Source organism: Hippopotamus amphibius, chromosome 11 (genome assembly GCF_030028045.1).
Source record: "Hippopotamus amphibius kiboko isolate mHipAmp2 chromosome 11, mHipAmp2.hap2, whole genome shotgun sequence".
Lineage (NCBI taxonomy): Eukaryota > Metazoa > Chordata > Mammalia > Artiodactyla > Hippopotamidae > Hippopotamus > Hippopotamus amphibius.
Genome location: NC_080196.1, coordinates 26086094 through 26158182, shown reverse-complemented (window position 1 = coordinate 26158182; position 72089 = coordinate 26086094). Strand labels below are relative to the sequence as shown.

General features: G+C 38.4%; 2 protein-coding genes and 1 pseudogene across 2 annotated transcripts; 1 reads left to right on the top strand and 2 right to left on the bottom strand.

Annotated features, from left to right (window-relative positions):
• Positions 1–1949: 1949 nt before the first annotated feature.
• Positions 1950–6203, bottom strand: LOC130831609 (SLA class II histocompatibility antigen, DQ haplotype D alpha chain-like). Its single transcript, XM_057699879.1, has 5 exons — positions 6056–6203; positions 3750–3998; positions 3010–3291; positions 2570–2744; positions 1950–2400 (listed from the first exon to the last, which is right to left on the bottom strand). Exons 1-4 carry the CDS (start codon positions 6135–6137, stop codon positions 2590–2592), a joined length of 768 nt encoding a protein of 255 aa, XP_057555862.1. The 5' UTR covers positions 6138–6203; the 3' UTR covers positions 1950–2400; positions 2570–2589.
• A 44874-nt stretch (positions 6204–51077) lies between these two features.
• Positions 51078–51743, bottom strand: LOC130831881 (adenylate kinase 2, mitochondrial-like; annotated as a pseudogene).
• Positions 51744–54159: 2416 nt separating this feature from the next.
• LOC130831054 (DLA class II histocompatibility antigen, DR-1 beta chain-like) lies at positions 54160–66507 on the top strand. The gene is made up of 6 exons (XM_057698539.1): positions 54160–54328; positions 59327–59596; positions 63759–64040; positions 64966–65076; positions 65557–65580; positions 65892–66507. Exons 1-6 carry the CDS (start codon positions 54229–54231, stop codon positions 65903–65905), a joined length of 801 nt encoding a protein of 266 aa, XP_057554522.1. The 5' UTR covers positions 54160–54228; the 3' UTR covers positions 65906–66507.
• Positions 66508–72089: the final 5582 nt, after the last annotated feature.

The following is a 72089-nucleotide window of genomic DNA, read 5'->3' as shown; positions in this document are numbered from 1 at the left end:
CTGCCCCACTATGCATAACTTCTCCTATTATCAACATCCCCTACCAAAAATGTGGTACATTTTTTACCATTGATGAACCTACATTAACACATCATTATCACTCAAAATCCATAGTTTACATTAGGATTCACTCTTGATGTTGTAAGTTCTATGGATTTGGAAAAAGGTATAACAGCATGTATCCACTATTAGAGTATCGTACAGAGTAGTTTCATTGCCCTAAAGATCCTCTGTGCTCTGTTACCTACATTTTCATGATCATCTCTGGTTCAGATTCCCTGCATTTGCTAAACCCTAGTCTGCATTTTAAATTATTCTCTTGCTTACACCTCACAGGTAGCTTTTAATCTTCCTCACCTTCTTCTCAAAGTAAGCATGGATAAAAATCTGTTGCATGTAACGTAGCTTGGCTAAAAATTTGTAGGCCATGAGAAGGAGACATATATTTTATTAGAAAGTAAAAACCCAAAGTCCAAAATTACAACTTGCCCTTAGAGTTCTCTTAGCAACCCCTTCACCAGTGATATGTCTGTGACCACTATACCCTATCTATTCTCTCCGCCTAACCCAATCTTAGCTCCTTCATTCTGGAGAGGAAAAATATTCTTCAATAACATATGAAAATAAATTCATCTATAGTGTCACATTTGAATCTCCTAAGTCATTAAAGTGCTCAGAAAAACAAAAGTGCTTTTCATGTAATATAATCCATGTATTATATGTAAGGTGCTTCCTACATAATAAGATTATTCAAATTCTGTTAATAACTTTTGAAGGAAAGTATTATCACTCTCACATTTTGGATGGGAAAAATAACACAGAAATGTTAGCTATTTTACCCAGTGTCATAAGGTTTAAAATACTAGCTATAAAGTGCTGAGTCCTGGGTTTGGATTTAGGTTTCTTCACACCAAACACTGCTGTATCAGTTACTGTGTTCATATTGTGTCTTTATTTCCCAATTACATTTTAAGCTCACTGATGCAGACAGCATGGACAAGGACGGTCTCATACATTTCACAGCTGTTCCATAATACCACCCGAGATAAAATGTATGGACTCAGTCATTGCAGAGTGGAAAAACTGGGGCAACATGCCTAAAACATTCTCAAAGGGTAAAATGACTCCAAATCAAGTCATATACACTCTGTTTTCAAGGACGAGGTCTTGGACACAGTTAGGAGAACCAAAGAATCCCATCTGTTGATCTGTTTTCTCTTCACAGGTTTCCACTAGGAGGCAGTGAGTCTAGAGGAGGACATGGCACCCATTGCTGATGCCACATTATTTCAACTGTGTTATCCTTCCTGGGATTCTCTCTCATAGGCTCCTGCTTTCCTTAGCTAGGAGGGGTGAGAGGCAGGGGTTGGGGATATTGGGGTTTTCTGCTGTACTTCAGGCACATGGGGATGCACAGCGATTCAGTGAGCCTAGCTTAGGCTTATCTGTCTAGAGACATCTAGCAGCCATATTCATTCTACTGCCCCTGACCTGCCTTGTCAGGGAAGTCTATGTATTTATCCTGCAGGAATTCATGTAGGAGGTGAGGCAAACTACACCTGTGTTCTAGGGACCCTAAATATGTCTGTGGTTTCTACCCCAACCCCTTCCCCATTGTTAGTAAGCACAAAAATTTGGTAAGGACAAAAAATTTTGTCCTTCTCAGATACCTGCTTTATTGTCTTATTCTAATGTTTTCTTAATTTATATTTCTTTTCCTGCCTAGATAATTCTTATCTCTTCAAGTGTGGGGGGTGGGAAAGAAGAAAGTTTCTCTTATCACCATTCATTTTTTAAAAATTGAAAAATTTGGAAACCAATTTTGACTTTTGGTACTTCTGAAATTCAATATTCTTTTCTCTTATTTCTCTGTCATAGTAAAAAAGTGACATTAAAATGAGTGTTTTGTTTTTTTGTAATTTTGTCCTAACAAATCTACACCAAAGGCATAGGGTATATATTACCTTTATTAATACATGAACTGGGGGTTGGGTGGCGGTGGCTAAGGATTGGAACAAAAGGAAGAGAGAAATATTAACCTCGGCTAAGACAACAAAATATTATTAGTCTATGCATGTTTCTCCTATGTTACTGTGCATGAAACAAAATCTGGGAAATGAGATTAAATGGGCCTGAAGCATAAGAGGCCATGTTCCTAGTGGGATACCTCAGGGATCTTTAAATAGGTAACAATTGAGAAAACAAAAAAAAACATTATAAGGTCAGGGAGAGAATTCCAAGGGGTATGTGAGCTCTGAGATGATATAACACCTTAAGTCCCAGAGAAGAGGTGAGAGGAGGAGGGTAGGAGGAGAGAAGGTATATGATGAACTTGGCCAGAGGATAGTTCTAGGTCATCTGGAACATTCACTGTTCTGCTCTTGTAGATGGGCAGTGCACCTGCAACAGGCAGACATGAGATCAGTGGGTCCCAGGAGGCTCTTGGGTCAATTATCACGCTGTTTCTCTATTTCCCTACAACTTTTCAACCACATTTGTGTCTACAACCTTCTCCCACTTTCCTTCCTCTTGTACTGCGTCTCCAGCTCTAACAAATCTGAATCCTTACCTTCCCTTGTGGACTGTGACTCACAAGGGCCCTTGGTGTCTGGAGGGACCTCCTGAGCGCAGGCCTTGGATAATGAAGACAGTGCCCACCACGATGCCCACGAGGCCCACGGTCAACCCCAGGGCGCAGACCACAGTCTCTGTCAGCTCAGACATAAGGGTTGGAATCTCAGGCTCTGCAAAGGTAAAGTTGTGGAACTCAAAATACAGGGTGTTTCTGTGGGTGTATGTGGGATGGTTTCTGTGAGTGTATGTGGGATGGGGTGAGGAGAGGTTGGCTCTGCAGACTTGGGGCATGGAGCTTAGGGAGGAGAGTGAGGTCTATCATTAGAAACCCTAGAAATGTGAAGTTTAGGGCCATGAGGATTAGGGGATAACAGGCAGGACGTTCAGGACTTGACAGAAAAAAGAAGGTCCAAAAGGGATGGAACTCATACATACCCCAGTGCTTCAGCAGTGGCTCATCCAGGCCCCAGTGCTCCACTTTGCAGTCATAAACATCCTCATCAGAAGGGAGGAAGGTGTGATAACTGATCTTGAGGAAGGTATGATCATTCTTGGAGAGGAAGCTGGTCTCAGAAACACCCTCTGTGACTGAGTGTCCGTTCCTCAACCATGTGATGTTGATCACAGGAGGAAAGATGTTGTCCACGTGACAGATGAGGGTGTTGGGCTGACCCAGCATCACAGGGGCCTTGGAAAACACAGTCACCTCAGGAACCTCTGTGATGAGGAAACAGCACTGATGTGAAATGGGAATAGCTCTGCTCCGAGTTCTGCACTGCACCCTGGAGGAGCCCTCCCCCCAGCACTTCCCAGTCTGATAGGGGAAGAGCTCTTGTTTCCCTTCTGCTCGGGAGCCACTATATATTGCCTCTGCTTTATCCCTGTCCCCTTCTTTTTGAGGACCTGCTTGTCAGGCGGGAGGTCTACGGGACCTCTCCTTGAGAGATTCAAGGATTTCGTTCTGGGAGTAGGGATCTTTGTATCACATGGAAATCTGTGATTTGTAAGAAGGGAGAGGATGAGGGTTCAGCAATTATCATGAGAAAATCTAGAGACTTCTTGGAAAGGAGAGTTTCATAGTGTGGTGAAGGATATCTATCTTTAGGAAAGAAGGGAGTGGGGACTGATATGAACGGGTAGATTCCATAAACAAAGGCAGAATTTTGAACACATACTATTGGTAGCAGCGGTAGAGTTGGAGCGTTTAATCAGGATGTCCAAATTATGTTTCCCCACAGCTATGTTTCTCAGTGCACCCTGGGGGTCAAAAGTTAACAATTTGCTAAAGAGGGGCAGCTGCCAGACAGTCTGCTTCTTCTCCAGGTCCACGTAGAACTGCTCATCTCCATCAAATTCATGGGTGAACTGGCCAGAGGGACCGTAAGACTGGTAGACGTTTATGCCATAAGAGCCAACGTGGTCAGCTGAGTGGGGTGAGGAGGAGAAAAGCAGAAAACAGAGAGAAAAGAACCTTATTAAACAAAGTGACAGGAGAAATTGACTATCAAATATTGTGGGCTTTATCTGTGGCACAGTCTCTAGACAAATCTCCGAGCACCGGCATCCTCCTCCTCGCTTAATGTTGGTACTTGTTCAGTTAGTTAAAAGGCTCTGAAACAAAGTCTCTTTATCTTTGCAATGAATCTTCTTGCCTCCTTTTTCAGACAAGAATATACGTAATATTCACTTCATCTGGTACTTGTCCTGGGCTGCCAGCTGTTGCTGAAGAACATCACACTGCTGGGTCAACAGGAGCTAACACACTTTTATAGTTTTAACCTCAGCTGGATCCACTGTCCTGCTCAGCAATGGCCCTTCTGCTTTCCTGCACCCATTTTCTCTCCGTCACTAATCTGTGCACCCTCAAAGGGGCAGAAAGTATGTCTTTTCATCTTTGAATCCCCCAAATTTAACTTGCTGTATTAAATGTCCATTGCTATTCTTGAGAATTACAGAGATTTGGGGGAAGACTAACAGACATAAAGGTAGCAGAACCATATGAAAGGCAGAATCAATAGTGACCAGAGGTACATTATGATTTGTGAGCCCCAAGCGCTGTTGCTTCTGTGAGTCCCTTCTTTCATAAAAATACTAAAAATCATATTTTATGGCCATATTGGTACAAAGACAAATATAATCCTCTGGATTAAAAATTAAACATTTTCCCCTACCTAAAAGTTTATTTTTTTTCTAATTTTAAAAGAAAAACATTTTCATGGGGCCCTACAAGCACTGCAGGCCCTTGGCACTGTGCCCACTGTGCCTAATGTGTATCGAGTCCGAGTGGGATGCTCTGGTGAGATGCTGAAGAAAGGAAATTCGAAAGTGCTCTGGAGAAGCAGGTGAAAATTTTACTACCACGCAAAATTAGAATGGGAGCAGCCATGGTTAACAAAGTTATTAAAGATTAGAGTAACCTTCATTTCATTTCCCCTTTGAACAATCTGGCCTTTCTACTTTAGTTCTTACAAACTCACTCTTAATGTTTATAAAACAACAAAGATGTGAGCCAGGGATGGATCCTGGAAGGAAAGGAGGATAAAGGAATGTATGAAGAGAGCGTGGAAAGAGGGGGAGAGCAAAGGCAGAGGGGCCTAAGGGACCATGTAATTAACCTATGCTTAATCAGTTTCCCTCTTACAGTCTTCATTAGATGAATTAAAAGATAGGTAATTTGAGCTGACAATTTGAGAAAATATAATTTACTTCACCAAGTTTTTCATCACAAATTTCTCAATTTTAAAATAAAAATACATTCTCTACTTTGTTATAGAAAAATATGAAGATATACCTGTGATAGTAAAAATTTTTAAATAAAAATGATCATTGATATTTATGTGTCCTCATCACTTGGAAAGCATTTCTACACCTATTTTATCTGATTATTTGTGAGGTGACACATATGAAGTAATGGAATTAAGTGAGGAGGCTGTGGTAAAATGCCTGTGTAAAGACACTCAGCTGGGCTTGCTCACCCCCTCCCCATCTGTGCCAGATGCCAGCATGGAAATGTATGTAAATCTGAGACTAAGAAAAGTTCACCCTTCTTTACATAATTCATGGAACTATTTACCTCAAGAAAAACTGCAGGAGAAATATATAAAAAGCTTCAAAAGTTCAGAGAAATATGAGAGCAATAGTTCATGAAATTTTAGTAAAAAAGCATCTACTTATGCAAACAGCTCTAATCTTTGAGGCCTTCATAAATGAATGCCTTAGAGCCCTCCAGGGCATATTCACTGCATCCAATATCAGAAACAGAATAATGTCCTTGGTGAACTGTGCAACAGCACAGATAGCAAAGAGATTGGGTCTGGACTCTGGTTTCCTGAAGGAGGAATGACTCTAATTTTTAGATTTGCTTAATGTTGAGAACGCTTTGAGGAGTCTCTACTATTTCTAGGCCAATCTCTATCTTTTTTTCCCCTCTAATTCCCTGTTCTCCAACTCCAGTCCCCACATCCCTCAACCATGCACTCACCCACAATGTCTTCACCTCCAGAGGGGCTCATCATGGTGGTCAAGGCCAGGGCCCCTAGAATCAGAGCTCTGTTCAGGATCATCCTCTTCTCAAGGTGGTCTCGGCAGCTGCTGTTTTGAGTTGCAGAGCAATGATGAGGGCTGAGCTGAGAAGGAACTCTAAAGACACCCAAACCACACTCTGCCAGGTCAGGTTTTGGCCAATCAGAAAAATCCCCCATGATGACACCTCAGTTGCCAGTTGAAGACTTTGTACTAAGAGGCCTAGAAGGGACTAGGAAATCCCCTGGTTCTGAGGCAGCCTCCACTCAGAGGGGACTGGAAGGATCTTTCTGTGAAAGGAGGGAGGGTATTAAATCAGAGTCTCTTCACATATGTGCATGCCTGCTTGTGACAAGAGGGATGAGAATTTCTGAGCAGCTTCATGGACGGATGAGGTCATCACTAATATGGTGTCCCACAGGATGTTCTGGATTGTAGCTCCCAAGAATTCTCCTCTGAATTGATCCCCCTCCCTGGCAGGGCCACCCCGCCCCTTCCCTTGATTCCGTACATGGGTTAACTGTCTTTCTCTTTGCTTCCATAGTGCATATGGAATTCTCTATTGAGTCACCCAGGGGAATTCTACTGGTGGTAGCCAAGAAATACCTTTGCCTTTTCTATTTATATAAATTCAGTTGAGTAAATTATTCTTCTCATGCTCTCAAAAGCTCCAGTATTTGCACCCAGGGAAATAGAAAGTCTTGTAATGTCATATAGTGCTGCCTGAAGTAACTGCATGATCTTTCATTTGAATTTTTTCTCTGCCTTGAGTATTCTTTATGCTCTATGTTTTGGTGAGCCTATCTACATTAAAGAAATTTGGGGAGCATTGATTACATTAAAGAGAGCTCTGGCTGGCATGCTATATTATTTTTTAAAATTTAAGAATGACAAGTCAGGACTTCCCTGGTGGTGCAGTGGTTAAAAATCCACCTGCCAATGCAGGGGACAGGGGTTCGATTCCTGGCCCCTGAAGATGCCACATGCCATGGAGCAACTAAGCCCATGTGCCACAACTACTGAGCCCATGCGCTGCAACTAGTGAAGCCTGTGTGCCTAGAGCCATGCTCTGCAACAAGAGAAGCCACCGCAATAAGAAGCCTGTGCCCTGAAATGAAGAGTAGCCCTGGTTCTCTGCAACAACAGAAAGCTGGTGTGCAGCAACGAAGACCCAACACAGCTAAAATAAATAAAAGATAAATAAAAAAAAAAAAAAGAAAAAGGAATGGCAAGACAAATATTGCGGGTAGACGTCAGGGAATTGCCCTGATTTAAAAAATCTATTTTCTTCCTTTTCGGACTGACAAAAAAATTGTAAATCACTATATTGTACAACTGTAACATATAATATTGTACATCAACTATACATCAATAAAAAAGAAAGAGAAAAAGAAAAAAGAAAAAAAAAAAGAAAAAAAAGAACCAAAAATTGCTTTTCTTCCTTTAAGCTTCTGGATATTTTAGTATTTTTTATCCTGCCACATTAAAACCCCAGATATTTGTGACAGGCTAAGGACTGAGCTAAAATCAAAGGCAATTTTTAGAGGAGAACTTATTTTTTCAGAAGAATTGATCTTCTGTGTGTTATGGAAGCCACAAGTTAAAGGGGGTTCCATCTGGAATCAATCACACTGTTCTTGTTAGATGGCTCTCAATTTCTCAGCACTGTCTTACCTTAATGTGACAAAGAGTGTAAAGAAGAATGAGACAGAAAAAGCCCTGGCATCTGGGAGCTGGCTGGGACTATTAATTAGGCCTTGGTGCTGCCAGGAGCTGGCCTGCTACTCACAGGTTTTGGTGTTTTCTTGCTGAACATAAGCAATGTCATACAACAGCAGCTTCGGACAGCCATTCTGTGACCAGGATGGATCAAAACAGAAAACAAAGCCACTCAGTAATCCTGTCTCAACACAGACAAAACATAAACAGTGTCCAAACCATGAAAATGACCAAGCCTACATCTCTCCTAGATAATATGAATGACCTCTGCTTCTTTACTAATTACAGCTTTAGCCTCAGTATAGTCTTCCTTCCACCTGGATAAGATTTATTAAGATGCCCAATTACAGAATTACCCCACCCACCATCCACTTCCTGACAAAATCCAATGAAGAACAAATTCTCTGTTTCTTAAATCCTCCTTGAAATCACCTAACACAAGCCCAAAATTTATAGTAATTTAAGGGTCAATTTCATGTGTTGCTTAGATGATGGTCCTCAGTTAGTCAATCAAGCATTAATCTAGGTGTTGCTCTGAAGATATTTTATAGATGTGATTAAGGTCCAAAATCAGTTGACATTAAGTAAACAAGATTATTCTAGATAAGCTGGGTGAGCTGAGACCAATCAGGTGAAAAGTCTCAAGAGCAGAGCTGAGGCTGCAACTTCAGCCTGTGCTAGGATTTCCAGTCTACCTTTCCTGACAATAGTCCACCATGTGGGTCTTGGACTTGCCTACTCCACCCCCACAATTGTGTAAACTAATTCTTTGCAATGAATCTCTTAAAAGATATCTCTGACAGGTTCTGCTTCTTTGATTCCAACATCTTCATACGGAGATGCCCAGCTCCCCATGGTGAGTTGTCTCCCTCACTGCAATGAACAATAAAGCCAACTTGTTCATCTATGGATGTGCTTCTGATGGTCCTTGGCCAAAGGCAGTAACAGCACTACTTTAGATTGTTGTGAGGAACATACATATGCTGCACCTGGGATGAAAAATTACCTGGGCTCTTTAACTATACTTGTAATATATTAATATCACGTCCATTTTACAAGGAGGACATCGAATTTCAGAAAGGTGAAAGAATCTGCCCAAGGTCACACAGCTGGTGAGTGCAGAGCTGAAATGCGACAAGCGCAAGCCATGAGTCCCTGTACAGGGAGGGAGGCAGTCTCCTGCGTGGATCCAGAATACAGTGTCCTGACATAATTAAGACAGATATTTGACCCTATAGGTGGCCTTATCATTCTTTCTAGTCTCTCCCATTATGGACCAAGGGAAATTTTGAGGTTCTACTTGAGATGTGCTCCTTTTACTTGAGATGCAGCATCCTCCTTTCTATGCAGTAAATAGTGTTTCTATGTTTTTTTCTGGATCCAGACTTACCTGCTTTATATCTTAAATAAATCACTTCTGATTTGACAAATGGTCAAAACTTTTCTTGATGGTGCTTCAAAATTTCACCTACTAATACTACAGTTAAAAAATTCCACTCAAGTTAGGAATTTAGGATGTTAAACACACAGGATCGGGATTGTATCTGGGGTGGGAAGTTGAAGACCATTCTCAGATCTCACATCCTGTGGGATGTAGGGGAAGTCCAAGCAAGGCAATGTCACTAACTAATAAACAGAAGATGAGCTTTCTGTTTTTAACCTGACTCTGTCTTTCCCTTTCCTGCAATCACACAATGAACCTTGTTCTAGTTGCTTTTGTCTTCAAGTCATAATTTTAACATAAAGTAAAATTATTAGTGAATTAGACTCAGAGGAATGGTGTACCACTTTGACAAAAATCAATTTGTTCCCTTGTCTAAAGGGAACATAAAACACTCTTTTCATAAATTAATGGTGGAAATGAAATTTGCAGTTTAAAATATTAATTTTGTCCAATAATTTTCTTAAAAATTATTAATTTCCTGCCATTGATTTAATACCTAAAATTGTCATTGTAAATGGAATGTGTCATTATAACATATCTTTGAGCATCCTCTAAGAAATTATTTAGATACTCATGTTACTTCTAATTAACATTTATAACATTCTCTAAGAAACTGTGTATTTTCAAATTCTTTAGTTCTGACTTTCAACTGTTTTGCCCTGATACAATCCTAGTTATTATGCATTGGGGAGGTTTACTAAAAATGCCAATCCTCTACCATCTTGCAATAATTAAAGATGCTTCACAACAACAGAATCCAGAACGGTAAAGTAAAAAGAAGATGGACTTTGTAATCAAATGCATAAGTGTTCAATAATGCTTTTGATTTCATCAGCTGCATCATCCTGGGCAAGTCACTCAAAATACATGAGCTTTAGGGCACTTTACTATAAAATGGGATAAAACTACTACATGATAATTACTATGATAAAATGAAATGATAAATAAGTACAAATTATAAGGTTTAAATACAGTCCAGTTCCTGGCACATAGCAGGTATTCCCAAATGAGAGCAACTATATAATGACAAATATTATCTATGCCTAGGCCAGGGACAGCCTATAGCTTTTCTCTTATTCACCAAAACTTCTCCCTGTGGCAATCTAGGTATGTGGGAGCCTGTGTCACAGAAGCACTAATTGGTCACTAGGAAATAAAATTTCTTTGAGGCGTGCTATATCAGTCAGATTTTTTAAAGAAGCTAACTATTCCAAAAAATAATTAACTTTAAACAACGTTTTAGTATTTCTTCATGATTCTGTAAGACAGCAGATTGTGCTAGGTCCCTTTGAGCAGTTGTTACGTCTGTGCAAGCTCAGCTGTTTTCACATGTTCACATGTCTGTGGCATCAATTGGTTCAGCTGGGAGAACTGAGGTTCTCTCCATTTGGGCTTACCATCCAATAGACTGGCTGAGGCCTCCTCGCCAGGTGCTGGAAGTCTCCCTAGTGCAATAAAGAAACGGCAGGACTTCTTCTATGTAGATTTAGACTTACATTTTACTAGCCAACCCAAGTCACAGCACTGGCTCAAGTTAAGTGATGGGTTAACAGATTGCATCTCTTAAGAGGATAAGCGTCAAAGAATCTGTGGCCGTTTTTGCAATTTACTATAAATGTTCTCTGGCTTTTGGGTATATGTAAATGAGCTTTGAAAGTAAGAGTTGGAATGCTTCCATGTATGAAATGAGCTCTATCCGCTCACCTACTAAATTTTACTTTATCCCCATTGAAAGCACAGCACAGCTATCTCAAAGGAGATTTGAACTAAGAACTGTTGAATTCCAATATCCACTAGGTGCTAAGATTTGTTCTCACAAAAAATTTTTCAGAAGTTTATAGATGAAAACACAGAAACTTAGAGAATTGTAAGAGATCTTCCTAAGGTAACCAAGCCTGCTCTGATGCAAAGGACTGTGGACTGATCTCCAGTCACAAATCCTCCCTCTCACAGTGACAAAATTAATGACAAAGATGGGCTTTGCAAAGGCAATTATTTTGTTCTTCATTTAATATCATTCCTACCTATTCTTTGCCTCCAACAACTCCTATGTATATGAACTTATTACTTTTTCTCTTAAATAAATTACTCCTTAACAATTTTTCACTGAAAAACCTGAAAAATTGCCTCCATGTCCGGATCTACTTTCACCATAGCTCAAGGGAGCTCTTAAGCTACACTGATTAGGTTATCTGATGAAGATGTTGTGCTAGGATTATAGTATATAATCAATAAAAGCTTGTTGAGTTGAACTGAAGCTCATAATTCATTTGAATCAGGTTACAAAACTGACTCTGGAAACAGAGGATGTTCTTCATGGCCAGTGGTGATTGGTTCTCTTTCCAGGAACTCTCCAAACCTAATGTACTTACTGTGAACATTCATTGTACAGAAATCTTTACTTAGTATTAGTCAATAAAGCAAATGAAAAAGAATCTTAAATGAAAACTTTAAATACAGCTGTTTTTTAAAACTACATTTTTTTTTTTACTGTGCGTCAATACATACAAAGTACTTTGCTAGAAATTTTAAAATTATAATCAAAATTTGAAAATACAAATGATAACACGAGTAGAATTCTAACGTTTTCGTAACTGACAATATAGGGAAAGTAATTAGGGAAAAGTAATCCACATGTGTGTAAAGTTCGGGAATTTTGAAAAACACTTCAAATAAAAGAAATATCTAATAAAATTGTGGTTACAATAATGGAAATTATTACATATTATACTCACTGGCGTATTTCTCTAAGACTATCTGCAGTGTAAGCCCTAGCAGTTGGTTTTTCTTTTCTGTAATGCAAGTTCCTGACTTTATCTCTGATGGCCAGCACTTCCACTTTAAAGAAGGCTAGATCAAGGATACACATTGTCAACTACAGGATTAAAGAGCCAGGGCGCCCCCACTCTGATGTTTCCTTTGTTAAGGGATTTAGTTGATTTAGATAACTGACTCCCCACCTTCTCTTTCTGTGCCTTAATTCCCATTCTTATTTTAAAAATTCACTAATAAAGAATAAACCTGCAAAACACTAGTTTTGTGACTGCACTAAAAGCAGAACCTCAGGCACGCACTCTCTCTCTCTCTCATTCTCTCTCTGTCTCTCTTTCTCTAGCTGCAATCTAGTCATGTGGCCCCAGGTGTGCCATGTAATTTCCAGGACCTGTAAGTAATAAACCTTGTCTTTTTCAAAATATCCTTATGGTTATTGCTAAGGACGTCTTACAGTCATATTAAGAATCACAGGGGCTGGTCCAGCCATGACATTGCTTATTGGTAGGCTGAGACTAGCACAAGATACTATCCCATTCGAAAAAAAAAAACAAAAGATTGGTCAGAGACAGCCTTGCACCTGAGAGATGGCGGAGCTTGAGAAAGCTTAGAGTGTGCACTGAAGGGAGAGGATAAGGGGGCAGGGCACCCACAGCCCATTTGGCCTCTTCTTCCTGCCTGTGTGCTTGGGAGAGTCATGCATTAATTCTTTTTTTTTTTTTTTCCTTTAGGTATGTAGTTTCTTTCTTTTTTTTTTTTTAATTTTTTTTATTTATTTATTATTTTTTGGGGGGTACACCAAGTTCAATCATCTGTTTTTATACACATATCCCCGTATTCCCTCCCTTTCTTGACTCCCCCCCCCTCTTCGAGTCCCCCCCACCCTCCCCACCCCAGTCCTCTAAGGCATCTTCCACATGCATTAATTCTTATCATTGAGATGCAGGAATATAGGAGTCCACAGAATTTTTGCAATCCTTTGTAAAAGGAAGTTCTTCCCTTGGTAGAAATATATTACACAGAAATCTGGATTTATGCAAAGAAATGAAGAGGACTGGAAATGGCATAAAGGAAGATAAATAGAAAAATCATTTTTTTAAAAAAGAATTTGCTCAACCTCAGAACTATTGACATTTTGAGCTGAATAATTATTTCTTTTCTTCCTTTCTTCTTTTTTTTTTAACTGAGATATAATCGATATGTAACATTACATTAGTTTCAGATGTACAACAGAATGATTTGATATTTGTATATATTGTGGAATGATTACTGCAAGTCTAGTTAACATCCCTCACCATACAGTTACAAATTTTTTTCTTGTGATAGAAAAAGATCCACTTTCAAGATCCACTCTGAGAACTTTCCTGGTGACACAGTGGTTAGGAGTCCTGCCAATGCAGGGGATACAGTTTTGATCCCTGGCCTGGGAAGATCCCACATGTTGCAGAGCAACTAAGCCCATGTGCCACAACTACTGAGCCCATGCTCTGGAGCCCTCGAGCCACAACTACTGAGCCTTCACACCACAACTCCTGAAGTCACATGCCTAGAGCCTATGCTTTGCAACAAGAGAAGCCCACACACCAAAATGAAGTGTAGCCCCCACTCGCCACAACTAGAGAAAGCCCTCATGCAGCAACGAAGACCCAAAGCAGCCAAAATAAATAAATAAAGACTTAATAATATTAGAAAAGAAAAGATCTGCTCTGTTAACAACTTTCATATATACAACACTGCATTAATCAATCATTAGTTAACTATTAATAGTTAATTACTGATACTATTGATATCAACATTATAATAGCCAACTATTGATAATAACTAGTTTACTATTGACAGTTAATCAATAAATTATTAACTATAGTCACCATGCTGTACATTACATCCCATAACTTACTTACTCTATATAACTGGAAGTTTATGACTTTTGGTGCAATTATTTGGATAATTCTCTTTTGTAGGGGGGTTTCATGTGCATTTTGTGATTTTGGGCAGCATCCCTTCCCTCTACCTAATAGGTACCAGTAGCATCCTTCCCAGTTGTGACAACAAAAAGTATCTCCAGACATTGCCAATTGTCACTTGGGGGACTCACTGCTCTATAAGGTGACAGATTCGCTGAAGCAAAAATAGTTAGCAATGTATTGTGTGTTTACAGAATACAAAAAAGTACAGTATATGACAACAATTACACAATAAACGGGAGAGAGAAATTTGGAGTATACTGATCTAAAGTCCCTGCATTAGAATTTGAAGGAAGATTTTATATTTATATGTAGTAAGTACTAGGGCAACTGCTAATCCAAAAGTAGGCAGGAAAAGAATAAAATGTGCACAAATATCTAATAGAATTAATAAAATATATCTAGCAAAAATAACCCAATCATATTAATAATTTTATGAAATACAATTGATATAAACATATATTAAATGATAGAGATGATTAGGTTGAATAAAATGGCATTATCAAACTATAATCTGTCTATGAGTGACCCATTTTAAATATAAAAGCATAGCTACATTAAAAGTGAAAGGAGGGAAAATACATACCATACAAACAAAATCAAAAGAAAGCTAGAATAATTATGTCAATACTAGACAAAGTAGTTGTCTGAGCCAGGAACATTATGAGTGATAAAAAGGGACATTACTTATTGATAAAGAATTTATTTCTTCAAAAAGATATAACAGGAGAAAAAGATGGTGGCGAAGTAGAAGGATGTGGAATGCATCTCTCTCCATAGATGCATCAGGAATACATCAAAAGACACAATAATTCCCACAGAAAACCAGCTGAACACTAGCAGAAGAACTTGGACACCAGAAAGGACTGCAAAGATCCCAACATAACTGGGTAGGATGGAGGGAAAAAAAGAAAAGGAGAAAGAGGAGGAGAAGAAAGGAAAGGGACGGGTCCTTCACCCTGGGGTGGTGGGAGATGAAACAGAGGAGAGAGTGCCAAATTTGGTGAAACCCCCCTTATCTGATGGGGAAACCCCCTCTGCAACATGGAATTTAATTGGGTCAGAAGGGAGGCATTTGGGACTGTCCAAAGAGAGTGAAGCAGCTTATCTGTGGCAGACAGGAAAGAGTGAGAAACACACAGAGGGTCTGTACCATGGCTCTGCATGTCCTGGACTGAGACGTGGGTTCACAGCAGTACAGGGGGTATGGGAGCTAGAACATGGAAACTGGAGAACTGGTTTACAGTGAGAAACATTGTTGGTGGTGGGGAGACGGGCTGAGGGGACAGGAGGGAAGAAATCTGCAGCAGAGAATGCCTACCTCGGAAAGCTTGGCGGCCATGGAGGTGGCTCACTAGTGCTGAATCACAAGCAGTGGGGAGGAGACATTGTTGTAGCCTCTCTTTCGGTGCCTGTGATGAACAAAGGGAGTCCCCTCTGGGCCTGGCTATCACAGACAACAAGGGACAGAAAAAGCCCCCGGGGCGGGGGCTGGCCAGGTGTGCCTGCTACCGAGAGCCAGAAGTCCACAGAGTGGCCCAGCTCTGGAGACATTCTGCTTACACCCGAACCTGCCAGCTTCCCTCTGCAATAGGCACTGCCACTGCCACCAGGGCTCCTGCAACCCAGACAGGGTGCTACTGCCCACTCATACCCAGGAGAAGGAGCCACTGTTGAGCCCTCTCTCTCCCCACACACTGGCACCTACAGATGAACAACAAAGGAAGCTCTGCTGGTCTCAGAGTAATACAAAAAGCCCCCAAGGCTGCCCATCAGGCACCTTGCACTGGGCACCAGTAAAGAACCACACTAAGGACAGATATTCTATACCTGAGGCTGCCGGCATCCCTTTGCATTTGGTGTCACCCCCAGAGCTCCGGCAATCCAAGCAGGGTGCTGCTGTTGAGTCACATGCAGAGAGGAAAGCCACTATCAAAGCCTCTCTCTCCCCACACACCTCCATATGCAGATGAACAATAAAGCAAACCCTCACTGAGGCAGACCCAAAGAGCTCCAAGGCAGCCTCAGGACCAGACTCTGGCCATTAGATCACATGCAGAAGCAGGGACAAAACCAAAGCTGAATACCAGGGACAGGGGGACTAAGGAAGAGATTCTAAAATCTTTCCTTCAGATATACATGCTGCAGACTAAATCCTTGTGATCAGCTAGGTAGACCCTATGTCTTTGGAATATCTGAGTAGATAATGAATATTCCCACAAATGAAAAAAGTCTAACTCTGGCAGCTGTGGACTGTGGGAGCAAGCACACACAGGAATTGGGCCACATTAGAGCCTAAGTGGACCCCATTGGACCAACAGCAGTTACAGAGTCCAACCCAGAGGCAGAAGAGGGCCTTTGGGGATGCAAAGGTGGCCTGAGTCTCAAGGTGTGTACAAGGACACTTACAGCTGAGATCCCAAGTAAACAGAATTATTATTATTAACTTTACAGATCTGATTCATTCTGTGGTCAGTTCTAGCTTTTTTTTTCTTCTCTTAATTATGATCTTAGTCCTAAGGGATCCTCATGTTTTATAACACATTTTATATTATATTTTTTACTTCTTTTTTTAATTTTTAGCCTTTACATATACTTCTATTTCTAGCTAGCTTTTTTTGTAGTGCTGAGTTTATCTTCCATGTCTTCTTTTCTTCATCTTTAATCTTTAATTTCTATTTTTTCTTTTTCTTTTTATATTTCCACGCATACTACGCTTTCTGTTGCTCTGTGTTCTATCCCTTTTTATTTTATTTTATCTTACTATATTTTTAATCAATATTATTCGTCTGCTCTGTTTCCTTATTTTACTCTTCAGATGACACACTGCTTTGGTTTTTGTTATTAGGTTTTGCCTTTATCTTAGTTCTAGTTGTAATTGTTAGATTTCATTTTGGGGATCTTCAGTCTGTCTGGTTGTTCTCTTGCTCTTTGTTATATTTGCTTCCTGTTTCTGTTTGTTTCCTGTTATATTTGGTTCTCGTTTTCACAGTTTCCCTGGTTTTTGTTTTTGTTTTGAATTTTTGTTGATTTTCTCTTTGATTTTCTGATGGCATTCTCAGGTTCTTCTTTCAGGTTGTTCTAGTGCCTTATGTTTTATTGGCTTTGGTTTTTGTGTTTCTTGTGTGTGTACGTGTTTCCTTGATTCAGTATTTGTTCGACCTAACCTTTTGCCATTAGTCTGGAGCTTGGATAGCCTTTTGTAATCCCCTTTATTGCCAGGATGAGTGACCTTTGGAGTCTGGATTCCTCAACCAGAAGTCAAGTTGGAGGCTCTGGGGAGGGAACACTGAGTCCAGGATGCTAGACCACTACAGAGTCCTTAGCCACAGGGAAGATTAACCACAGAGAATTCTCATAGAGGTCTCTATCAGAATCTAAGACCCGGCTTCATCTGACTGTCTGCAGCTGCCAGTGCTGGATACCTCACACCAAACTACAAAAAAGACAGGAACACAAACCCACCCATCAGCACACAGACTACCTAAAGCCATATTAGGCTCACAGATAGCCTCAAACACTTAACCTGACATGTCCCTGCTTATCAGAGAGAAAAGACTCAGATCCACACATCAGAAAGCAGGCACCAGACCTTCCCACCAGGAAGCCTACTCAAGACACTGGACCAATGCCAGCAAAAGGGAAGAAGAGAACAGAAACAAGAGGAATTACTACTAGGCAGCATAAGGAAAGCAGACAGCAAATACTATAGATTAGACAAAATGAGAAAACATAGAAACACCTAGCAAGCAAAGGAGCAAGATATAAAGCCACAAGACCAAACAAATGAAGAGGAAATAGGCAAATTGCCTGAAAAAGAATTCAGAGTAATGATAGTAAAGATGATCCAAACTCTCAAAAACAAAATAGAGAAAATATAAGAAACATTTAATAAGGACCTAGAAGAACTAAAGAATAAAGAAACAGTAATGAACAACACAATAACTGAAATTAAAAATACTCTAGATGGTATAAACAGAAGAATAACCGAGGCAGAAGAACGAGTAAGTGAGTTGGAAGATAGAATGGTGGAAATAACTGCCACAGAGCAAGAAAAAGAAAAAAGAATAAAAAGAATGGAAGACAGTCTCAGAGACCTTGGTGACAGCATTAAGCACACCAATCATAGGTGTCCCAGAAGAAGAAGAAAAAAAGAAAGGGCCTGAGAAAATATCAGAAGAGGTTGTAATGGAAAACTTCCCCAACATGGGAAAGGAAATATTAAATCGAGTCCAAGAAGCGCAGAGAGTCCCATACAGAATAAACCCATGCAGAAACACACTGAGGCACATATTAATCAAATTAATGAAAATTAAACACAAAGAAAAAATATTAAAAGCAGCTAGAGAAAAGCAACAAATAACGTATAAGGGAAAACCCATAAAGATAACAGCTGATCTCTCTGCAGAAACTCCACAGGCCAGAAGGGAGTGGCAGGATATACTTAAAGCCTTGAAAGATAAAAACCTACAGTCAAGAATACTCTACCCAGCAAGAATCTCATTCAGATTTGATAGAGAAATCAAAAGCTTTACAGACAAGCAAAAGTTAGGAGAATTCAGCATCACCAAAGCAGCCTTGCAACAACTGCTAAAGGAATTCCTCTAGGCAGTAAACATACGAGAAGGAAAAGACCTACAAAAACAAAGCCAAAACAATTAAGAAAATGGTAATAGGAACATACATGTCAATAATCACCTTAAATGTAAATGGATTAAATGCTCCAACCAAAAGACATAGACTGGCTGAATGGATACAAAAACAAGACCCTTATATATGCTGCCTACAAGAAACCCACTTCAGACCTGGGGACACATATAGACTGAGAGTAAGAGTATGGAAAAATATACTCCATGCAAACAAAAGTCAAAGAAACCCAGAGTAGCAATACTCATATCAGACAAATTAGACCTTAAAGTAAAGAGTACTACAAGAGACACGAAAGGACACTACATAATGTTAAAGGGATTCATCCAAGAAGACGATATAACAATGGTAAATATCTATGCCCCCAACATAGGAGCACTTCAACACATAAGGCAAATGCTAACAGCCATAAAAGGGGACATCCACAGTAACACAATAATAGTAGGAGACTTTAACACACCACACTTACATCAATGGACAGATCATTCAAACGGAAAATAAATAGGGACACACAAGCTTTAAATGACACATTAGACCATCTCGAATTAATTGATATTTATAGGACTTTCCATCCAAAAACTACAGAATACACTTTCTTCTCAGGTGTGCGCAGAACATTTCCTAGGATAGATCACATCTTGGGTCACAAATCAAGCCTCAGTAAATTCAAGAAAATTGAAATCATATCAAACATCTCCTCTGACCACTGTGCCATTAGACTAGATATCAATTACCTGAAAAAAAAAAACTGCAAAAAATACAAACACATGGAGGCTAAACAATATGCTATTAAACAACCAAGAAATCACTAAAGAAATCAAAGAGGAAATCAAAAAATATCTAGAAACAAATGATAATGAAAACACAACAACCCAAAACCTAAGGGAAGCAGCAAAAGCAGTCCTAAGAGGACAGTTTATAACAATACAGTCCTACCTCAAGAAACAAGAAAAATCTCAAATAAACAACCTAACCTTACACCTAAAACAATTAGAGAAAGAAGAACAAAGAAACCCCAAAGTGAGCAGAAGGAAAGAAATCATAAAGATCACATCAGAAATAAATGAAAAAGAAAGGAAGGAAACAATAGCAAAGATTAATGAAACTAAAAGCTGGTTCTCTGAGAAGAAACAAAATTGATAAACCATTAGCCAGATTCATCAGGAAAAAAATGGAGAAGATGCAAATCAACAGAATTAGAAATGAAAAAGGAGAAGTAACAACGGACACCTCAGAAATACAAAAGATCATGAGAGACTACTACAAGCAACTATATGCCAATAAATTGGATAACCTAGAAGAAATGGATAAATTCTTAGAAAAATACAATCTTCCAAGACTGAACCAGGAAGAAATAGAAAATATGAACAGACCAATCACAAGTATTGAAATTGAGACTGTGATTAATAATCTCACAACAAACAAAAGCCCAGGGCCAGATGGCTTCACAGGGGAATTCTAGTAAACATTTAGAGAAGAGCTAACACCTATCCTTCTCAAACTCTTCCAAAACATAGCAGAAGGAGGAACACTCCCAAACTCATTCCACAAGGCCACCATCACCCTGATACCAAAACCAGGCAAAGATGTCACAAAAAAAAGAAAATTACAGGCCAATATCCCTGATGAATATAGATGCAAAAATCCTCAACAAAATACTAGCAAACAGAATCCAACAGCACATTAAAAAGATTATACACCATGATCAAGTGGGGTTTATCCCTGGAATGCAAGGATTCTTCAATATACACAAATCAATCAACGTGATACATCATATTAACAAATTGAAGGATAAAAACCATATGATTATCTTGATAGTCGCAGAAAAAGCTTTTGACAAAATTCAACATCCATTTATGATAAAAAGTCTCCAGAAAATGGGCATAGAAGGAAATTACCTCAACATAATAAAAACTATATATGAGAAACCAAAAGCCAACATCGTTCTAAATGGGGAAAAACTGAAAGCATTCCCTCTAAGGACAGGAAAAAGACAAGGGTGTCCACTCTCACCATTATTATTTAACATAGTTTTGGAAGTTTTAGTCACAGCAACCAGAGAAGAAAATGAAATAACAGGAATCCAAATTGGAAAAGAAGTAAAATTGTCACTCTTTGCAGATGACATGATATTATGCATAGAAAACCGTAACAATTCTACCAGAAAACTGCTAGCACTAATCGATGAATTTAGTAAAATAGCAGGATAGAAAATTAATGTGCAGATCTCTCTTGCATTCCTATACACTAACAATGAAAGAGCAGAAAGAGAAATTAAGGAAACTCTCCCATTCACCATTGCAACAAAAAGAATAAAATACCTAGGAATAAACCTGCCTAAGGAGGCAAAAGACCTGTATGCAGAAAACTATAAGACACTGATGAAAGAAATCAAAGACGATACAAACAGATGGAGTGAAATACCATGTTCTTGGATTGGAAGCATCAGCATTGTGAAAATGACTATCCTACCCAAAGCAACTTAGAGATTCAATGCAATCCCTATCAAATTACTTACGGCATTTTTCACAGAACTAGAGCAAGAAATGTTATGATTTGTATGGAAATGCAAAAGACCCCCAAATAGCCAAAGCAATCTTGAGAAGGAAAGATGGAGTTGGTGGAATTAGCCTTCCTGACTTCAAACCATACTACAAGGCTACAGTGATGAAGACAGTATGGTACTGGCACAAAAATAGAAAGGTAGATCAATGGAAGAGAATAGAGAACACAGAGGTAAACCAAAAACATATGGGCACCTTACCTTTAAAAAAGGAGGCAAGGATATACAATGGAAAAAAGACAGCCTCTTTAATAAGTGGTGCTGGGAAAATTGGACAGCTACATGTAAATGAATGAAATTAGAACACTTCCTAACGCCATACACAAAAATCAACTCCAAATGGATTAAAGATCTACATGTAAGGCCAGACACTATAAAACTCCTAGAGGAAAACATAGGCAGAACACTCTATGACATCCATCAAAGCAAGATCCTTTTTGACCCACCTCCTAGAATCATGGAAATTAAATCAAGAATAAACAAATGGGACCTAATGAAACTTAAAAGCATTTGCACAGTGAAAGAAACCATGAAGAAGACAAGAAGAGAACCCTCAGAATGGGAGAAAATATTTGCCAACAAAGCAACGGACAAAGGATTAATCTCCAAAATATACAAACAACTCATGCAGCTTAATACCAAAAAAGCAAATAACCCCATCCACAAATGGGTGGAAGATGTAAATAGACATTTCTCCGAAGAAGACATACAGATGGCTAACAAACACATGAAAAGATGCTCAACATCACTAATCATTAGAGAAATGCAAGTCAAAGCCACAATGAGGTATTACCTCACACCAGTCGGAATGGCCATCATCAAAAAATCTAGAAACAATAAATGCTGGAGAGTGTGTGGAGAAAAGGGAATTCTCCTGCTATGTTGATGGGAATGTAACTTGGTACAACCACTATGGAAAACAGTTTGGAGGTTCCTTAAAAAACTAAAAATAGAACTATCATATGATCCAGTAACCCCACTAATGGGCATATACCCTAAGAAAACCATAATCCAAAAAGAAATGTGTACCACAATGTTCACTGCAGTGCTATTTACAATAGCCAGGACATGGAAGCAACCTAAATGCCCATCAATAGATGAATGGATAAAGAAGATGTGGCACATATATACAATGGAGTATTACTCAGCCATAAAAAGGAATGAAACTGAGTTATTTGTAGCGAGGTAGATGGACCTAGAGACTGTCATACAGAGCCAAGTAAGCCAGAAAGAGTAAAACAAATACTGTATGCTAACTCATACATACTGAATCTAAAAAAATGGTACTGATGAACCCAGTGATAGGGCAAGAATAGGATGCAGATGTAGAGAACGAACTTGAGGACATGGGGGTGGGGGCAAAGGGGAAGCTGGGATGAAGTGAGAGAGTAACATTTACGTAGATACACTACCAAATGCAAAATAGATAGCTAGTGGGAAGCTGCTGCATAACACAGGTAGATCAACTTGATGATGGGTGATGACTTAGAGGGCTGGGATAGGGAAGGTGGGAGGGAGTCATGGGAGGGAGGGGATATGGGGATATATGTATAAATACAGCTGATTCACTTTGTTGTACAGCAAAAACTGGCACAACAGTGTAAAGCAATTATATTCCTATAAAGAGCTTTAAAAAAAAGGACGTAATTCTAAGTGTGTAGGCACTTAGCAACAGAGCTTCAAAACACAGGAGACAAAATCTGATAGAAATGAAAAGAGAAAGAGAAAAATCCAGAATTATAGTTGGAGATTTTATACTTGTTTTTCAGTATTTGTTAGAAAAATAAAATAGAAGGTCAGTAAGGACATAGAATATCTCAACAATACTATCGATTAACTTGACCAGGATCTGATTATAGTACACCCCACCCAACAACAACAAGGAATATCCATTTTTTTTTAAGTGGATATGAAATATTCCCCAGTGTAGACTATATTCTGGACCATAAAAGAAGTCTTAAAGATTTAGAAGTATTGAAATTACACAGTGTGTATACTTTCTTGGACCATGAGGTAATTAAACCAGCAATCAATAGAAGAAAAGCATTTGGAAAATCCGTAAATATTTGGAATTTAAAGAACATGCTTTTAAATACCAAAATGGGAATTGCAAAGGGGATTAGAAAACATTTTCACATGAAAGAAAATTAAAAGCCAACATACCAAAATTTGTGCAATGTGGCTAAAACAATATTGAGACAAATATTTTTAGAATTAAATACCTTTATTAGAAGAAAAGAATGGTATAAAATCAATGATCTAACTTTCACCTTAAGAAATCAGAAAAAAGAGCAAATTAAACTCAAAGCAAGTAGAAGAAAGGAATAATAAGAGGAAATTAACGGAACTGTGGACAGACAAAAAATACAGAAAGTTAAATAAAAATCAGAATGTTAAAAAATCAATAAAATTGATAAACCTCCAGTCATATGAACTAAGAAAAAAATTAAAAAGAAGCAAATTACAAATATCAGAAAAGAAAGTGGGAAAATTCCTGTAAGCTCTACAGACATTGAAATAATAATAAGAAAATGCAACAATCAACTTCATGGCAATATATTCAACAGTGTAGATGAAATGGACATTATTTTTGGAAAAATGCAAACTTCCAAAGCTCTTTCAAGGAAAAAAAAATACCTCAACATAATACAAGACATACACTACAAACCCACTGCTAATGTATACTTAATGAAGAAAATCTGGAAGTTTTACCTCTAAATCAGGAATAAGACAAAGATGCTCACTGTCACCACTCTTACTGAATATAGTACTGGAAGTCCTAGCTGGAGAAATTAGGCCCAAAAAAGAAATAAAAGTCACCTAAATCAGAAAGGAAGAAGTAAAATGTCACTATTTACAGATGAGATGACTTGGTATATAGAAAATTCCAAAGACTCAACTAAAAAATTGTTGGAACTAATCAATTTCAGTAAAGTTACAGTATATAAAATCAAAAGAAATCAGTTGCATTTTCATACAGTAATAATGAAACATCTGAGAAAGAAATTTGAAAAAAACTATCTCATTCACAATAGCATAAAAAACAAACAAAAATACATAAGAATAAATTTAGCCAAGGAAGTAAAAGTATCTGTAAAATGAAAAGTATGAGACTGCTGAAAAATATTGAAGAAGACATAAACATATGGAAAGACACCTCACATTCATGGCTTGGGAGAATTTATATTGCTAAAATCTCCATGTAACCCAAAAGCATCTATAGATTTAATGCAATTCCCATCAAAAATACTAATGGTATTCTTTACATAAGTAGAAAAAACAATTCTAAAATTTGTATAAAATCATAAAAGACCCCAAATAGCCAAAGCGATCATGAGGAAAAAAGAACAAAGCTGCAGGTATCACATCTCCTGATTTCAAACTGTACTACAAATCTATAGCAATAAAAACAGTAACTGTACTGGTATAAAAATAGACACCCAGAGCAATGGAACAGAGTAGAGGGCCTAGAATTAACCCCCTGCATAAATGGTCAACTAATATTTGCTAAGTGATCCCAGATCATCCAAAGGGGGAAAGAATAGACTCTTTAACAAGTAACACTGGGAAAACTGGACAGATGCTTACAGAAGAATGAAATTGCTCCCCATTGCACATCACTCACAGTAATTAACTAGAAATGGATCAAAGTCGTAAACATAAGATCTGAAACTGCAAAATTCCTAGAAGAAAACATGGGGAAGAAGTTCCTTGACATTGGTCCTGGCAATGATTTTCTTTGGTTATGACAGCTAAATCACAAACAACAAAAATAAAAGTCAACAAATGGGACTGCATCAAACTTTAAAGCCTCTGCACAGCAAAAAGACAATTGGCAAAATAAAAAGGGAACCCACAGAGTGGGAAAAATTTTTGCAAACCATATATTGGATAAAGGGTTAATCTTCAAAATATATAAAGAACTCATACAACTCAATAAGAACAACAACAACAAAAAACCCCAAACAAGCAATCAGATTAAAAAATGGGCCGAGGAACTAAATTTTTCCACAGTGGACATCCGAATAGCCAACAGGTACATGAAAAGATGCCTAACATTACTAATCATCAGGGAAGTATACAATCAAAACCACAATGCCATACCACCTTACACCTGTTATAACAAGTATTGGCAAGGATGTGGAGAGAAAGGAATCCTTGTATACTGTTGGTGGAAATGTAAATTTGTTCAACTGCTATGGAAAATAATATAGAGGTTCCTCAAAAAAGTAAAAATAGATCTTAACATATGATCCAGCAATTCCGCTTCTAAGTATATACCCAAAGGAAATTAAAACAAGACATCGAAGACATATAGTTACTTCCATGTTTATTGCAACATTATTCACAATAGCCAAGATATGGAAATAACCTAAGTGCCCATCAATAAATGCATGGATAAAGAAGATATATTTTTTTTCATGAGAAAAGACATTCCACCATTTGCAACAATATAGATGCAACTTGAAGTCTCAGTATTAAGATGTCAATTATCTAAAATTGATTTATAGAGTCAATACAGTTATAATCAATATCTTGGCCGGATTCTTACCTCCTCTCCTCCCCTCTGCCTGCTTTTTCCTCTATCGAAATTGCTGCACTAATTTTGAAATTTACATAGATAAAGGTATGTAAAGGACCTAAAGCAGCCAAAACAATTTTCAGAAAAGAAGGGAAAAAACGAAAAACAAACTATCTGGTTTTAAGATTTACTAGGGAAAAGAAAAGTTATAGTCATCAAGAAAATTTGGACCCTAAACTTACAAATGTAGGTCAATTATATCTCAACAGAGTTGGGGGAAAAACCCTTAGAACCTTTCTGGGCTCTGAATCAAGGTTTTCAATCCTTGGCATCTAATTAAATGTTTTACCCTTTAAAGGAACACATAACATTATACCTTTCTTTGAACAATTCATTTCCTGATTTGGATTGGAAAATTGGTCAAGGTTTTGTAAAAGGCACACAAATACCACTCTATACAAAGATGCCTTTGGTATTGCTTTCAAACACTGTGAACCTCAGTCCTGGCTAAGGTTACTAACTGCTCGTGGATGTTCTAGAGCAGGGAAGCAGCCAGTGAGAGAACCACTGTTTCTGGATAACCTATGGCATGGCAGGTGCTTTAGGCATATTATCTTGTTAAAGTCTCACACTTGCTTACCAGGCAGGTATAGCAGTACCCTTAATTTATGGAAAAATGAGAGGTGAAGGCCAGCAAGATCCTTTGAGTTCAGGCTTAAAACTCATTGTCCTAAAAGCAGAAGTGCTCAGCTTCAAAATCCCAGATTCTCATATACCTGGTTCTGCAACTCTCTTCACTTATAATCAATGCCTGCATTGTCCAATACGTTCACCAGAGCGGCTACTGAATGCTTGCAAAGTGGTTAATCCAGATCGTGATAGGCTGTGTCAGATACATATCAAAGTTTAAAGCCTTAGTATGAACAAAAAATTTTTTCATTATCTCATTATTCTTTAACTGTTTGTATGTTGAAATGATAATATTTTGGATGTATTGGGTTAAAGTATATTAATACAATAAAAAAGAGGGCTTGGTATTAGCATAAGATAGACAAATCAATAAATGGAAAAAAAGAGTCTAGAAATAGAGCCACTTATAGACTGTCGATGTTCAACATAGGTACCATGACAATTCAATAGGGGAAGGATAGTCTTTTCAACATTTGGTGCTGTATGAATTATTATCTATACAGAAAAAAATGAACTCTGACTTCTAATGTACACAAAAAATTATTTCAAAATTGAAGAACTTATTAGCTAAAATTATAAAGTGTGCAGAAGAATGTCATCGGACCATGAGGTAGTCAATGACTTAGAGTGTAAAAGCACTAACCATAAAAGATTGATGTTTAAAAAGACTAGTTAACTGCACTTTATGAAAATTGAAAGCCTCCTCAAGAAATACTATTTAAAAAATCGAAATGCAAGCTATACAGTAGGGGAAAACACTTGCATCACATATCTGATAAAAAAACTGTATCCAAACTGTATCAAGGATTCCAATAATTAAGTAACAAATAGACAAAGAAACCAATAAAAATAAAAGGCAAAATATTTCATAAAAGACTTTATGTGACTTGTCAACCCATGCGTGACGAACATTCAACACCTTCAGTCAGCAGGGATAAACAATTGGTATTGTCCCTCCTCTCTTTCCCAGAGTAACACGCAATGTGTTCCTTTCTTACATACAGCCAACTCGTTGCTCTGAGTTTCCAGAACAGACAAATTAGGGAGAGGATTTTTTGAGGTGTTACTTTTAGCTTTTTGGAGGCAGACCTTGTGATCAGGCTACCTTAGCCTGAGGTCAGGGTTCTGCTCCTTCCTTCCTCTCCTGTAGTTCTGCCTTTGACTCTGCATCTGCACTAACACTAGATACTTTGCCCTTTGTGTTTCCTGCTGTGTTCGGTAGGATCCCAAAGCCTGTAGCTCAACGGTCTTTCCTCCGCTCTGATTGTGACTGACTGTGAAGTACAGGCCATACCTACTTTTATGGCTTTAGCGTAGTGGTTCTCAGCCCTGGCTGGGCATGAAGATCACCTGGGAGATTGTAAAATATGCTTGAGCTCTACTCTCAGATATTCTCATTTATTTGGCTAAGAAAGAGAGCTGAGCATCAGATGATTTTTATGTGCAGCTCTATTTGAGACCACTGCTCTGCAGCAGGGTTTCTAAAACTTTACTGTACCTCCAAATCATCTGGAGATATTGTTAAAATGTGGATTCTTATTCGCGAGGTCTGGGTGGGTCCTGAGACCTGACATTTCTAACTCCCAAAGTCTACAGACCACTCTTTCAGGGGCAATGCTGAAGAACATGATCTCTCAACCTCCGCACTGTTTAGTTACAATTTAGCTTTAAACATTTATCTTACTAAAACTATTCATATTGGGGGAGGATAATTTTTTGTTGTTGGGGGGCTGTCTTGTGCACTGTAGGATGTTTATAGCATCCCTTGCCTCTATCCATTAGCTGCCACTGAAAACCAAAAACATCTCCAGCATTGCCAAATGTCCTCTTGAAAGAGAGTGGGGGGGGGGGGGGCGCTGCCTTTAATTGAGAATCACTGCTCTATAGTACTAGTACCCCAGGTTGGCTGTATCCTGGCACCATCTGGGGACCTTTGAAGATGCTGATGTTTGGTTCTCTCTCTCACAGATTCTGAATTAATTGATCTAGGGTGCATCTGGGCATCACATACTGAATTTCCTTTGGATAGTGGGAACTCCAGGGTACTCATATTTCAATTTCCTTAAGAGGAGATCCACGGAGAGATATACTGGTGGTGGCATGCAGGAGATGATGGTTCTAGTTTGCATAGTGGTACTTGATATTCAAGGCATATTAAGCTTCTTTTATCCAAAGCTTCTCTGCCTCAAAGCTGTTTACTACTTCAAGCTCCCCCCTCATAATGAGTAATGTTGATTCTCCAATGTTGATTAATGGGAGAAATAAGTACAAGATACAGTCTCTGGTCAATAATGTAAATGGGTCTGGATCGCCCTAAGAGCTGAAGCATCTGTCTCCAATATGTATAGGTATGTCAGATTGGACTATATTAAGAGATGCCTTGCATTTCACAACACTAAGTTATGGCTGGAGTTCAGGTGAATTCTGATTCTTTATTAGGATATTGATGGCAGCCAGAATGGGGAGGGGGTGTAGGTGAATTAGGTGGGTAGGTGGGAAGGGTGTTAATGAAGTTGTTGAAGTTCAAAATAAAATATTAGTAGCCCATGAAATTAATGTCTCTGGTATTTTTGAGAGTTCCTCTGTGAACTATAATCACTTTTGTAGAATCATCTAGATACTTTAAACATAGAGGCTGTGCTTCAGGACCTGTAGACCTTATTTTTGTTTAGTGGACAAAGTCTGAACAAGAGACATACACAAATCTAGAACCCAGTTTCAACTAACCATGTCGATCAAGTACATAGCTTTCTTTCCCCTACTCCTGCCAACTTGGCTTTCTCCTTTCTGAGTCTAGAAGATCATGTGACCTGTAAGTCATGAGCTTTTAGGACATGGTAGTTAGTGAACAGCCCAGTTAGCAATGATTCAGTGTCCTTAATGCCTTAATCACATTAAAAAGATGATATTGCAATTACTCTTCTATAATATGCAAATTTGTTTTCTCACTCCCCATCCCATGGATTAATATAGTGAATAAAATGAACATCTGTTTTCCTCAGAACCATCCAGATCTTTGGGGCTGAAAAGAGAGATTCTTGGTCCTTCAGATAACTGAATACAAGCCGTCATAAACCTGGAAGAACTCACTTTTATTTTTAAGCTCTTTATTGGAATATGATTGCTTTACACATTTTAACCAGCTTTTGAGGTACACCAAAGTGAATCAGCTGTATTTATACGTATATCCCTATATCCCCTCCCTCCCACGACTCCCTCCCACCCTCCCTATCCCAGCCCTCTAAGTCATCACCCTCACTTCTTTAAAATACCTTGGCAATAGAGTTTAAAAGACTGATGAGACAGGTTTTTGTAGGTGACAGCCTGAGCGTCTGGTGTGGAGAGAGTAGATATGTTTCTCACCTCCAGGCTACAAGCATATGAGGCAATCACAAACTTTAGAGAAGGCTTTTTTCCCAGCCTTGTATTTCTTGAATACCTTGCATATACCACTGACATTATTGGTTGGCTGTGAGGTGATGAAGGATTATAAATTTACGATCAGAACTAACGTGAAATTCACTACTCAAGTGTCCAGGTCACTTTCATGATAAATGCAGACACCATGAAATCCCTTCTGCCTTTGTTTTATTGTGTGTAGCTGGAGAGTTAACTTGTACTTGTGTGTCCCTTCTAGCTACTGACTTTAGGAAATATTTCACCCCTTCAAACTATAGAAATATTTGAGAAATTATTGTCTCCTTAAGAAAATGAAATGCATGCTTAAAAATGTACCATTTTTGAAAATTAAACAGCTTAGTTGAGAAGAGAGTAATTATAAACCAATTGGTGAAATTAATAAGAGAAAGTGTTCATTGGTCTTGTTAGCCATCATGCCTACTGACTTTTAGAATCACATTGTTAATTTTACAATGTCATGAGACATTTGATTTATATTTTCTCTCTTCAGTTCTTCATGTTACATTAAATACAGCAGTAAATTTCTGTTACATTCTTTGCTTCTGACCTATTACATTTCAGTTGGTATTGTGAAGACAGACATTTTTCCTGTACACAGTAGCTGTATTCTTGTGAGTTCTTGGATAGCTTAGTTTTCCAGAGACAAGTGATGCTGCCCTACACCTGATGCTCACTGGCTGGAGAGAACATGTTCAGTGCCACATTTGCTGTTCCCATTAAACACAACTTCTGCAAATGTTCTTCATCAGTGAATTCTACTTTAGCTTATGATCTCTTTGCGCACAAGAGGTGGTGGTGGGGTGGGAATTGAGCAGAGCAAGGTCAGGCTGCAAAGCCACTCTGGATATGTTCTTTTTACCCTCTGGTACCTTGAGTCTATTACTAGCATTTATTTCTTTAGGCCCAAACTATAATTATTAATATGGTGATCAGAGATAATGAAATAAATCATCTGCATATAAGAAGAACAAAATAATGTAAGAAAGAAACAGCACTTTTGAAAATTAAGCAATATAGTAGAGAAGAAAGCTAACTATTTAAAAAAAATTTCTCAGTAGAGTAGCAGCCTTGTATAAATAGGTACTTTTAATATTGAGTTTTGGAAACACAATATCCCATGTAGATTTTGACTGAAACTGCATTAAAACTATGTGCTATATTCCTTTCTGGGAACAACATATTCTCTCCCACTTATTTATCTTCTTTTGAGGTCTCAGAAAAGTTTTGTAATAGTTTCACTAATGACTTCTTGTTGAAAGTATGACTTAAGTATTTTACATTTTTTGGCCGTTGTTAATGATACTTTTTTCTTTCTCTATAACTACTTTTTCTTGTAGTCTTTCTTGGCTTAGTCTGCCAGAGACAAATGATGCTGCCTCCCGTAAGGTTTTGATTTGCCTGAGAGGAAAGTTTCCAATGTCTCATTTCAGTTTCACTTAAACCCAACTTCTGCAAAGCTTGTCACCAAAGACTGGCTAGGAGGGGTGGCGTTGTGGAGACTGGGGTTGAGGAAATGTAGATAGCACTTACACCATGGGTGTGCCTTCGAGGGTGCCCTGCTTCACTGTCTAGAAAAATGTTCCATGTGAAAAGAGAAGTAGGGGGCCCAATAGTCAGCTGAGGGAACACATATTGTATTACTCTTATGATCTAGGTCACGATCAAATGCTGGAACGTAAACCAAGGATGGGCTCACACCCGTACACCTGTAGAGAAATGACAACTGTAAATATTAGCATCTTAAAGTGTTTCTACTTCTGGAAGTGCTGAGAATACTTCATTTCTTTATGTCCACTCAGTCCCAAGTGAGTTTCATGATATGCCAGTTGGGTCTTGTGATGTAGGCTCTGTTTACTAAACTGCATACACTCATAAAATCAACTGTGAGTTCAACCTACTGGTGTGAACCTGATTCTTGCAGTTTTAAAAATCAGCCAGCAAATTCTGGGATGTGTAAATGGTGGAAAAGAAATCAGGACAGGGTGAAAGGATGGACCCAGCTATTTCTCTCCAAGTCTGGGAACTGGTTAGTTTCCTGGAGATGGCTAGAACAATGGCAGAATCTAAAGCAGGAAATGGCTGTTTCCCTCAAATTCCTTCTCTTCTCCCCTTTCTCCCCAAACATACAGAAAGCCAGGCTTCTTTTGGCTTTTGACACTGAGACTTTCTCCCCGGATGTATCGAGTCCTTATTAGCCAGGCTTGTGAGAAAATGAAGACAGACTGACAGATAACCCTCCAGCCACGACGATAACTATACTTAATAATAATGACAGCCACTACAGTGCCTAATATATTGCACGCTTACTATATGCCAGGCACTCTCCGAAGTGCTTCTACTATACTAACAGACAATCTTTATGATGTCACGAGGTGGGTATATTATTATTACTTCCCTTCCCCATTTTATCAATTAGGAAATTGTAGCATAGAGGAGTTGAATCCTTACCTAAAGCCACACCATTAATAAGTGGTGGAGGCACAATTCAACTCCACAGTGACGTGCCAGAGGGCACTTGTGCCACCCTGTGGCACAGAAAGCCATCGCTGCAATACTTCCCCTCACAGGCACTGGACCAGTTGTTAAATCACCCACTTCTAAAGAAGTGGAAAGTTGCATTTTTGCAGCTGACTGAGCTCTTCTTGTGGACGCCCTAGGGGTTGAAAAGGAGCCTTCCTTATCCCTTTGTTTCTCATAGCTCACACAGTATTTGACTCATGCATGCACGGATGAACGCTCCTGGTGGGATCCAGGATCATTTGTCTTCAGGTTGTTTAAAGAGATGATATACTTTGGAGTCTTCATGATCAGCTGAAGAATCTGAAATTTTATACAGTTAGAAATCGTATAGCCTCAAACACTTTGAGGCTAGCAAAACTTTCCAGCTTTATCAAAAACCAAAGAAATGTTCCTGAGCTGAGACTATTGCTAAGCATGGCCAAAGAGTCAAGGCTACACCCAACTCCAGAAGTTCCAACACAAAAGTTGCTGTATTTTAACTACAGACTGGACATTTCTTTTGAAAGTTTCCTTTTGCAGCAAAAGGAGTCTGAATCTCAGTAGTGGTCTTCTATCTGCTAGCTTGGGTACCACAAGGTTCATGGGCTCTGAATTTAAGGCTCATCAGATTTGGGGAATATCCATGTTTTTTCTCTTCTCTTTATCTCTGAGGTGCAAAGTGGTAATTATTTTTGTTCCATGAGGTGACTCATTAAAAAAAAGAACATTTTGGAGGGAAATGAGAAGTAGAAATGACTAAACATGTTTTAAAATAACTTTGCATAAAGTATAACCTATGAAATACCAAATCATCTTATCAAACACCTGAAACTAATATGTTATTGTAAATCAATGATACTTCAATAAAAAAAAAAGACCAAAGATATGTAAAAGGATTGAAAAGTGGGCTTGCGAGCTCAGCTAAGATTGGAAACTTACATGTTTATGGCCACTATCCCGGGGCCCAATCCCATGTTATGGCCCAATGCCTGTGGAAGAAGAAAGTTAGGGAATAGACACGGTGGGAAGTGTGGGCAGATAGCTGCAGAAATTCTACATAATGCTCCTTATTCAAATATTCCAAATACTAATGTCACTAAACTCAGGTGTAAATGGAATTTTTTCCCCCCATCCTTTCTGCCACCAAAATTTTTAGTATGCCTTTTGGACAATTTAGTCTGCCAGAGACAAATGATGTTGCCTTCCTTCTTTCATCTTACTAGCTGGAAAGAAAAGTATTTTATGATACATCACAATTTCACGTAAATGTGGTTTATGCAAAGATTTATGGCATCATCCTTCCTCTTTAAGCACAGCCCCAGTCTAATAACCACTTCCCAAACAGCTCCTCTCTTCCTACAAGCATCAAATGGATTATTAGTTTCTCTGAGGTTTTCAATGTAAATTTTAAACAGCAATATAGTCTTTGGTCAATCCTTGAACAGTCTCCACACAGGATGTGAAGCACATAAGAAGAAACTATTTATTTGTAAGTGTATCAAAGGAATGTATTGTAGGTTAATGCTCCCAATTGTGAAGGAAATTTTCACTAAGACACAACATTTTACAATGTACTTTTTGAGCATATGAATCCAACATATTTGTAACAATATTATAGAAATTTCTCAAAAAGGTAAAAGAGCATTTGGTATATGCAGTTTATTGTATGTCAGTTGTATCTCAATAAAAATTCTTAAAAAGAAAAAAAGAGCATTTGGGAAGCCCATTGCAATAAGAAGGATCTGCAATTGTTTGTATAACAGTGAGGCTTGTGTCTAACTCTGGGTCAGACAGAAATAGGGCCCCTGTTTCGATATCTGACAGAGACTGGTGTTTTGAATGGTGAGGACTGCATTATCCAGGGGGCTGGATCTGTGGAGCTCACACTTGAACGGAGGTTGGAACCATGCTGACTGCCAGCTCCAGGGCCCAAGCAGTCAAAGAGCTCCCTGCTGGAGGCCAGACCTCAAACCCTGTGCATATGCTAGGCCATCAGTAAGAACACAAGTATATTTTCTGGAAGAGTGAACACTTCAGGGCCTGGACTAAATTAGCCAGTGCCCTCTCTCCCTTCCCCCCTTCCAATGGTAAAGCCAGTAAAGCAGCCCTAATTTGCTTTTCATTATAGGATTTTCTAAATGTGATGGCTGATACTTTAAGCCAAGTAGCTATTGCTATTGACTCAAGAGCAATATATAGTAGTAACTCAAGTATAAGAATAGAATTATTATGCATTGCTATGCAAATTTACCAGTGAGAGATAATCGGTCTCACTGCCTAGTCGTATACCTGTTCTTTTTTTTTTTTAAATGAATTTATTTATTTATTGGCTGGGTTGGGTCTTATTGCTGTGTGTGGGCTTTCTCTAGTTGCAGCAAGTGGGGGCTACTCTTCGTTGTGGTGTGCAGGCTTCCCATTGTGGTAGCTTCTCTTGTTGTGGAGCACAGGCTCTAGGTGTATGGGCTTCAGTAGTTGTGACACGTGGTCTCAATAGTTGTGGCTCTCAGGCTTAGTTGCTCCGCAGCATGTGGGATCTTCCTGGACCAGGGATTGAACCATGTGCCCTGCATTGGCAGGTGGATTCTCAACCACTGCGCCACTAGGGAAGTTCCATCTGTTCTTTTCTAGTGCAGAATGAAGACATACACAAGATTAAGCAGTTTGTAACTAGGTTGGTACCACAAAATGCTCATTTTTAGCTCTTCTGGGTTTTCTCACTTGTAGTTTGTTGTATCTTTCTTACTTTTGCTGAGGCATTATTAACTAAGCTTGTAAATTTTGTGATCACTTTCTTCCAGTAGATTTTCTATATCTAAATTTTAATTTAAGACTAGGAATGCTTTCTGACACTTAGACACTGAAAGGAAGCATCTCTCTATGCCTTTCTTTACTTACCAAACTTCCTATGAGCGGGTGAGTCTGGAGGTCACAATATAACCTGGAAATCATAAATTTCTCTGCTCGTTATCTCAGTGATTGAGATTTCCTTAATATGGGAGTCCTTACCATGTCCCTTGGGGAAAATAAAGGATGTGACTGGCTTAGTGGGGTTGGTCATGGGAGATCAGCTGCACTGTGTCCAGTAACTCAGTGAAAGGCACTGATGTCATCCCCTACTCTGAGCATTTTGATCTGAATGGCTTCTTCATATCAAGGCTCTGTGGATCCCTGGTAAATGGTAAAGAGATTCTGAGAATGTTTCTGAGAACATTTTCTATAACAGAGTTCTGGTTACTTCCATTTTTCTTTGTTTGCTGTTATGATCTCTGCCTCTCTGAACAGCCTTGTGCATGTCTCCTGGTCCACATGCAGGAGAGCATATGCAAAGTTCTTTAGAGCATATATAAGGATAGAGTTGCAGTGTATTGCATGTGTATTTATAGCTTTACTAGATTTAACTAGTTGTATGAATTTACACCTCCACTATCAGTGTATAATTAATCTCACTAATGGACTTTCTTGCCAGTCGTTGGTATTTTCAGGCTTTTTCATTTTGTCCATCTGCTGAGTATTAAATGGTGCCTCTTGATGGTTTTAAAATGCATTTTACTGATTACTAATAAGGTTGGGAATCTTCACGTGTGTATTGGCTCTGCTGTGTTTCCTTTTCATAATCTAGCTCTAGCTCTTCCAGGGTCAATAAGTTCCTCATTATTTTTATAAATATATAAAAATATGGGTAGATAGAAATGGGTTTATAGGGTTTAGATTTTAGCTTTTTCTATCTTAATTTCCTATATAAGTTATATGCATTAAAATAATTTCTCCCAATTTGTTACGTATTTTTAAAAGTGTCTTAGGGTTGATATAATTTTAAGAAACATGTAATAAAGTCAACTTATCTATATTTTACAATTTTTTGCTATTATATTCCTGTTAAGAAATGATTCCTTACCTAAGCTCATAAAAGTAAACTAAATTTTTTACTAGAAGTTAAAATTTTTTCTTGTTCACATTTAAGTACTTATTCTGCATGGAATTAATTTTTGTTATGTGTTATGTGGTCTGGATCCAATGTTGAGTTTTCTCTCTGGGTAACCAATTCTCACAGGATGATTTATTAAAAACTGTTCCATTTCTTAAATGAATTCCAATGCCAACTCCAATAGATGGATGGGTTGGTTCTGGGCCTTTTGTTTGTGTTCATTTGTCTATATGTCTGTCCCTGCATCAATCTTACTCTCTTATTTTTACTTAAGTTTCATACCCTTTCGGTCAGAGTAGATACTTGATATGCGTTGTCTTCTTAAATTTGTTAAGATTTGTTTTGTGACCTAACATATGATCAATCCTGGAGAATGTTCTGTTTGTGCTTGAGAAGAACTTGTATGCTGCTGCTGTCGGATGCAACGTTTACTGTATATATGTCTGTTAGGTTCATTTAGTCTAAATTGTCACTCGAGTCCATTTTTTCTTATTGATTTCCTATGTGGATGATCTATTTATTATTGCAAGTGGGGTAATGGACTCAAGAGCCCCCTACTCTTATTACATTGCTGTCTGTTTCTCCCTTTGGATCTGCTAATAATTGTTTTATATATTTAGGTTCTCCAACAGCCATCTATTTCAACAGTGCCCTGGAGCATAAATTCCTCCATAAACTAATCCAATAAAGTTGTGACTCCTTCTATGGGGTAGTTTTGAGGTCAGTGTTTGGTATTTGTTCTGACCCCAGAAGGGCACCTCTCAGCTCTCTTCTTCCCTGGTTTTTACCTGAAAACTAGCCAGCCTATAGTCTAGGATGTATCTTCATCAGATCCATGAATTGCCTCCCAATTGTCTTTCACCACAACCTCTACTGCTCATGAGAGTGCCTTTCTGTAATTATTATCAGTTACTGAAATGATCAGTGACAGTGGAATAAAAATTAAATGTTTATTAACATTTATCATGTTTGAGGCATCAGTTCGGTGCTAACATGGGAAATCATGTAATTCAATTCCTTAATTTCGGTGATGAAGAATTAGAAGCTCAAAAGAGTAAGTCATTGGACTAGCCTACAGATCAGACCCCAGAATTCTGACCTTATGACAATGAATACTGTTTTTTCCACCCTACAGTGTATATTCACTAAGTGAGCTCCAGAGTAACTCTGATCAAGTGAAAAACTGCTTTGAACTGGAAGATTAGAACAGGAAATGTTGAGGTGTGTGAAATTCATAGAATGAAAGTTCACTCAACTTTTATTCCAGATACACTTCTGACCTCAGAAAAATTAATATTTTATTTCCTGGGTCTTGGACTTAGGCAGAACTAAGTTTGGATCCTAATAATTATGACCTTATTTTTCTTAAACTCACTAAATCTTAGTCTTCTATTTATTTATTAATTAATTGCCTAGCTGGTTATTGCATGCTAAAAACTATTTTGGGTGCTGAAGATTCAGCTGTTAAGAAAAATTCAAGACTCATGATGATTAATAGAGAGATAATACATCTAGAAGTGCTGCTTCTCTAGAGCAAAAGCATCAGCACGTGGTTATATGACTTTCCCTTAAATTGTCCTATGACAATCAGCAGGTGGGCTCATGGGCTTTTTCACAATTTCCATCTCGTCCACCACAGGCACTCATGCATCAGTATCAGGGAGAGTTCAGTGTCATAGCCATTTCCTTCTTTTTAAAACCTGAGCAGGGACTTCCCACAGATGCATGAAAAATATCAGGTTCCCTCTCCTTTTATCATCCAACACCAAATACTTAGATACTCACCCTCCGCTCTGCTTCACAACTACAAAAATTTTTTTTTTTTTTTGGTTCTCTAACATGAACTGTCATTTTTTCCCCATGAAACTAGGTTGTCAGCCACTCCTCTCACCACATACTAGTCTCCACCTTCTCCACCTTCTCACCAAGACCTGGGATCAGATCAGACCTTCTTAAAAGATACATCTGCTTGGAGACAAGTGATGCTGCTTCATTTTCTATTTCTATTGGTTGAAGAGAAAGGTCAAAGGGATGGGGATTTCCAGGAATGCTTTTCTTTCTTATGCTTCAATGCAAAAAGCTAGAATGCCTTCCTAAAAAGGAATTAACCTGGACCCGAATTAACAGATGAGGCAGATTCTGGGTTTGAGGGCTGAGCCTGTAGGTGCTGCCTTTGAAAAGAAAGAAGATGCGTTCCTTCTAAAAGGACTCATCTTTCCCTCTTTATCAAATGATCTTTCCTAGTAAAATTATGAGAATATTAGTGCTCCGTAAATTCAAACCTTCCTTCCATTCTGTCACTTCTTAACCTTGTAACTGCATTGGGATTACCAAAATGGCTTGGTTCATTTCCCTTTCTATTGGCAGCTATACTCTTTTGGTTTGTTGGGGGTACTTTCACTTTGTATCTTCCCTTCTAATTCTTAAGGGAGACTTTCACATGGGCCAAGACTCCATATCCCTGCCTGCATCTTTCATTCTTTTTTGTCTCTGCACATCCTTCCTTTATATTTTATTTGTCTCTTCTGCTCTGTAATGAACCTGAAACATACCCCCTTTCCTCTTTTCATGACTCTTACTGTCTCACATGCTCAGAGAACTCCAATATTTAATTTTTCAGGTTCTTATAGATTTGTAAAATGTTTTAACAATTTTTCCCACTTTTGACAACTCATGGCTCCACCAATTTGTGCTCTCACTATACATTATAAGCAAATCTATTGCAGCTCTTGTTGCAGTGTATTATAGCAAGATTATGTAGGCTCTGAACTCCTAGGAACAAGAGCTACTGATCCCATTCATCCTGGCAATGCCAGCATCTTGAAGAATGCTTTGCACAATTTCTAGCAGTAGTACATTTTTACTAAATTTATAGTCTCCAGATAGAATATTCTTTTCTTTTTGAAGTCAGGATAGAATTCCTGTTACTCCTACTCTCACTTCCAAAAATAGTATAAAATGTTATTTGCAGGGTTGATATAAAGATTAAATGAGATAATTGAAAAAATGATTAATTAGGACGTGGAACTTTTGATTTCTTTTTCCATCATTGTCCCTGCACTTTCTCGTGATAACCAGCAGGTGGAGAGATGGCCCTTAATTCCTCTCCTTTCAGTGTTCTCCCCACCACAGAGATTAAATTTTTACCAGAAATGAGCATCATAGCAATTTCCTTTCCATTTAATCCAGTTCAGGGACTTTCCAGTGATGCCTGAAAAGGAATAAATATCCTGATTATAGCACTCTAGACCCATCTAAATCATGCTTGAAAACCAAAAGAGCAGAGTTCTTGGCAATTCTTCTCACAAATTCCAGGTATTAGAACTTCCTCTCACCACATAGCTCATACCTGTCCTGATTCCACTTTCTTACAGGATCTTGAAACCAGACTAATACTAGGACAATTACAGTAGCATTATTTGGTGGAGACAAGTGATGTTACTTCACTCATTGGTTGTACAGGAAGGAAAATGATAAGAAATGAGAATTTCCATAAAGTATCTTTGTTCAGCAAATTGACCTGCTTCATCTTATAAGAAAGAACCTAGGATCCAGGCTAGAGAAGCAGCCTGAGACTGAAGGACTGGATCTTTTGATATGACTTCTGAAAGAAGAAAAGAGACAGTTTTTTAAAATTTTAAATTGAAGTATAGTTTATTTACAGCGTCATGTTAGTTTCCGGTATACAACACAGTGAGATCTATATCTATATATCTATATCTATCTATATCTATATCTATAGCTATCTATAATATATATAATATCTATATAATATACATATATAATATAGATATATAGATATAATATATATAATATATATATATTCTTTTTCAGATTCTTTTCCCTTCTAGGTTACTACAAAATACTATGGTTCTCTGTGCTATACAATAGGTCCTTGTTGTTTATCTATCTTATATATAGTAGTGTATATATGTTCATCCCAAACTCCAATTTGTCCCTCCCCTCCATTTCCCCTTTGGTAACCACACTCTTGTTTTCCATGTCTGTGAGTCTAGAAAAGAGACAATTTTAAAAAAGTCTGCATTTACTTTCCTTATTCATCCAATATAAGTTTGTGAAGACACAAGACATTCAGTGATACCAGCCCTCCAGTCTCACTGTCACCTCCCTAGAATTGAAGATCTTCTTATACCAATATGATACCTGGGTTACCAACAGTTGATTTTGCTGCCTTGCATTTGTATATTTCAGTTCACCACCTTCCTAAAGAAGTAATTGCTCCGCTCATCCTCTAAGGCTTTTCGTATAACAGGTCCTCTCTGCCTATCTGCTCTTATTCCACACTGTTCTTCAATGTAGACATTCACTCTAGTCAGTCAGGGCTTCTCCTAAAATTACTTCCCTTCTTCTTCCCCCAGTACTTCCAACACCAAGGCAGTACTGCTTTTGTTCATATGGTTCATGATTGTTCCTTCTCCCTGCTGTTCTTCTGAATCATATCTTCCTCCTTCTCTGATTCAAGTCTCACTTCTGCAAACGAACTACGTTTTCAAGTCTCTTCTAAATACTCCAACCTGTATGAATATACTCTTTTTCTACTGTGTTTAAATTTGATTATATTATACCCATTTGTATTTTCATTGTAATTATAAATGTCTGTATTCATTCTTTTTAAATTGAAGTATAGTTTCTGTACAATAATATATAAGTTACATGGGTACAATAAAGCGTTTCACAATTTTTAAAGGTTGTATTTCCTTTATAGTTATTATAAAATATTAACTGTATTCCCTATGTTGTATATTCTTTTTTTATCAATACATTTCATTTTTATTGATATTTATTTAGTGCCTTATAAAACTTGATTAGATGATTCAGTTGGTCACTGAGAATTATATAGTGTTGGTTGCTTATTGGTATTTATTTATTATACATCTTTATTGGAGTATAATTGCTTTACAATGTTGCATTATTTTCTGTTGTACAATAAAGTGAATCAGCTATATTTATACGTATATGTATACATGTATCCCCATATCTCTTTCCTATTGAGCCTTCCTTCCACCCTCCCTATCCTGCCTCTCTAGGTTGTAACAAAAGACCAAGTTTATCTCCCTGTGTTATGCAGCAGCTTCCCACTAGCTATCTATTTTGCATTAGGTAGTGTATATATGTCAGTACTACTCTCTCACTACTTCCTAGCCTCCCCTTCCCCTCACCCCTCTGTGTCCTCATGTCTATTCGCTATGTCTGCATCTTTATGCTTGCCCTGTCACTAGGTTTGTCAATACCATTCTTCTAGATTCCATATGTATGCGCTAGCATACGGTATTTGTTTTTCTCTTTCTGTTGTATATTCTTGTAGCTTATTTTACACCTAATAGTTTGTTCCTCTAAATCCCCCACTTCTCTATTGCCCCTCCCCTTCACTGTTTTTACTCTTTTTAAAAAATATTTATTTATTTATTTATTTGGCTGTACTGGGTCTTAGTCGTGGCATGTGGGATCTTTAGTTGAAGCATGCATAATCTTTTAGTTGTGGCATGTGAACTCTTAGTTGAGACATGTGAGATCTAGTTCCCTGACCAGGGACTGCACCCAGGGCGCCTGCACTGGGAGTGTGGCGTCTTAGCCACTGGACCACCAGGGAATTCCCACACTGTATGTTCTTAATGTATTGTTTATCAATTCAACAACTATTAATGATTACCTACTCTTAACCAGGTGTTTCTCCAAGAACTGAGAGAGAATGGTGCACAAAAAAGATAAAGTCTCCAATTCATGAAGCTCTGTTCTATGTGTGTTTCTTTCTTTCCTGGTGAAGATTGATCTTCCTGATATCTTCATCTTGGTATTGCTAGCCACAAGTACTCTTTTGAACATAAGAGGTATCCAATAAGTGTTTGCCCTTTGAATTTCACCAGTTGTACTCCACGCTTCCATGTCCACATAGCACTTAGCAGAATGCTTGACATTCCTGGGTGAGCAGGTTAAATTTGGTGTTTAATTGATATCATTGCATCAAGGAGAAATTAATATGAACATTAAGGAAGAGTTTTCTGACTTTGGAGGTGGTGATTAGGGAGGTAATGTCTGACATGCCACTCTCCCTCCCCTCTTTGCATTTTCACACTTTGGTTCATCAGCTTCCTAAAGGTCACCTTCTTTTCCAGATTTAACTGCCCAGTTCCCTCCCGTGATTTCCAAAGTATTCGAGAGTGTGTTCCTCTGTCGTTCTTATTCCTCTTTTTCCTAACCATAGGTACTGGAGTCCAGCTAGTGAGAGGCTTCTAGAATCAGCAGGATATGCTTGTTGAAGGTCCTCATCAGGAGTATTCCTCGTACATCCCATGATACTCACTAGTTGTACCCAATAATTTCTTACTATCCCTATTTAAATATTATATTTGTGACTGCCAGGTAATTTTTTTCTTTATGACTGGTGAAATTTGTATCCTATTTTAAAAATCTACTTATACTTCAAAGTCATAAAGATATCACCTAATATACTAAGGATTTTATTGCATTGCTTTTTACATATAGATATACAATTCAACTGGAATTAATTTTGTATATGGTGTGAGATAGGTGTCGAATTTCATTCATTTTTTTTTCAATAAGGATATCCAACTGATCTAGCAGCATTTATTGACAAGACCATCCTTTCCTGCCTGCTCAGTTGAAAACAATTAGGTCACAAAAGAGGCACAAAAGAGAACATACTGTATAATTCAATTTATATAATGCTACTAAGTACGTTTAGAGATAAATGTCAGGTTGGGAAGGTATGTTGAAAATCAAGGAAGTGATTAAACATATGGACACCAAGTGGGGAAAGCAGGGAGGGTTGGGGGGGGAATGAATTGGGAGACTGGGATACCAAACTGTACACTCTAAATATATGCAGTTTATTGTCTGTTAAGTGTATCTCAATAAAAGTTCTTAAAAAAAAAAGAAAATCAAGGAAGTGATTGCTACAGAAGTCTGGATAATGAATTATCCTGGTGGGGAGAGAGAGGAGTGTGGATGGAAGGAGGCACATTTTACTCTTATAGAGCGTTGGCCCAATGTTCCCAGTGTTCTATTGCTTGATATAGGCAGTGGTTCCATGAATACCGGCACCATAATAATTAAGTTGTACATTTATCTTTACGTGTTTTTCTATATGTGTTCTACTTCACTATAAGTATTAAAAATGTGAAATACTTAATTTCTTTTTTTTTAAATTTTATTTATTTATTTATTATTTTTGGGGGGGTACACCAAGTTCAATCATCTGTTTTTATACACATATCCCCGTATTCCCTCCCTCTCTTGAAATACTTAATTTCTTGACCAGATCCTTGTAGTCAATATTATTGAGTATTGCTAAGTGATCAGCATTTTTCCATGTCCTGGGAATGCAGCAGTTAACTGATAATATTGTGTGATACAACACAGCCATTTCAAGGCTATGATGAGAACTAAATGAACTAAAGTGTCTGGAAGCACATAATTCAGTGCCTTGTGGAAAATAAATGATAATTCATTCTTTGATTTTCCCTTCATTTGTCTGTGCAACCAGAGTTGGGATAGTAGATCTCATTCACAGTTCCCATCTCTTCTTGGTCAGGAATAGCAGGGAGATACCAGCATCATAGCTTTTTATTTGTGCTTTTTAATCATAGCCTGGGACTTCCTACACAGGTACGAAAAGTCAGGCATTATGTCTCTATCAAAATGCTTATCTCCTCCAGTCCTCACTCCATGTTTTGCTTTACTCTGCAAATACCCTTTCCTCGCTAACCACTTAATCATGTCCTAATTCATTTCACTAAAGGATATTTTTGGCTTTTATTATCAATGTCTAACTTAGTCATCTTGTGCTTTCCTGATTTCTACCCAAGACTTCAAATAAGACCTCTGGTCAGATGTATCTGCTGGAGATAAGTGATGCTGCCTCATACTTTATCCCCATTGGTTATAGAAAAAGCCAGTTATCTGAGAAAGGATGTGGTTTTTCCAGCAAATCTTCCTCTTTCTCTTTCTTATTTCTCCAAAGTGTCTCATTTGGAAGGAAAGAACCAACACCCAGACTAATACGAGGAATGATCTTTTGGGTGCTCCCTCCAAAAGGAAAAAAAAGATACTTATAAAAGACCTCATGTTCTTCCCTTATTCATCAAATGTCAATTTTTAATACGTTGTTGGGAGTCCAAAAATGCATGATATTCCTATTTTTTATTCCTACTGTCATCACGCTAATCTCTTTGCGCAACCCCTCATAACTAATCTTGGGTTGCTGAAAGTTTTAGTTAATATTTTTTTCTAATCTCATTCCCATCTTTCTAAAAGATGTAATTTCTTTACCATTTTTTCAATGGCTTACCTAGCATAGTTTAACTCCGCATATCCACTCTGATCGCCCAACATTATTTAGGAAGGATTGCATTTCTGTCAAAATGGACTCTTCACTATCTACTGCCTCCTGACCACCCCTGCCCCCTACACATATGATTTCACAGTGGTTCCTATTCCCCAGCTGTCTCTACACAACCTGAAACATAACCCCTTCCTCTATGTTCTAAGTCTCACTTCCTCCAGAACTCATGTCTCTACAAATGCTTCCTTGTTATTGTAAATTATGTTGCCACTTAATTTTAAGTATCTGATTTTATTGACTTGTATTTTGATTGCTTTTTATAAATGTTTCTATTGTAGGTCTTATCACATGTTTTACTTTAATTTTATATGTCTATCTTTAATGTGGGTTCTAGTTTTCTTTAAAGTATAAATCATATATATCTTTTTATCCCTGGCATGTGGCTCCAACAACATCTCCTACATAGAAACAGATAACTATTTCTTCCTAGAAAGTGAGAGGATGAACTGACTAGTGACCAAGGGTTAACCAGTCCCAGGATCATGTCTCAGATGATACTCTGTGCTCCTTATTTCATAATTTATTATTAATCACAAAAGATTTTCTGGATGCTGGCTGTTTGGGTCTTTTGAATGTCCTTTATTCTATTGTACTTTCTCCCGGTCCTCAATAGATCCACAAAAAGTCTCATCAAAACTGTATTCTGATATTTTATAGAATTACCTATTTCAGATCCTCTTGAGAGTGGTCTCATTTCCTCATTCTCCCATACCAAATGCTGGAGTCTATGAAGCGAAAAGAGGCTAGTGTTAGCCACGTGCTTATTTTGGACCTCTGGTCAAGAGCTTTTCTAGAACATCCCGTGGGAATCAGTAACCTTGCCCTGTTTTCCCACTATTTTCCCATTATTCACTATCCCTATTTAATGCTGCTGCTGAGGTATTTCCTCTTTTCTTGACTAGACTTTGGTAGCCCTGGCCCATCTTGGTTCACTCTCCATATCCTATTGTCCTTCTGTGGTTTGTGTGTGCTACCTTCCACGAGCCATGCCCTTCGTCATAGAACACAATGCTCAGCTTTTTTCCCCAGGTCCCATTCCTTTTCCCAACATTTGCATTTAAGACAATGTTTCCTCTCTATCTCCCTTTTCTACACTTATCTTCTTTTATCTGCCCCAGTATTCATAAAAATATTTCTAGTTCTCTTGATAACTTTCATTAAAAAAAAAATGCCGAGGCAGTCCAAGATGCTTATGTAGGAAGACCCTGAACTCACCTCCCACAAAAACACTGAATCTACAGCTCCATGTGAAACAATTTCCTCTGAAAAAGATCTGAAAACTAGCTGAGCAGCTACTTCACATTGCAAACAAGAAAAGGGACACATGGCAGTGGGTAGGAGAGACTGAGACAGGTCTTGCCATAAACCCCGACCCTGACATGGTGTCCATGATAGGGAGGGAAAGCACAAGCCCAGAGCTTCTCTCTGAGAAGCAAAGTGTTCATACCCCTCATCAGGGACCCAACTTTTAGGACCTGTGCCTGAGATACAAGCCTCCAAAACATCTGGCTTTGAAAAGCAATAGGATTCGAGTCCGCAAGACCTTCAGGGCAGTGGAGAACTGAGAAGAGGCTCTCAAAGGTCAGACTTATTTGTTCCAGGACCCAGTACAGTATCAGTCATTTGAAAAGTGCCCATTTGAGAAAGATACTCAATCTTTTTTTTTTTTTTTTTTTTTACCATTTATAACATTTATTTGGTAAACACTGTAACAGCTAAATAAGCATTCCCTAACATAAGCAAGAAATAATTGACAGATACAGTACCATTTGGCCTTTGTAACATAATTTAAATTAGGTAATCAGTAATTATATACAGAAATTGAGTGAAATTATCAATAAGTTTAAGTTCTATTAGTCAAAATCTACAAAATACGTACTTTCACCTAACAGAAATTTCAACTGAATTGTCGTGTGAAAGACTCATCATCACCTTAAAAATCAAGAAAATCAAACCATACAGGAGTTGAATAATCAAGGTACAATATTATGAAAGGGAAAACAGGTTGATAAAGTTTTTTTTGTTTGGTTGGTTGCAGATGACATAATATTTTCTTTTATTGGAATATAATTGCTTTACACTCTTGTACCAGTTTTTGAGGTACACCAAGGTCAATCATCTGTATTTATACACATATCCCAGTATTCCCTCCCTCCCTCGACTCCTCCCCACCCTCCCCGTCCCAGTCCTCAAAGGCTGGGATGAACTGAGATGAAGTGAGAAAGTAGCATAGACATATATATGCTACCAACTGTAAAATAGATAGCCTGTGGGAAGTTGCTGTATAACAAAGGGAGTTCAACTCGAGGATAGATGATGCCTAAGATATTCAATCTTAAAGCCTTGACCAGAGGGGCAGGGACCTGTTGGGATACTCTCTGGGGACAGAGGTATGGGCAGGAATGAGTTTTGACCTTTCCCTCTGCCTTGCTAAAGCTGGCAGGTGCTATTTTATTTTATTATACTTTTTACTCCAGATTTTTTCCCCTTGGTGGATGCCACTTCACACTTCAACTGACGAGCACCATCTCTGCTCTCTTGGTCTGCTTTGCTAAAGCTGGTGGGCACCATCTTTTTTTCCCCCCTCACCAGGTGCCAACTTCATGCCCTTCTTCTGTCAATTCCGTATAGCCAGTATCTCCCAGAAGGGAACTCTTATACACACCTGATGCCCCTGTTTTTATGTCTGGTGCCCTGGTTTCTGCAACTGTGACACCTCTACATTGTCTGGCTCTGGTGGCCATGAGGGCTTATGGTCACAGGTCCTGCAGGACGGTTACCAACAGAGAAAGATTTCTTAAGTAACTCCCAACCTCAGAACACAGCAAGAGGCAACAGACCCAGGAGCTCAGTCTTTTCGTGAAAGAAACCTGTAGTTTATTATCATACTTCCAGCCTGAAGGCAGGGTTCTGATTAAATACACATCTAAGGGCTAACTGTAAACCTTTCCAGAGACCTCAGAAGGCAGGCGCCATCTATGTGCTCTTCCTGTGCTGCAGCCCAGAGCATCAGTATCTCTCACAAGGAAGCTCTTACAAGTGTCTGGTGTTCTAGATTTTCATCTGATTCTCTGGTTTTTCATCTGCTTCCCTACTTTTTTTAAGGCTGCCATTCAGGGATACCTTTTGATCTCTTGGCTCTGGTGGTCATGGGGGCTTGTATTCCTCTACACTTTTCCAAGACATTTTATATTTAGGCTCAACAGGTGATATTATAACAGTGATTTGCCTGGTTCATGCATGCACAAGTTACGCCCAACATTTCATGGCCTCCTCAAACATTCTCAAAACTATCTAGAATTTTACAATTCACTTAACAGTTTGAATCTTTATCACGTAGTGACTCTATCTTAACTAATAGAGAGGGGAAACTAGAGACACCCTTAGAAGCCTAGGTAAGCACTTCAGTGAATTGTCTGTAAAGGAGCACAACAAGGAGTTGTTTTGGATGGTCTGAAGTCACATGGCTATAAAATTATAGATGAAAAGAACATGATTAACGATATTGTAATTAGTAACAGTATTGAAAGAAATGTGGACAGTTAAAAGATTTTAGCATTTAACCCCCATTCTGAAAGGAAAATAAACCAACTGCTATGTATTTTGCTTAGATGGCAGAAATAATCCGATAGGACTGATTCTTGTCATGCTTTTGTGTTTTCCAAAGCTTAGAATTTGTAAAAAGCAAGAAGTATTCATCATTTTTGGAAAAGCTTAATATTTCAAATAATCATTATGTTATAGTCAGCTGTGGTTATTAAAAAGCATTTTTCCTCTGGTCATTAACGTAGGCATGATTTAGATAATTTTTTTTTATTAACTGGCCACTTTGTTCTTATTTTAACAACTGACCAGACTCCTCTCTCCTCTGAAAGTTTTTTTTTTTTTTTTTTTAAGATCAGGTCCCAAATTCTGATCTACAGAGACTGACAGCATCTTCTGCACCCAGATCATCTTTAATGTTTCTAGACGGGTGTTAAGTAGCACCAAGTTTTCCTCTTTTATTTCACTTGTGTAACATATGGAATGAAGATATGACCTAAATATGTGTGCTAGCAATGATTAATGAGGGTCATATGCTTCATGCTCTGAAAATTGCTCTACCGTATTGAAAGACTGGTTTATTTGACAGGCACACCATATAGAAAGAGATGTCAGTACAAAGAGAGTAGCTTCTTCTCCCATTGAAGGAGAATAATTCCTAGTAAGCTTACTTTTTTAAGGTAGAAACTTGTTTATCTGTCAGGATGGACTATTAGCAAAATAATTGCTGAAATATTTTATTGCATATTTTGAATAAAAGAGACAACATTCCAGACACACACCTGGAATCTCTGGGCAGTTGCTAGTGGAAAACCTAAGTGGAATTTTGAAACATAATTAGACCAATATTTGTACTGGATAAAGAGGTGGATACTTTGCCACAGCACAGTTAACACAAGATCTAGATCAAAGAGAAAGAAAACTGAAACTCTTCCTACAAACAATATAGATGGAGGGGCCTATGAGAATTGTAGCTATCTCTCCGTGACTACTCAATGGCAAACATTCTGGTTCTAAAAAAAGTGGTGTGTTAAAATATTATAAAACACAGGTAAACTAAGTCAAAGCATGGCATTGAGATGTTAAAGAAGGCCTATCAACTGACTTAACACCATGGTTTAAAGACTGGCTCTAACCAAATTTCCTAATGAAGGACATTACTGAGATTTCATTGGAAAGGGTCCTACCAAGACTGCTGAGGGCTAATATGGCTTGTATATAACTCAGTCTTCTGTGGACGATGCATGCCTTTCATGGTAAAAGAAACTGGACCTGTTTATCTGTTTTTTGTTATTAATATTTTTCCTTAGGTAAAAGGACCACTGACTTGTTTCTCACTTTAGGTTCCAGATTAATGATGGAAGCTTCAGCAACTACAGAGAATATTCTGAGAATACTTGGACAAGAGACTGACGTTCCATGCTAACTGACTTGCTGATATCCAAAAGCTCATTTTCCCCAGATGTATGCAACCTCCCTGAGTCCCATTTTCTGTGAGAATTGGTAGCACTCCAGACATCCTATAATGCTACAGATTTCAACCTGCCTGTTGTTCAACAACACTCTGTGCATCTGATGTCACTTGGTTGTTCCTAAGAGTGTTATGATTTATTTTCCATAGAAACAAACCTATGGTGTCATACATCAAGAGCAAAGACTAGAACTTCTGTATCAATATCACTTTCTTTCAGAAACCAACTTAACTGACTTTTAAGGAAATAAACCTTTATTTGACACTTCTCAAACACAGCAGAAGTTGAGCAGAATTCTTGCTTTTAGTGAAGAAGTGCACCGTTGAGATCATCTGTAAGATTCATGGTTTGATGACAGTTGCTATACTGTTTTTACCCGAACTGTCCTAATATTGAATTAATATTGCAAAAAAGTGTGAGATATAGAATATTTTAAAAGGCACATATTTGATACTTATAAATGTATACAACATACAGAAATTAAGTCATAGTCATTTGTTAATTCTTTTTTTACAAACTTTTAAAACTATTGATTTAGGGGCCAAAAAAGGCAGCATTTGGACAGTTAAGAAAAGCACCTCATTGAAAATAATACATCACAGTGCTGTTGAGTGATCCCAGTCACAGGATTTGAGGATGGAAAGGACAATCTTTGGATAATGTTGCTTAGAACTCTTGCTCATTTATTAAAAAGGATCCTTTCATATGATGTGAATGGAGGAAGGCAAGAGTGTAGGACTGTGGCATATGTTGAGTGGCTGCCGAGAGCTTACACATGAGAGCAGGTGGGCTGGTACATCAGTGGTAATAAGCCGGGAAGGTACAGAGAACAGACTACCCCACCTGCCCCATGACTCCACTAACCTGATTTGCTCAGCCACTGCCCCTGTGAACGCACTCCATATCTCTTTCAAATGTGGAGATGACTTTTTGATCTCATGATATGGGGAACAGGGTTAGTAGTCAACTCCCTGTTAGTAGGCAACTGCCCTGTTCCAAGCTACAGGACAAACAGAACAACAGTGTGATTTCCTGCATTCCTGGGCTGGCATGAGGTTCTGCTAACAGCTCAGGTCTTAGGGCACTGGCTTTAAAAAATATTGTCACTAGTCCAGAGTAAACGAAAACATGATTGCTTAGAAATAATACTGCATCTCCCTGTTTCTACTTACACCCTCCAATCAGTGTTTTAAAAAATTAATTTTTCCCTTTGCTTGTACTTTTTGAGACTCCAGCTCCATGGAAAGGAAATCACTTCACTACAGCACTGCTGCTCTTCCCATTCTCCTCCTGAGCCCTCACCACTCCTCCCTCCCCATCCTGACCCTGACCACCCCTGCCCTCTGCCCAGCACCTAAGAGTGGGAATCACACTGCAGGGTGATGAGCAGTGGTGCAGTCTCACCTGGTCCTCTGTTACTAGGATGTGGCTTTGCAGAAGCCTGCTAGGATGCTTGCAAACACGATGTCAGGGGTCTGGGTTGCATGGATGGCAGAGTGGATCCCCCGTTTACTGTAGTACTCCACCAGCGGGGTAGTCTGAGTGTGGTAGACCTCCAGGCGGATTTTCATGGCCTTCTCATTATCATCTGATTGGTGGACCAAGGGTTCCCCGGTGATATCATCTTTCATGGGCTCCTTTTGGTGGGGGTGTACTCCTCATGGCAGGAATGGCCACTCTGGGGGTGAATCTGTCTTCCTGTGGTTCTCTGCATCAGCAGAGTCTGGGATGCTGAATTCAATCACAGAATCAAGCTTCTCCTTCCTCTTCTCCATGAGCTCATCGAGCATTTCTGCCTGCCTCACAGTCCAAGGGAAGCCATCTAGAAGAAAACCATTTTTTCGTGGAAGGGTCTCCAAATTCCTCTCAATGAGCTTCATGACCATTTCATCGCTCACCAGCTTCCCGGCATCCATAGTGGCTTTCAGCTTTTTCCCCAGCTCTGAGCCAGAAGCCACCATGGCCCTCAGCATATCCCCAGCCAATTTGGGTGTCTGGGTACCTTTGCCGGCTCCGGGCGGCCCCAGCAGCACGGCCTGGATACCTTTAGGACACTCTCAGGCCAGTTCGGCTGCAGGCACCTTGGGAGCTCAACCTGCCCGCACTGCTAATTCTTTTTAAAAAGAAAATTGTATGACTTAATTGTATGTCATATTTGTATGAGCAAGTTTTGGTAGTGTTCTTTTAAACTATATTTAGCATTGTTGATATAGAATTACACTTTTTGCCATTCTTTTTACCCTATAATCTATCATGAACCTTAGCATGGCTTTCCTAGATTATCACATCACAACTAGTTAATTCTGAGTAAATCAGGACTTTCTCATTGTCAAATTAAACATGATATTCTCCTGGTTGCAGGAGAAAAACTTCCAATGGTACTGACTATCTTGGGCACCTAGGGTTATAGACTCTTCTCAAATACAGAAACAATAGTGACTTTTACCCAACCTTTTATCTAAGAAATGTTGAAACTTCCACATTAATAGAAATATTTTTTCCCAAAGTAAGAGAGATACTATTTTGATTCTCTTCCAGAATGTTCAAACTTGCACCATATTAGGCTGAAAAATCAGAAATAATGATTGAGAACAGTAGATTGGATTTTGGAATTTTAAGGCCACTGCTATCCTTGATAAGAAGGAAACTTGGGGGGAGCTATGGGTGTCATTACATAAGATCAATGAAAATTTTGTCATTTCCAGAGGAGAGTAACAATGCTGTTGAAGGGAGCCTTTTGAAGGAACTAGAATTGCTACACAATACCTGTCTCCATTTGTATCAAATGCTGTCATTTGTTAAAGTAGTTTTATTGATATGCATATCCATGAATTAAAGTGATAAAAATAGATTCAATATAAAGGACACTATTCTCTTCAGAAATTGAATGTGATGTGATATGATGTAATGGCTGAGTGTGTGGGGTTTGGAGTTATATATCACTTGACTCAGTCTGGAGTGTACCATTTACCACCCTTGCATCCTTGGAAAAGTTGTTTATCCTCCACCCATCATTTTATTATCTCCATCTGTAGGAATGAAAAGGGTACTTAAATCACTGAGATGATGTGAGAATTAAATTTTTAAAATGATGAATAAAAAGGCCCTTGTAAAATTAATTCTGAGTACAAAATAAAATGCTTAAAAATTAATAAGTAAATTTTAGTTATTTTTATTGCGGCATTGTGATTACTTCACTAGAACTATTAAGGCACATAAAGAATGATTGCTTATCACAACTGGAGTGGAATGTGATTTAATGTAGAACTTTAGAAAGATAGCTGATCTTTTAAAGTCCATTCTAAATTTGAGGTATTATACTGACATTAAGTTAATGTATAATAATTATCTCAAAATAGAATTGCATATTTTAAATTATACAGTTATAAGAAAGTATGTAACATACTTTTTCCATAGTGTTCTATTTCCTGAACATCCTGTAATGTATTCATTAACAAAGTATTCTTAATCTTTTCTAAGGATAAAGCAAAAGAAGGTAACTAATAAGGAGACACATCCCCAATAAAATGTGGAAATCAAAAGGGAAAACAGGAGTAAGGGATTGATAATATTTTCATATAAAGTATTAATTATTCTAAAGCAGAATTGTTGTGCCAAAGGCCGATTTCCATCTCTCAGCCCCTTACGTACTTCATTTGGATAGTTGGCCTCATCACATTGTTACATTACACGCTCTACAAAGGTACCCCTAAGACCTTCCATCCCATATAGATTGACTCCTTTAAGCCCCTTTCTCTATGAATATTCTGAAGATGCCACTAAACTCAGTGACAGTATCAGTAACAAACCTGAAAAACCTTTTCACTTGGGTTAAGTTATTGACTACCATTAAATTACCTTTAGTTTATTAGAGACACTCCTATCTATCAGGAGGTACAGACTATACTCTCCAATCGACAGCTATAATTCTGTCACATCATCAGTTACCAAGGATATTGTTTCTTGAGGTGGTCACATAATCACAGCACTTTTCAGTATTGAAATTCCTGAAAGATGAAGTGCCTTCTTTTAAATTATGAGAGTTTAAGTAATTTCCCCAAATCTACAACACTAAGTTATGGTGCAAGTAGGACCAGATTAAAGATTTTAACTTGAGATCATTTTCTCTCCACTCTCCCATCTCCTAACATGCTCACATACATTTGTCAAAACAGCTCTGTCTCACAGTGAGAGAACTACATGCGCATAAAAGAGTCAAACTTGTGTACACATTATTGACCAGCACAAAGCTGGCTCACAATAGGAGCCCAATTAAAATATTTCAGATGCAACTGAATCAAACCGTTAAAGTATTAAGTTGAAACAATCCTTTTAATGGAGGAAATTCTAAGTTTCAGAAGAGGACCTTCTTATTGCCTCTCTGACCAGCAACTGATGATGCTGTTTACCTCGGATGTTGATTGGTTGTCTAATGCTGAGATCACCCAATCCAGGAGCAAATACAGAGTTCCTGGGCTGGTATCATTTGGGATGCGGGTGGAGGAGGGTCAGAGTACGCATTTGAGTGGGACTTGCCTGCTCCCCTCACACCCTCTCCTGTTCTCCAGCATGGTGTGCCTGTATTTCTCTGGAGGCTCCTGGATGGCAGCTCTGACGGTGATACTGATGGTGCTGAGCCCTCCCCTGGCTTGGGCCAGGGAGACCCAACGTAAGTGCACACCTTAGGTGTGAGCTATTGTGGGGTGGGGGAAAGAAGGGAGTTAGCTTTGTCACTGTGTCTAGGTCAAGTCCCTTAAAAATTGTGACATTTTCTTCGGTGACCACCTATCTTTATCATTTGGATCCCCAATTCTTTCCACAGTAAAGGATCCTGGGTGCTTGACCTCTTATTGAGAGTTGTCTAACTTGCCTTCATATATGTGAACAATTTCTTTTCAATTCTCTACCAATAAAACTTTTCCAGCCTTGCATCCCATTCCCCTTAGGGTCTTAAAAAGATTTATAAATAAGAATGTCAAAATAATTCCTCATATATCAGTTTCCTTTATTTATGTTGAGTTATGCCAAAAAACAGAAAGTTTCACCAAAAATTTTCTGAGGATTCAAAAGGAATTAGAAAGATCTCTCCTAGAAGATCCTGTATTATGTCTTCAACAGGATCTGTGATGTTGCTGTCTCTCCTTAATGTGTAAGAATGTATCAAAGGGCCTCTCTCTATTGAATCTTTTCTTTCTCCTTAACCCCAGTGTTTATGAGGATTATATATGATATCCCTTTACCAGAAATTCCCTGACAGAAGTTGTGGTTGGTTTTCTCTCTATTTATCCTGTGGAAAGCACCCTAAAGCTTAAGCAGACATCCTTAGTGCTTGCAATGACCCTGTGGATAAGGAGCACCTTATGGGATTTTCTATGATGCTTAAAGAATTTACACATCTTCTGAAAACCATGAACCTATTTTGAATCTTTCTACACAATCAGTTTCTACACAATCTTGCATCTGTCTGTTCTCTGGCCTGAGTCCATGAGAAGGGATTCAACTAGTGGAGGATAAATTATATAAAATTCTGTTATTGTAAGTCAAAAGTAGTCGAATGTCAGCAATTTCATATCATTCCAGCCATAAACCCTGAGCAGGGTACAGAGAATGTAAAGGTTGTTTCCATCCCATAGGGCTGAAAGTCAAAAAGCAATTCAGAAAGCAAGTTTCATTGGCCTATTGAGATATTTGTCCCATATTTCATAGCTTCATTCATCATGCAGTCTCTGTTCCTTATTCATGTTTAGTTACCTATCCTTCCAGTTCTTCCCTATTCCTTCTCCAGCTATGTGATTACCGAAAATCCCCAAAGTTTATACAGACCTTCAGCACTATAACAATCCATAAGATGAGATGAAACACTGAAGATTTTCCTCCTTCTTAAAATCACCTTTTATTAACTTTGAATATTTCTTAGGACTAGTAGAAGGAGAAGGAGGAAGTTTGTCTGAATTTGTCACAGGAAGCAGAGGAATTTAACGTGTCATCAGAATAAAAGAGTGTTGGAGCTGGAGCCCCTTCTTACTTTCCAGGATCCCCACAAAAATCAATTTCCAAAACCTGGGGTTTATTTGTTTAGACCAAAATCTTTTTTTTCTCAACAACTATTATATATTGGGCTCTGTTCTAGGCTCAGAGAATTCTATTTGAATAAGGTAGAACAGACCCCTACTGTCATGGAACAAACGACGGGAGAGAAAGACAACAACCGAATAAACATTTAACAAAGAAAAACATTTCAGAGATTAATAAGTGATCTGAAAAAAACATATCAGGGTTATGGAACAAGGAGAATTGTAGTCACCTGACTTCAGTTCAGGTGGCTAGTAAAAGCGACATTTAGTTGAAATATGAATGATGGGAAGCCAGTCATGTGAAGGGTGTAAGGGATCAGGGAAAGGATGAAGTGGGGAAGATATTGGATTTTTTTTAAGGGACAGAAAGAAGGCTAGAGAGTGGGAAGCGTAGCAAGCAGGTTGATGTGTGGAATAAGATGAGGTTGAAGATGAAGTCAGGAGACAAATCATATTATGCCCTGATAGCCATGGTAAAAAATTTAAATTTTACTTAAAAAGATATGTGAGGCTACTGAGGGATTATGAGAAGAGTCACTTTATGTTTATAAAAATAATAATTCTAGCTTAAATCAGAGGAGACTGTGCCCTAGAATCAGAGAGTCAGCTGGACCTAAAGTATAAGAATAAAAGAACAAAGAGATTCTGGGAGGACTTGAGAACCAGAGAGGTACAGTCATCAGCAAGGAAGCACTAGAGTGCCCTTGAATGCAGAGGTGACTGGTTATGCAAAAAGCTGTTGATTCATGCAACCTATATTTATTAGTAACCTACTTATTCCCCTAGCTGATGAGGATGGAAGAATGAATAAGACAATCAGGTCTCTATCAGCATGGAGCATTGAAACATTTTATAGTTACTCTGTACCAGGTCTATAAATTTCAGTATGTAATTCTCATAACTATCCTACTATATCTGTAGCAATTAAAAACATATATACCTATGGAATCTAATATTCAAAAAGTTTCAGTAATTTACCCAGTGTCACATAGTTGATGCTAGAACCCAGATTATATCATGTAAATTTGAGTTTATAGAAATTCCTTTTCTTTTGTGTCAGCATACTCCTTTTGTTTTAGATTCATATATACCCCATTATTATATATAAAGCAATGTTTCTGTTCTTATGAGCTCAAAATGGTATTTAGTGATAAAATTAATTGAGGACAATTGCCAAATGATGATGAAGATATTACTTGCTTTAGAAAGTAAAGAAACAGAAAGATCTTGTGAGCTTTCATTCATAGGGATTATGAAAATTAAAATGGCAGTATATTTTTTGAATACTTATATGAACAACACTAGAAAGAGCGCTAGATCCAATAAATAGGAGGAATTTTCATTAATTTTGCATTTATTTTATGTTTCATTTGGGTTCCCACTATGTGCAGGCTGTCATGAGGATGTGAGGAAGAAGAAAAAGAAGTATTAAATGTACTCCTTCTTTTGAAATTTTATTAGCAAGTTGGGCTAGGGTTGCCAAATAAAACACAGGATCCAATTAAATTTAAATTTCAGTTAAACAACAATAATTTATCTGAAATACAAATTTAACTGGGAATTCTCTCTTTTTATTTACTAAATTGGCAATCTTAAATTGGGCTCATGAGCTGGAGTAACAGTACTAACCATACAAGCTACAATAAAAAATTAACTTCATACATTTTTATTTTTTAACTTTGTCATATGACAAGAAGGTATTAGAGAATTTCTGAATATTAAGATAGAACTGGTCTGATGCAGAGTACACTTCTCTCTGCCATCATTTCTAAGTGAAGATCTCAACTCAGAGACTGAGGACCTGCCCACTTCTTATAAACTGTCTAAATGAGGTCATTTTTTCTCCCTTTCTGAAGGGACTTGACTACAGAAATGAGAATTCCAAGGCTGGTAATTGGATGCCTACTGGTATTATTAGGAATAAGAGACAAAGTTAGAAAATGAATTAGTGAGGGCTTTGAATAGGAATAAAATGTCTGTGGTTGCAGTTTACTACTATAGATAAGTAGTGGAACAGTGGCAGAGAAATTAACAAAGAAGATGATGTGAAGGATAAATTATATAACTTTGTAATTGGTTAGTGAAGCAAAAAAAGCAAAGCCTTTGTACCAAATAAATTTGTTTTGTTGGAAAAATAGCTCTCTAAGGGGGCTGGATTCTTAAAAAGTATGGGTTTCATGTAGGACCAAGCCTTTCAACAGATATACTATTGGCAAAACTTTCAATATGATTCTCAGCTGCTCCATAATTAACCGTGGTTTCTGCACCACAGATTTTTCAGATGGTTTATATAAGCAGAGCTCACCCAGTGACAGATTACCAATCCCTCCCCACTCCTTGACTCCTGAATATTTGGAAATATCTGGAGCCATTTTTGGTTGTTACACTGAGGGTTTCTTCTGACATCCACTGTGTAGGGGCCAGGGATGCTGGTAGACAGCTTACAATGTACCAAACAGACTCCACTCCGACACTTAGAGACATATTTGACCCCTTAATTCATCAGATCAGATTTGCCAATTGAGATTTGTCACCAAATTTTTTTTAAAAAATCTGTTTTTCTGAGGCTTCATGATGTGGAAGTACAGAAAATGGATTGTGGCTGCGTACTAGGGTTATGGTTTTCATTTCTTTAAATCTCTTCAATAGTTCTCATTGCATATAGTATAAAGTCAAAATCCTGACATCAGCTACAGGACTTTTAAGTACCTGGCTCAAGTACTTGATTTCTGCAGTTTAGTCTTTTACCTCCTCCCTCTCATTCTCTGTGCTTCAGTGAAGTAGTTTCTCTGGTTTCTTAAAGAAGTTTATCATTTTTTCTAAGCTTTTGTACATGGTATTACATTTACCTGAGATATGTCTCCCTTTCCCCCCAAACATATACACACACACCCACTTTCCCCCCTCAGTTCAGAACAACTTAGCCTTTCATTCTTATTAAATGTCACTCTTAGATATCACTTTTGGCACTGAATGTAATTTAGATCATCCTATTACTGTTATAGAACTCTACACTTTTCTTCTGATATTTCTCTTTCCTGTATACATTCTTCTGTGGTTTAATTTTGTCTATCATTTTCACTAAAATTTAAGTTCCATGAGTGGAGGGGACGTGTCTGTTTTCCCTTCTTTGGATTCCCAGGGGGCAGCACAGGCCTGGCACAAAGTCAGCCCTACCAAGTGTTCACAGAATGAGGTGGGCACGTTTAAGGAACAGCTAAAGAGCTGTAGGATGAGGGGAGAGCGGTGTTTTTCTGGTGGAGGCTCCTAGGAGGAGGTGGTGACGGGGCAGATCCTTGCTCAACGCAGGCTTAGAGGGCTCCAACCAAGCATGGAAGCTGGGAGTGGGTCGGGAAAGGCTTTGGGCCAGAGGGATTTCCCCGGGCCTCCCGCAGCCTCCCTCTGCTGCCGGCAGATGAAAGAACTCACGGGGTGCTTGTAGTTGGGGTGTCAGCGGAGCCAATGAGCGGGTTACGGCTAATCCTTGTGGCCCCCGCTGAGCCTGGGCGTCCCGCGTTGGTGACTTCCCCCCGCCCCCATGAGTGTCTTCCCGGGGGTCTGCTCCTGTGACCGGATCTATCCTGTCTCTGCAGCACATTTCCTGGGGTATTCTACGAGCGAGTGTCATTTCTCCAACGGGACGGAGCGGGTGCGGTTCCTGGACAGATACTTCTATAACGGAGAGGAGTGGGTGCGCTTCGACAGCGACGTGGGCGAGTTCCGGGCGGTGACCGAGCTGGGGCGGCCGTTCGCCAAGTACGGGAACAGCCAGAAGGACTTCCTGGAGCGGGCGCGGGCCGCGGTGGACACGTACTGCAGACACAACTACGGGGTTGTTGAGAGCTTCACGGTGCAGCGGCGAGGTGAGCGCGGGGGTGGGCGGCCAGGGGGGCGGGAGGCGGAGTGTGTGTGTGTGTGTGTGTGTGTGAGAGAGAGAGAGAGAGAGAGAGACAGACCGACAGACCGACAGACAGGCAGAGACAGAGATACTTGACTGCATCCGGGGTGGGTGTAGGACTGTGTGCGTACAGCTTAGGAGGGCTCCTGTGAGAGCCTGTTGTCAGCAGACCCTGAGAGTCCGTCACTGTGTGACTGTGAGAGGGGAGGGACGGAGAGAGACAGGGACACAGACAGGCCGAGACCTGGGTGAGTGTGTAGGATGTGAGTAAGGGGAAGTTGGGCTTCCTGTGAGAGTGTGTTATTGGAGAGACAGTGTGCGGTTCTGTCAGTGAGTGACTGTGAGGGGAGAGGGTGTGAGGGGTGCACGGTGAGCTGAGGTGGGACAGAGAGAGAGTGTGTGTGGTGGCGGCAGTGCCCTGGGGTCTGAGAGGCCCGCGCGGAAGGGAGGTGGGGGGAGGGGCGCAGGAGGGAGGCTCGGGCGTCCTTGGTGGTCCCTGTGGGAGAGGAGGGGGAGCAGGAGCGGGAGGAGCGCGGGGAAGGGAGGACGCTGACTGGGGCGGGTGGTTGGAGATGCCGGGAGGGGACTAAAAGGTGTCTGTGGTTGAGGGGAAGGTTTAGGGGAGGAGAAGTGAGGAATGTGAAAGGATGGGGAGCATGTGAGGAGGGGAGTCACAACCTGCTCTTGATACTGACACCCCTGAAATAAGTGTGCAGCGTCTGTGTGCAGGAGCATTCACTGAGAAGAAGCTAGCAGACTAACTCTTGAGAGGGGGGGAGCTGCTGAAGCACCTCGGACCTTTCTCAGGCTTCGTTTATGTCTAAGGTTCTTGCTTTTTTGTTTTGTTTTGTTTTCTTAGTGTATAAACTTTTACATAGCTGAAAGGTTTCTGACACCAGCTTTCTGAATTATAATTTTGTCAGTTAACATGCTGTTGTTAACTATTTTTATAATGCTTTTGATATTTTTTTTAAAGCTCTTTATTGGAATATAATTGCTTTACATTATTGTGCCAGTTTTTGCTGTACACCAAAGTGAAACAGCTGCATTTATACATATATCCCCATATCCCCTCCATCCCGCGACTCCCCCTCACCCTACCTATCCCAGCCCTCTAAGTCATCACCCATCATCAAGTTGATCTCCCTGTGTTAATGCAGTAACGTCCCACTAGCTATCTATTTTACAGTTGGTAGTGTGTATATGACGATGCTACTCTCTCACTTCGTCCCAGCTTCCCCTTCGCCCCCCGCCCCTTGTCCTCAAGTCCGTTCTCTATATCTGCATCTTTATTCTTGCCCTGTCACTGGGTTCATCAGTACCATTTTTTAAGATTCCATATATAGGAGTTAGCATACAGTATTTGTTTTTCTCTTTCTGGTTTACTTCACTCTGTATGACTAGTCTCTAGGTCCATCCACCTTGCTACAAATAACTCATTTTCATTCCTTTTTATGTCTGAGTAATATTCCTTTGTATATATGTGTCACATGTTCTTTATCCATGCATCTGTTGATGGGCATTTAGGTTGCTTCCATGTCCTGGCTATTGTAAATAATGCTGCAATGACATTGGGGTGCATGTTTCTTTTTGGATTATGGTTTTCTCTGGGTATATGCCCAGTAGTGGCATTGCTGGGTCATATGGTAGTTCTATTTTTAGTTTAAGCAACCTCCAAACTGTTTTCCAAAGTGGCTGTACTAATGTACATTCCCACCAGCAGTGCAGGAAGGTTCCCTTTTCTCCACACCCTCTCCAGCATTTATTGTTTCTAGATTTTTTGATGATGGCCATTCTGACTGGTGTGAGTTGATACCTCATTGTGGCTTTGACTTGCATTTCTCTATGAGTAGTGATGTTGAGCATCTTTTCATGCATTTGTTAGCCATCTGCATGTCTTCTTTGGAGAAATGTCTATTTAGGTCATCCAACCATTTGTGGATTGGGTTATTTGCTATTTTGGTATTAAGCTGCATGAATTGCTTGTATATTTTGGAGATTAATCCTTTGTCTGTTGCTTCACTGAAAGATATTTTCTCCTGTTCTGAGGGTTGTCTTCTTGTCTTGTTTGTGGTTTCTTTTGCTGTGCAAAAGCTTTTAAGTTTCATTAGATCCCATATGTTTATTTTTGATTTTATTTCCATTATTCTGGGAAGTGGGTCAAAAAGGATCTTGCTTTGACGTATGTCATAGAGTGTTCTGCCTATGTTTTCCTCTAAGAGTTTTATAGTGTCTGGCCTTACATTTAGGTCTTTAATCCATTTGGAGTTTATTTTTGTGTGTGGTGTTAGGAAGTGTTCTAATTTCGTACTTTTAACTGCAGCTGTCCATTTTCCCAACACCACTTATTGAAGAGGCTGTCTTTTTTCCATTGTATATTCGTGCCTCCTTTGTCAAAGATAAGGTGCCCATATGTGCGTGGGTTTACCTCTGGCTCTCTATTCTGTTCCATTGATCTATATTTCTCTTTTTGTGTCAGTACCATACTGTCTTGATCACTGTGGCCTTGCAGTATAGTTTGAAGTCAGGAAGCCTAATTCCACCAACTCCGTCTTTCCTTCTCAACATTGCTTTGGCTATTCAGGGTCTTTTGCATTTCCATACAAATTGTAAAATTTCTTGTTCTAATTCTATGAAAAATGGCTATTGGTATTTGAGTAATTGCATATTACTTCCTTTTAGAATTGTAACAGTTACCTTACATTCCCCTTTGTTAGATCTTTCTTCCAATATTGGAAGTAGTCAGTGGAAATTTTACGTTTAAAATTTTAATTCATATATCTTTGATTTCTAAGATTCTTAAACATTTTTCACAAATTTATTGACAAATTGTTATTGCTCCCAGAATTATCTATTGTCTGTTATCTCTGGGGTCCTGGTGTTTTTCTCAATGAATTTAAGAGTTCTTCATACACTAAATTAACACTTTTCTGATATTTAATTCAGCATTTTCTCTAGTTTCTGATATATTTTGATTTGGTTTATTATTTTCCATTTTAGAAATTTACACATTTTTATTTAATGAAATACGCTGCAGTATTGGAAGGAATAACTTACATTAATCTTAAATCTCTCATCCTATGATATTGTAAAACTGTTTTTTCCTCAGGTTTCTTTTTTGTTTTTTCCAAAAAATGTATTTATTGAGGCTGTTAGCTTCAGGGATTATGTCAGGCACTAAGCAGACATATTAATGAGTCCCTCACCCTCCTTTGAACTCAAATTTGAGCTTAAAAGAAAGAAAAATGTAAAATGATCACATTTCCAATAGCAAGTATGCTTGTTTTGCAAATGAGACAGATTGATCAGTGGTATGTAAGAATTTATAAGAATTTAAAGAAAATTAATGGCTTTCCCTCTCTTTCCTTCTTGTTCAGGACTCGCACTTTTCTTGAGATTCAACTCATATAGTTCAATAATCACCTGTGTCTCTCTTCCCAGGATACAACTATTTCTGAGGCATTCTATGATGGGATATCATGGAGACAGCTTTCCCAGGATTTCATTCTCTGTTTCCACACACACCCCACTGCTCTTCCCTAATTTACCCATATGGCTTTGAATCATACTTTCTCTCCACTTAAACAAGGATAATAATACCTAATCTATATTGAAGGGTAAATTCCATTATTGTTTTACATACTTTAGGTGCATGAATCCTCACATAATGCTAAGAGTTCAGTTAGTAGTATTATCCTCTTTTATACGTGAGAAAGCAGAGGCACAGAGGAATGTAAAATTCTCCCAGGATCCATCAGTAAGAGACAGAGCCTGGATTTGAACCCAGGCAGTCTGATTTCAGAAATCATGCTTTTAATTAATACACTCTATACCTTGCAAAGATTTCTAAGCACTTCAACAATGAATAACTGTTTTATACTACGTAAACACACACACACACACACACACACACAAATTTTCTCAACATCTCTCAAACTAATGGGCCCATGCTGTAAGGAGTAAAGACAAGGCTCATGGTACTAACTCCTCTTGGGCCACATGGCCACCTATGAGGGAGGCCTACCTGGGACTGCAGTCTGGGACCAGAGACTGGGGGCAGAAAGGCAGCCAACCAAGAAGACTTACTCTGTCTTCCTTACTTATTCCCTCTACCTTTTCTCTCCTAGTCGAGCCTACAGTGACTGTGTATCCTGCAAAGACCCAGCCCCTGCAGCACCACAACCTCCTGGTCTGCTCTGTGAATGATTTCTATCCAGGCAACATTAAAGTCAAGTGGTTCCGGAACGGTCAGGAAGAGGAGGCTGGGGTGGTCTCCACAGGCCTGATCCCTAATGGAGACTGGACCTTCCAGACCATGGTGATGCTTGAAACAGTCCCTCAGAGTGGAGAGGTCTACACCTGCCAAGTGGAGCACCCCAGTCGGATGAGCCCTATCACAGTGGAATGGAGTGAGAAGCTTTCTGACCTCATAAATTCCTCACCTACCAGGGAGAGGGCTTGCTTACCCCTGAGTGCCAGGTTTCTCCTCTCCGCACAGCATGTGTTCATTTGCTCCATGTTCTCCTCTCCTTCAGCTGAGGTTATTATTGAGGATATCACAGGAACCCTATAATATCCTGAGATAGAAATCCTCTGACTGGGCTTTCCTAGGTGGCGCAGTGGTTAAGAATCCGCCTGGCAATGCAGAGGTCACGGGTTCAATCCCAGCTCCAGGAAGATCCCACATGCCACAGAGCAACTAAGCCTGTGTGCCAAAAAGATTAAAAAAAAAATTAAAAAAAAAAAAAAAAGAAATCCTCTGACAGTTACAGACATACTGTGATAGTTTCTACAAATACCTATACCCCCAGGGGAGGCAGATCTGCCTGATAAGCAGAAAAGAGATATTCTTGTTCTGAGCCTCCATGAAATCTCAGATCATGGTCACTACATGGCCCTGGGCACCAGTCCCCTGCCTCAGGCTGGGCTTGTACTTCTGACACTGTTGCTCTGAGTTGTTCACTGTGATCTGAGAAGAGGAACATCCTCTACAATGTAGGAACTTTCCTGACATGAGTGGAGCCCAGTCTCACCTCTGTCTTTTATTACATCTGTCATCCTAGAGAAGCAAACTTAACCTCATTGAGACCCTGGCTCCTCATCCATTAGATGTGGAGCTTATGTCAAGGCAGTGATATTTAAATAAGTTCAGCACCTGAACCTTGTAGCTACTCAGTGTGATTTTTAATCTCTTTTTCAGAAATGGCCAATTATTCTAGTTCTTCCAGGGTAGCCGTCTTCCCCCATTCTCATAGTTCTCAGTCTCAGAGTCTTAATTAGAGAAGTTACAATAGAATTGGGACAAAAGTCATTGAAACTAGCTTCTTTTCTCAGGGGCACGGTCTGAATCTGCTCAGAGCAAGATGATGAGTGGAGTTGGGGGCTTTGTTTTGGGGCTGCTCTTCCTTGCAGTGGGGCTGTTCATCTACTTCAGGAATCAGAAAGGTAAGGAGCCTGTTGGCAGCTGACACTCCCTCACAGATTTTTGGGGGAAGAAATATGGTTTTGCTCAAGTTAGTTCTCTGTATATCAGTGGCCTCGTCTAAAGCCTTTATTTCCCAATTGACTTCAATTTCCTGGAAATCCAGAAATCAATAGTCCGTGGTTACTTATGGTTGAAACATAAGAGATTGTAGCGTGTAGAGATAAGAAAAGGTCAACATGCATGGATATTTTGGGTGGAGATCCCGGGGCAAATGCAGGAAGACACACCAAGGCTGACGTAATGACACTGGATTTGTGCGATAGAAGCTTCATGGATCACATGCTCTCAGTGTTTGCCCTCATGTCTACCCTGGCATCAGGTGGTGTGGGTTATGGTGTTAGAGAAGTCTCAGGTGGTGGGTAGGGGCTGTGGACATTGTGCTTTGGGGACAGATTTACCTCTATATCTTTTAAGTATATTTCTTCCCTTCTCTTTCCCAGGACATCCTGCACTTCAGCCAACAGGTAATTCTCTTTAACTCTCTTTTAGAGTCACATTTAGTCTCCCTAGAACAAATGGTAGAGGTGACAAGACAGAGACAGAAATAATGAAAGACTTTGGATCTGACTTCTGGTCAGGCAGTTTACACTAAAGCTATTTCTTTCAGCTAAACAAAAGGCCTATTCTAAAGTAGCTTTGGCTCAGGAGACTTAAAATTTTTCCCCTTCTTACTGGAATGCTTTAATATTAACATTAACATTCCCCCTGAGAGAGGGGAAAAGAAACTCCCTGTGGAGTTATGTCTGGAAAGAACTCTCTTCTCTGTCTCTTGCAGGACTCCTGAGCTAAAGTGAAGTTGATCACACTCAAGGAAGAATCTTCTGTCCCAGCTTCTTCACATTATGGAAAGATTTCAGCTTAGCTCTAACTCTTCCACAATGAGAGTACTTTCTCAGGATCTTGTTTGCTCCTGGTTCAGTGACCCTGTAGAAAATGTCTTCCTAGGTTGCTTTCTTAGCTCCACCCTCACTGCTCGGCCTCCAGCCTTTGACCTGGAAATTCTCAATATTGATTGTAGTACTTTATATTCTTTCTTCCCTGGTCCCCTTTATTTTCAACCTTTGCTGCCTCCTGTGCATCTGAACTCATCTTCTGCTTGTATTACTTTATAATGTTTTTCTCAAATAAATACGGAATGAAAATCATTTGCTTCATACGTCTTCAAAGAAAGAAGTCAAAAGAAAAGAAAAAAGGAAGATTACCTCACACATAATAATGTTTTTATTTATATTCCTGAATTTTGGTCATATGTGGATCTGGAATTTTCCTTTCTTCCTTTCCTGTTATTCTCTTGGGTTTTCTGTGTTCTGTTATTAGACATGTTTTCCTGAGCTGGGAGAAAGCCCTTAATGAATGCATTTCATGATGGTTCTCTACATCTTTGTATTTTCCTTTATACCATGGGATACAGAACTGAGACAACACATGTAAGAAATATAGGTAACTTGTAAGGATGTGATGCCCTCAACATTTTTGTAATCATGCTCTTTTTGTCTTTTTTTTTTTTTACTGATTATTTTTAAAGAAAGTATCTAAACTAGGGTACTTCTTGAACTGTTTTTTTTATTAGACTAGTAGTGGGCTATAACACTTCAGTCTTCTGTCTCCCCAGTAAACATCAATGACTTGCTAACTCTTTGGTTGGGATGCATTCTTCCCCATAAATAGGTCTTGGAAGGCCATGAGGACAAAGCCAGAACTCACATCGATAAGATGCATTTCTGAGGCCCTCCAGTTTCTGTCACAGACTTACTGCCTGTCATGGGAAAACCCTGTATGGGTTTAGCGGAAATCAGAGATGATGCTGAGAAACAAATAGGGTTATATGAATACAGTGATGTACAGCCAAACAGCGAAATACTCTGCATTTGGAGAAAAAAAATGAGATTGTCCTGCTATGGAGTAATCCCCAAAATTCACTTTCAGTAGGTACAGAAGTATGTGTACAGTACACAACATTTTGTTTAATAAGGTAAAAGAGAATAGGAATATCTAACTAAACCCATTTGTTCAATCTATGTATCATCTATTTACATTCGTAAATAGAGACAATGGAAGGATTTTTTAAAAATGTTGCCTTTAGGGCAGAATGAGAGAATAAGTTGAAGGGGACAGAGATGAAAGCTGGACTTTTCCAAATATATCTTATTTAATAGTTCTAACATGAGGCAATTTCAAATATTTTGTGTAATAAAAAACTTTAAATAAAACTTTAAAAGGTGATATAAAAAACTAAAAGCAAACTGTAATGATAGAAAGAAACAACAAAAATATAAGATGGGAAACAAGCTAGAAATATAAATCAAACTTTTTTTTTAAAGGCAGAATTTTATGTTTCTTTTTCTTTTATCTTCTTTTTTAAGAACTTTTATTGAGATACAGTTAACATACAATAAACTGCGTATATTCAGAGTGTACAATTTGGTATCCCAATTTCCCAATTCATTCCCCTTCAACCCTCCCCACTTTCCTCACATGGTGTCCATATGTTAAATCAAACATTTTTAAACCCTTGCATAAAACATTGTGGAACTATAATTATAAGTCAATATTTAGTTCAAATTCCATAGACTTTAATTGTATAAAGAAGTTGGATAGGTTCAGAAAAAGGTAACTAAATTGGTTAAGAAGATGGTGGATTCTGTTATTGTATTCCATCTGAAAAGTCAGCTTTAAATGTATATCAAATCTAAAGAGTAGATAATAGATTCAGAAGTTCATTTCAGAGTAATAGTAATTTGAACACAATTTCTCCACAGTCAGAAACAACTATTATTTTGTTTTCAACCAAATTCAAAGCTTATTTTATGCATATGTTAATTATATTATGTATTATTTGTGTGAAACAGGTTATCGTCCTGTAGGAATTTGATAAGCTGATAGTCATATCTGCAATATGCATACATTTGGGATAAATTTTGTTTGATGTTAGGGTTGCAACTTTACTCTTGCTTTGTTCTTTGAGATGGAGAAATGAGTTGTCTCATTTTATTTGAGAGCTGTGGTGTGAAAAAATAATGTAGAACTAAAGTGAATAGCATGAATGTTTGAATTAAGATGCTTCCTGTTACTAATAACAGAAAATCTGTTCTAATTGGCTTTCTTTTTCTTTAACTTATTATCTCACATAACAGATAGACCTAAGGTAGAGAATCTCCAGAGTTGGTTAATTTATCAGGCCGGTGGCATCACCAATTATCTTAAAAGTAGGAAAAGAGAACTGTTTCTTCTCTTGTGCTTTCATAAGAGGAACTAAACTTCTCCCAGAGGGTTCCCAGTAGACCCACTTGGAGAGGACCATGGATTGCAATGGCAGGCTCTGACAAACCATGATTCACCTTTTGTGACATGGGTCTGCCTCCCCTGATGCACATGAGAAGAAAAGGAGCAAAATCATCTGTTTTAGAAAGAAAGAAATGGTAGATGGAGGGGGGGAGAAGGATTTTAGGGTAAGGAAACTATTGTATCTGGTACTATGAGATTCTTTGCTTTTTTAGCAATTTCCTCATGTAGGATGATAGATTCTTTTTTTTTTTTTTTTTTAAAGGATGATAGATTCTTGATGGGAAGCATCAATCCAAGGTTTTTTGTTTGTTTGTTTGTTTGTTTAACATTGAGTATTAAATGTCAACCATAACCCCCTTCCCTCGAACAAACAAAACAAGCAAAAGCAAACAAGCAAGAGGTTTATCTGTTTGGTTTTAGAACTTAATATGCTGATTCTTAATTTTATGAGGGAGAATATATTTTTCAGGGAAATATTTGAAAAAAGACACATGAGAAATGACTAGCTTTATAAAATGCTAAAACCTATTGTACGTGTATTTTAATAAACACATTTTTCTGTGCATTGATTCATTATGGGTTATACAGTATAACAGAGTCCAGAACTAGATTCCTGAAAAATTGAGGGTTAGTTTAATATAGAGTTTCAAGATGTTAGTAAGTTATCTCCCCAAATCATTTCTTTTAACAAAATGGATCCCTGATAAATAAAATTGAAACATAAAAAGAATGTAAAAATTTATTTTTTACAGTCATTACTATTTCTGTTGCTGTCATCATCATTGTAATAATTATGTTTGAGGATAAAAAGACTTTCTAATACTTGGTACATTACTGATAAGAGTGGATAATATTACAACTACTTTGCAAAACACTTGGGCAGTTTCTTAAAAAGTTAGATGTGTATTTGCCATATGACCCAACAATTTCCCCCCCTTGCAATCTACATAAGAGAAATGAAAACATAGTCCTCACAAATATATATGTGCAAATGTACATGGCAATATTAGTCACAATAGCCAAAAATTGGAAATGATCCAAATGTCTATCAGTTAATGAATGGATAAACAAAATGTACTATATCTATACAATGGAATATTATTTAGCAACAAAAAAGAACAACTGAAACACATTTAAAAGAAATGATGCAATATGCTGCAAAATTGATAAACTTTGAAACTATAATACTAAGTGAAAGAAGCCAGACATAAAAGACTACATGTGTTATGATTCCATTTACATGAAATAGCTAGAAAAGGCAATTTTGTAGATGGAAAGTAGATCAGTGGTGTCTAGGCTTGGGATGAGTATGGGAATTAACTGTAAATGGGCAATTTTGGGCAGTGATGGAAGTGTTCTAAAATTGGATTATGGTGTTATTTGCACACATCTATACATTACAAAAAATATTTAATTTTACATGTATAGAGAATTTTGTGCTATGTAAATTATATCTCAATAAACTTGTTTAAAAACAAATCTCTCCAAGCAAGACAAAATCCAGAAGACATAAAGTAAAAAATATATTGAATAAAAATTTATAGTTTACATGGAGAAAATAAAAAAATTAAAAGAAATATCTAAAGCTCAGGAAAAATTTGCAACACGTGACAGACTTTGGGTCTTCTCATGTAAAATTTCCAACAAGTCAATAAGTAAGTGAAAAAAATCCAACAGAAAATTGAGTGAAGGATATAGACTGTATCTAGAAGATGATATTCCAGTGCTCTATAAATATGAAACATTTATTCAAACTCACCAATAATAGGAAAAATGCAAATTCAAACAACAACGTGTTGAAATATTTCTTCTCCCTCACTGAAAAGTATAATAATTTGCTTTATAAATCACAGATTTAGGAGATTCTATGGGAGTGGATTCTCTCATGTACTGTTAGGAGGATTGTGAATGGGTGGCATCTTGGCAGTACCTTTTATGATAAAAAATAAAAATACTATATGATTAACAACAACAAAAATTTGCTTGTATGTATATATCTTAAAAACAATCCTACGTGAGCCCAAGGAGACATAAAAGTGAATGCTTATTGCACCAGGGTTTGGAATAATAAGATTATAATCAAATTTAAAAAGGAAAGCTGATAAATTTGTCTTGATTGTAAAAATTCTGTATATCAAAAAACTATAAAGTATGTGAAATGACAGAATGCTGCACAATGATATTTGAGTATTATTTACGGTGATATGAGCACAAACTGGTACTCCTCTGGGCAGTTTGGATAATCTAGTACTTCCATCCTAGGTGTTTGCATGCCAGGTAAATTCCCACATGCATGCTCAAAGTGATATATAAAAAATAGAAGAGAAAAGAAACATTCTAAAATTTCAGATAGAAAACAAATAAATTATGGTATAGCCATATAAGGGAATGATATGTAGGGCTTTGAATGAATGAACTAGCACTATCAATGTGGCTAGGAAAAAAATAATAAATTATAGTGCCAGTTAGGATGATGAAAGTTACAAGGGCCATCACAGCCACTATAAGAACAAGAAAGAATAATATAAAGTAAACTAAATGTATGAACTGGAAAAAAGTCTTATTTTTAAAGACTTCAAAGAGCTATAGATGCAAAGGAATAGTGCTATGTCAAATTCTGGCGATAGACAAGTTCTGCTTAGGTGAGCAGGGATAAGTGTCCGCTTTCCTCCCTTGTGTCACCTGCTGAACATCAACATGGGTGGGAGATTGGTCCTGTGCAAATGGAGAGATTGTGAATAGGGTAACGGGAAACAGCTAAGTTCAAAGAACCCTGGGGTTTGTGTAATGGATTGAGATCAATATAGATCCCAAATATAATATATGGCTACCTTTCCCTACCAACTGATTCTCCTCCCAGAACTTTTGCTGAGATTATAATGGTGGTATGGGAACTTGGGAGGTAGATAGAAGGCAGAAAAATATCTCTATAGTATCATGGAAACAAACATCAATAAGGAAATCAAAGATATGAACAATACTTCAACTATATTTTATAAATTGACATTTATAACTGACATACGTATTGACTACATTCAATAACTACAGGATATATAGGTCCTTAAATTTCACAAAGAATATCCACTAAGTAGACCATGTGCTGTGGCCATAAAACAAGTCTCCATAAATTTCACAGGATTAAAATTACATCAAATATATTCTGACAATAATCTTATTAAATTACAAATCAATAAGAATGAGAAAATAGCCAAATTTTAAGAAGTGGTATTATTCAGTTCTAAATAACCCATGGCTTATCAAAGAATAAATCAGATAAGAAATTAGAAAATATTTTATTTATTTATTTATTTATTCATTTATTTATTTTATTGGTTGTGTTGGGTTTTCGTTGCTGCACATGGGCTTTCTCTAGTTGTGGAGAGCAGGGGCTACTCTTCATTGTGGTGCATGGGCTCCTCATTGTGGTGGCCTCTCTTATTGTGGAGCACGGGCTCTAGGTGAGTAGGCTTCAGTAGTTGCAGTACATGGGCTCAATAGTTGTGGCTCATGGGCTCTACATAGTTGTGGTGCACGAGCTTAGTTGCTCCACGGCATGTGGTATCTTACTGGGGCAGGGATCGAACCCACGTCCCCTGCATTGGCAGGAGGATTCTTAACCACTGTGCCACCTAGGAAGTCCCAGAAAATATTTTAAAGGAATACTAAAACAGATTTTGAAAATGTGATA

Bases quoted from the DNA above. Each gene is read 5' to 3' on its own strand.
- LOC130831609 (XM_057699879.1), bottom strand. From the start codon at position 6,137: ATGATCCTGAACAGAGCTCTGATTCTAGGGGCCCTGGCCTTGACCACC. The intron at 3,292-3,749 runs GTATGTGTTCAA...TCCTCATCACAG, and splicing joins CTCTACCGCTGCTACCAATA to AGGTTCCTGAGGTGACTGTG. The intron at 2,745-3,009 runs GTATGTATGAGT...TTACCTTTGCAG, and splicing joins GCCACTGCTGAAGCACTGGG to AGCCTGAGATTCCAACCCTT.
- LOC130831054 (XM_057698539.1), top strand. From the start codon at position 54,229: ATGGTGTGCCTGTATTTCTCTGGAGGCTCCTGGATGGCAGCTCTGACG. The intron at 54,329-59,326 runs GTAAGTGCACAC...CTGTCTCTGCAG, and splicing joins TTGGGCCAGGGAGACCCAAC to CACATTTCCTGGGGTATTCT. The intron at 59,597-63,758 runs GTGAGCGCGGGG...TTTCTCTCCTAG, and splicing joins CTTCACGGTGCAGCGGCGAG to TCGAGCCTACAGTGACTGTG.